The sequence below is a fragment of the Vigna umbellata genome, chromosome 11 (assembly GCF_029865625.1).
Source record: "Vigna umbellata cultivar VRB3 chromosome 11, Vumbellata_1.0, whole genome shotgun sequence".
In the NCBI taxonomy this organism is placed as follows: domain Eukaryota; kingdom Viridiplantae; phylum Streptophyta; class Magnoliopsida; order Fabales; family Fabaceae; genus Vigna; species Vigna umbellata.
In genome coordinates this window covers 4,476,820-4,548,908 of record NC_142175.1, presented here as the reverse complement: position 1 = coordinate 4,548,908, position 72,089 = coordinate 4,476,820, and the positions used below count along the sequence as shown (strand labels likewise).

At 33.3% G+C, this 72,089-nt stretch overlaps 3 protein-coding genes across 10 annotated transcripts in view; all 3 read left to right on the top strand.

Annotated features, from left to right (window-relative positions):
* Positions 1-34,365: 34,365 nt before the first annotated feature.
* LOC124845023 (auxin response factor 9-like) lies at positions 34,366-38,878 on the top strand. 2 transcript variants are annotated; one of them, XM_047322044.2, is made up of 14 exons: positions 34,366-34,752; positions 34,853-34,980; positions 35,176-35,271; positions 35,570-35,626; positions 35,717-35,869; positions 35,966-36,050; positions 36,155-36,245; positions 36,380-36,544; positions 36,630-36,749; positions 36,819-36,891; positions 36,977-37,127; positions 37,213-37,814; positions 37,920-38,107; positions 38,289-38,878. In XM_047322044.2, the coding sequence occupies exons 1-14, from the start codon at positions 34,719-34,721 to the stop codon at positions 38,422-38,424; spliced, it is 2,079 nt and encodes a 692-aa protein (XP_047178000.1). In that variant the 5' UTR covers positions 34,366-34,718; the 3' UTR covers positions 38,425-38,878. The 2 variants fall into 2 exon arrangements, with proteins under 2 accessions (XP_047178000.1, XP_047177999.1); XM_047322043.2 differs by having other exon boundaries at positions 34,850-34,980.
* Positions 38,879-48,605: 9,727 nt separating this feature from the next.
* FES1A (Fes1A) lies at positions 48,606-52,130 on the top strand. Its single transcript, XM_047327140.2, has 6 exons — positions 48,606-48,894; positions 49,556-49,698; positions 49,822-49,872; positions 50,636-50,857; positions 50,946-51,048; positions 51,329-52,130. The coding sequence occupies exons 1-6, from the start codon at positions 48,809-48,811 to the stop codon at positions 51,894-51,896; spliced, it is 1,173 nt and encodes a 390-aa protein (XP_047183096.1). The 5' UTR covers positions 48,606-48,808; the 3' UTR covers positions 51,897-52,130.
* Positions 52,131-69,092: 16,962 nt separating this feature from the next.
* LOC124845667 (serine carboxypeptidase-like 11) overlaps positions 69,093-72,089 on the top strand; it is a 4,976-nt gene continuing 1,979 nt past the window's right edge. The window contains exons 1-8 of one of the 7 annotated variants that reach the window (XM_088101793.1): positions 69,093-69,150; positions 69,361-69,438; positions 69,528-69,673; positions 69,888-69,964; positions 70,624-70,743; positions 70,903-71,005; positions 71,273-71,310; positions 71,706-71,804. In XM_088101793.1, the coding sequence (XP_087957919.1) occupies positions 69,556-69,673; positions 69,888-69,964; positions 70,624-70,743; positions 70,903-71,005; positions 71,273-71,310; positions 71,706-71,804 (555 nt within the window). In that variant the 5' untranslated portion in view covers positions 69,093-69,150; positions 69,361-69,438; positions 69,528-69,555. Of the gene's footprint in view, positions 69,151-69,190; positions 69,439-69,510; positions 69,674-69,887; positions 69,965-70,623; positions 70,744-70,902; positions 71,006-71,272; positions 71,311-71,705; positions 71,805-72,089 lie in introns of those variants that run through there. The other 6 variants (XM_088101790.1, XM_088101789.1, XM_088101795.1 and 3 more) reach the window with 6 other exon arrangements.

The following is a 72,089-nucleotide window of genomic DNA, read 5'->3' as shown; positions in this document are numbered from 1 at the left end:
GATTTTGTCGCTTCCCACTCTTATTCGTTGCTGACTAACACTCTTCTCAACATCTTCTCGGTATTCAAAGAGATATAAATCTCTTTCGAATCTTCCATACTAACCTCATTAAATGGACAAGACTAATCAATCGCCCATGACTAACTTTTTCTTCTATTTAAACGTGCTTCTCTTCTCATCTTCTTAACACATCCTCTTCAACCCTAATTCTTATCTCACTGTCATGTCCTCTCCAACTTCTGAGTCACCCAATCTTCAATATTCCAAGCCAATGAAACCCTCGTCCAAACCTCATAACCGTCATTGTCATCTCATCCGTTCACCAAAATAAATACTTATTGTTCAAGAAGATGTTGTGTCTTTAAAGGTTGACAAGGCATAATCTAAATTTACCTTTCAACAAAAGACAGACTTTGAAAGATTCATGGTCAATCAAATGAAGAATCATTCTGCCAGAATCAACAAGATTGAGAAATATCTTGTCAAATCCACAAAAAGCTGGATGATGGATTTGATAATGTAGAGATATTTGGAAGTACTTCTGAAGATGATGAAAGGGATGAGGATGACCAGGAAAATGAAGAATTCATTGATATCTTTGATTAGAATAGGGATTTTTTTTGGTTTAAATGTTTTGTAATTTAGCCATAAGGCTTTACATTTAAACAATTTGTCTTTGTTTCGATGAATATCTGGTTTGATATATATTCTATTTTGAGAACTATATCTTATGTTTAACTTTTTAAATACAATTTGGATGAATGAGTTGATTTCTATACTTGCAATGTCTAAATGGAATGATTGAATCACAATTGTGATTAAATGAATGTATTGAATCTGTTTTGAATGATGAAATTTGGAATTTCACTATCATGTGCTCAAATGTTCATTTTCATTCATTAAGCATGCATTAATACACAATTGTTGCTCATATCATGTTTACTATGATACTAACAATGTAAAATTTCGAGAAATTTGTGTTTGCAGGTTTCAATGTGATCATAACAGGTCAAATAACCAAACAATATGATTTTGATGATATATACAAAATTTAACAGGTTAAACAGTTTCATAACCTGTTAAAGAATCTGAACTGCATTTTATTAATCTATTTCATTAGTAATGTAATTGATCAGGTCATCGAATCTGGTTTTATACGCCTATAACTGGTATTTTGAATTATTGGACAAGTTTTTAAATGTTATTATATACATGTGTTTGGCATAAAACATATATCATATGTTGCATATTGCTCAAATTTGTTTTGAAATCTATCATATATGGGCTTATGACTCTGTTGTAGATGTGTTAACACATTTATCATAAATTTTGTTGCATCAATAGCTGATATTTTAATTTCATTACTGCAAGAATACTCTATGTTTTACATCGATTGCATACATTATCTTTATATTAGAAAATGCACATGATATCATGTCCTATATTCATTTGAATTCAATATAAATACTCTGATATGTATTTGTCATATACATTTGATATATTGTTTCAAACTGATACATTGAACTCTGATACACATTGTGCCATCAATCATATATTGCTTAAATACTGTTATTGTGTTATATCTCTTTATGATAGGGGGCATCTTATCTTAATGGTCTGTAAGTATTTTTTATGTTCTTTAATACATGTTTATTCCATGTTACATGTTCTGCCATATTTTGCTAATGACTGATAACATTTTGCAAAGTGTACCAAATCATTCCAAGTAATAAAGAGTAAGTTCAGAATATCGTTCTTCCAAGGGAATTGTGTTACGTTATCTAATAAAAATTATTTACTAAAATCAATTTAGTAACGATGGAATTTTTGATTCATGTCAAATAACATACTGAAATTAACAAAATATTAAAATTGTAAATTAAAAGCTTAAAGCAAGCCTCGTTGGAATTGGGTTTCATGAATCATATGAAGATAAAACTTTGTTCAATATTCCATTACTTCATTCAAACATTCACATCAAGGCATACTAGTCATAATCCCTTAGCAACTAGTTTTAAATATATATATATATATATATATATATATATATATATATATATATATATATATATATATATCAAAGTGTTAATCCCTTAGTCAATCTAACATACAATTTGCATCTGATGCTAAGAATGACCAACTTATTGAGTCTATCCCTAGATCTCAAATCACATAGGTGCTCTATCTAATGTCATGTTCAAAGTTACTTTCCAGTAATCAGAGACATTCAAATAACATTATATTTCTATACAATGGCAATAAATTAAAGAAAGAGCATATGAAGGAACAACGATATATTTAACAGGAAAATTACATCACAGTGAGTTCATTACATCCAATTATAACGAAATAGAAATCTAGCTACTCCTAGTCATCTAAAACATACGCATTTGAAGCAATCTCTTGCAACAATGGTATCTTGATGCCTTGAAGAAGTCTCCTGAAGTCTGTAATGTGTTTCGGTTCTTTGCTCTCTGTTAGAAGTTACCATCTTTTGTCTATTTCCCACTTTAAAAGCCAACTGAAAGTAACTACCTCGCTAATTCACTAAGCGCACAGCTATTCATGCGCTAAGCGAATATTCAACTGCATATCTTTAACTGTCCTTTATTCGCTCAGCGAATTGTGCTGGTGTGCTGAGCGAATAAAACTCTTTTTAGCTTAGCGATTTAATGTTAGCTTAGCGAAAAACATCTGACAACACTTCACTTTGATGTATAAATTCTTGTACAATTTATTACACACTTTTCTACTTGCTATTACAACTCTTTCTATGAAGAAAAATATTATTTCATGAATAAATACAAATTTGAGCTAATTAATAAGTCTGAAAACATGTATTTTTCATCCTTGTCAACTCCCTAAACTTGAATTATTTCATGTCCTCATGAAATCACAACACATACACAACCATAGAAATATGACATTTTGATAAAATGACTTTGCACATCAAAAAAAGTCACATGCATTTTCAAAGATTTCAAACAAGTATGACATGGTGCATTCATCACCCAAAAGTCCACCTGTGCATAAAATATGAACAACCAGATCAAAATTTAACATCCCTCACCAATTACGTGTTTGTCCTCAGATGACAATAGATTTATCATAGAACTTCATCAGCTTTTGCACTTCATCTAATTAACACACTTCACATACCATTGGCTAAGGCAAAAGGTCTTTTCAAGTTAAAGCTTGGCTTGGCTAAAAAAAGAATCATGGTTTTTCCTAGATTCAAAGTCACCTCTTAAGAGGAAAACACAAGTACATGCTTCAATTCTCAATTCAATCATAAAATCCCACAATATCACTCATTCCATACCATATTCTTTCACAATTCAACCTTCTTTTTCAGTTCAAGCACCTTTTTGATCAATTTTTTTTATTGAACAATTTTTCTTCCCCTAAACTTGAATTCAACCTTGCCCTCTTTTAAAGCATAATACATGTTCTCTTCTAGGGTATAAGGTAGGATATCATCTAATTGGCTTAAGGTGAAAGAAAAAAAAATTCAAGGCTCAAAAGGGTTCACAAATGTATCACGATGTGTTAAGGTTGCCTTTTTTTTGCCAAGTATTGTACAATCAATAACAAACATTGTCTTTCTCATCCTTAACCACAAAGTGTGTGTATGTATATAGAATCACAATCATGCAAAAGTCAATTCCATATCTAGACCACTCATCATATCTCTTTATCTCAATCATGCTCTCAACACTCAACAAATTTGGTCATAGTTCATACTTACAAATAAAAATATGAAGCACATTGCAACCACAGCCATATATGTTATCATCTTCAAGAATCACATCAACTTAATCAAGACAATGCATAAACCATCAAATCAAAAAGTCAATTGTCTTTACAACTAACACATAGTTCAAAACATATTACAAATCACAAATAACACAACTAAACAATAAGGAAAACTTTCCATCAGTCCAGCCACCAGGAACCATCCGGCTTGGACCTCCACCAACTTTCCTACTTCTGCTCATCCTCCTCCTCATCATCAGCCTTCGCATAGGCATTCCCCACCTGGACTCATGTCTGCCCTCAGGCCATAGAAGGGGTATCGTAAACTCAAAGGACAATCTATGTTGATCATAGTTTAAAACAAGGTTTTCTTCCTGTGTCTCAGTAGGTTGTGACCATGAAGAAGATCCTGTGGTGGTCTTAGGAGAAGTCATCTGCAAAATATTTGCTAAGCACAAAAAGAACGTTGAACATATGGTGAGAATTTTACAAAATCAGAAATTGCAGCGAACTGTTCACTAAGCGAAATCTTCATTGAGCGAATAAGGTGACCAACAGAACCAAAGTTGTCGTGAGAAATTCGCTGAGCACACTCCTCGCTAAGCGAATTTTTTTAACATTTGGTTTATTCGCTAAGCGAACTCTTAGCAAAGCGAATTGTGTTTTAAAATTTTTGTCTTTATTCGTTGAATGCATCATATATATGCGCTAAGCGAATAAAACTAAAAAAATATTGACTTTCGATTCACTCATCTCACAAATTCGTTGAGCAAATTAACTCTCATTCCACAATGGTCGCTCAACGACATCTATGCGCTGAGCAAATAAATTGCTCAATTTTTTTCAAGATACTCACAAATATATTCGCTAAGGGCACCGCAGATGTGCGCTGAGCGAATAAAAAGCACAATACAACACTAACGAATACAAAACTTCAACAATTTGTAGAAAAATGAAAAAAACACTAGGGTGCCTCCTAGCAAGCGCTCTTTTAACGTCACTAGCTTAACCCAGAATTTTCATGGTTAAGTTTGATTCTTTATGTTGGTGTGCTTCTTACTTTAATGACACCAACATGTTCTTAGAAACTTTCTTGTCACCAACTTAACTCTTCTTGAATATGAAGCCTCAATTTTGAGTACTCCATTTGCCTTTATATCCTTGATAACCCATAACCTGTTCTTAAGATGCACAGGTTTGTCAGGTTTAAGTTCATCACTTTTCACAACAGAGTGTTGGTTAACTATTTGCTCCTCCTTATCTCCATCTTCTTCTTTCACTTTTGGAGAGAAACAATTAAGGCTCTTTTTTGCCAACTTGGCAACTTGCCTTGGTAGACTAGTAACTGATATAACTTCACCTGTTACTTTTGGACTAGTCTTTTCCTCTTGACTTTGTTGCACATCTTCAAAGACATTGAATGTCACCACTTCATCTTGGTCTTTTAATTTCGCAATTCCATCATCAACATGAATGACAACCTTAGTTGTCTTCACAAAAGGTCTTCCAAGAATGACAAGTATATCTACACCTTCCCCCATTTCCATTACTACAAAATCAACAGGGAATTTGAGTTTATCAACTTTGATCACCACATCTTCCACTACACCATAGGAGTGTTTGATAGACTTATCAGCCATTTACAAGATCATTCTTGTAGACTTGACTTCAAGACCACCAATCTTTTTTAACATAGATAGGGGCATTAGATTGATGTTAGCCCCTAAGTCAACAAGAGCCTTTCCTATATCATGATTTCCAATGGTGCAGGGGACAGTGAAACTCCCCGAATCTTTAACTTTCGGAGGTAGAGTTTTCTTCATAATTGCACTGTAATTCCCCTACATTTCAATCATTTCCTCATCTAAGTAGTTCTTCTTTTTATTGAGGAACTGCTACACATATTTTGCATCAGTAGGAATTTGTTGTAGTGCTTCAGTCAAGGGCATAGTAATCTCAAGTTGATTAAATATCTTCTTGAACCGATCCAATTGTCTCTCCTTATCCTTTTGTGAAGTATTTTTAGGATAAGGAAGTTGTTTCACCAACACTTTCTCTTTTTGTCTTTCATCATCCTTCTTGTTTCTACTTTCTTCTTCTCCAATCACCATCTTTTGATCAATATCTTTTTGTGCCTGAATCTCACCTCCATTGCATCTCTTCTCTTTATTTGCCAACTTCTACTTGTAATCAAACACAACCTCTTTTCCACTTCTTGTTGTAATGACATTACATTCCTCCCTAGGGTTGACTTCAATAGTAGCCCCAAATTTCTTTTCATATTTTTCCTCAAGCTTCTTAGCAAGTTGACCCACTTGTATCTTCAAGTTTCTAATGGAAGCTTCAGTTCTTTTGTGGTTGGAGATGGATACTTGCATGAATTATTGGAGTGTTTCCTCCAACTTTGAAGTCCTATCAGATAAAGAAGGTTGTTGTTGATAATGTTGTTGTGGTGGTATATTGGATGACCCAGCTTGTCCTTGACCCATGCTTGGGTGAACTTTCCAACCTTAATTATAATTTCCATAATTGCCTTGACGGCCTTGATTTCCAATGAAATTCACCTTTTCCTTAGTATTGGAATGAATAGCACAACGTCCATTTGGATGTTCACCACCACATAACTCACAACTTTGCACAACTTGTTGATGTTGAACTTGAGATACAGTTTGAAGCTTTTTTAGTAATTGGGAAAGTTTCTTCATCAATGATTACAACTATTGAGTCATAATTTTATTCTGAGCCAACAAAGCATCTTGGGATTGAAGCTCAAACATACCTTTCTTTTAAGGTTGCCCTCTCTCACTCTGCACATCATTATCACTAGAGGCCATATTTTCTATCAACTCATGTGCTTCATCAGGTGTCTTCCACCTAATATTACCTCCAACTGAGGCATCTAACATTAATTTTGTGTGAGACTTCAAACCTCATAAGAAAAGGTTGAGTTGAGTAGGCTCATCAAATCCATGTATTGGAGTCTTTCTTAGCAAGCTCTTAAATCTATCCCATGTTTGGCTCAATGACTCATTTGATTCCTTTTGAAAGGATGATATCTCTTGTTTTCCTTTGTTGATTTTAGATCGAGGAAAATATTTATGTAGGAATTTAGCCACAACATCCTTCTAAATAGTCAAACTCCCTTTAGGAAAAGAATTTAACCAAAGCTTGGCATTTCCAGCCAAAGAGAAGGGAAAAAGACAAAGTCTTATTACCTCATCTGGCACATAAAGAATTTTCACTGTGTTACAAATCTCTAAAAAGTTTGCCAGATGGGTATAAGGATTTTCATGTGACAAGCCATTAAATTGATTGCTTTGGACAAGATCAATCAAAGTTGGCTTCATTTCCATATGGGCAACATTCACTACAGGTCGGGCTATACTATTAAAAGTTGATGGTATTAAAACCGAAGCGTAATACTCCAAAGTCCGTCAACCTCTATCTTATCCTCTGTCCTGATTTCCTGCCATTTCCTTTTTAGGGTTTATTCAGAAGAAGAAAGAGTGTTTGAGGTAGAACTCAAGCTAGCTTCTCTAGCCTCTTTTTTTCTATTTTCTCTCATACGCCTATTGTTATTCCTACACACTGTTATCTCTATCTCAGAATCAAACAATATATTTTCAGCTTTTGTTCTGCTTCTCATGTAGAACAAGCAAATGTAGAACAAGAAAAGGTGATTGAACCAACCCAAGGAAATAACAACAGAAAACAAAATACAACATATCTAGAAAAATTAAAAACAATGGATATATATAGATACTGAAACAAAATTGAAATAGGTAAACAATAAATCAATTGAATTGACAATAACAATCAATTCTCCACCAACGACGCCAAAAACATGATAACCTTTTGGCAAGTGTACCAAATTGTTCCAAGTAATAGAGTAAGTTCAGAGTATCGTTCTCCCAAGGGAATTGTGTTATGTTTTCTAATGAAAATTATTTACCAAAATCAATTTAGTAACGATGGAAATTTTGATTCATGTCAAATAACACACTGAAATTAACATAATATTAAAATTTGAAATTAAAAGCTTAAAGCAAGCCTCGTTGGAATTGGATTTCATGAATCATTTGAAGATAAAACTATGTTCAATATTTCATTATTTCATTCAAAAATTCACATCAAGGCATACTAATCCTAATCCCTTAACAACTAGTTCTAAATTTATATATCAAAGTGTTAATCCCTTAGTCAATTTAACATACAATTTGCATTAAATTCGATGCTAAGAATGACCAGGTTATTGAGTCTATTCCTAGATCCCAAATCACATAGGTGCTCTATCTAATGTCATGTTCAAAGTTACTTTCCAGTAATCAGAGACATTCAAATAAAATTATATTTCCATACAATGATAATAAATTCAAGAAAAAGCATATGAACGAACAACGATATATTGAACAGGAAAATTACATCACAATGAATTCATTATATCCAACTCCAACAAAAGAGAAATCTAGCTACACCTAGTCATCTAGAACGTACGCATTTTAAGCAATCCCTTGCAACAATGGTGTCTTGATGCCTTGGAGAAGTCTCCTAAAGTCTGCAATGTCTTTCGGTTCTTTGCTCTTTCTCAGAAGTTACCAACTTTCTACAAAACAATTTCCTTTCATAAAGGAAGTTTCTACAAACGCTACCGTATACATTCTGAATAGCACGATAAACACAAATCTTATTTTCCAATATTTATCAAGTTGAGCATCTAAACATTTAAAAGAAAATTCTCAATCTTGATAACGTGTTATATCAAAATGGTTGTTAAAAGCTTTCAATTAACACTATTCAAACCATTTCTAGTGTTTTTCAAATACTTCAACAATAAAATGCGTAAAAGAAAGAAAAATAATGATAAAAACGAGAAAAAAAAATTGAGTGAACAAATTTGAAAAGTCTAATAGTCAAGTAATAAAATATTCTATCACTACCAAAAAAAAATTAAATTATCGACAAAATTTTTCTGACGAAAATAAATCTGTTGGTAAATTTGAATTATTGACGAATTTTATCAATAAATTTTGAAATTTGAATACCAGCGGATATTATTGTGGGATTTATTTCTGACGAAAAATCAGTCGATAAATTCGTCAGTAATGTGTATTACATTTATCATCGATAATGCATATTTAACTTATCAACGAAAAAATACTTCGCTAAAATTCGTCAGTAATGTGTATTACATTTACCACTGTAAAAATCCATTGGTAAATTCATCTTATTTAACTTACTGATAAAAAAATCCATTGGTACTGTATATTTTACTTATTTACGGTAAATCCGTCAGTAAAAAGAACGAGAATTTTTCCACCCATTTTTCCTCTTTGTGTGAGACATAAATGTTATTTATTTTTTTTCTCTCTCTCAAGTGTTCAACCACTTTGCGTGAGGCAACTCAAAGGTGTTCCCCTTCTCTTACTTTTTGAGCTCAAACTATTGCAGCTGCAAATTAAGACCGCCTCCATCTTCGTTTAGTCAGGCCGCTTTATTCTTCCTCTTTCAGGGAACGATGCAACCACGCATTGTCACCACCACACACAGCCACCACCGCACAGTGTCACCACCGCACAATGTCACAACCTTTAATGTATTCATTCTTCTTAATTGGTAAAAAAAGAGTGAAAGAAGAAGGAGAGCAGAGGAAGAAGATGAAACAGATCGCGAAATCTACCTACGAATTTATCAAGAGATTTTTCCGATAACAGTTTTACCGCTAGATTTTTTACTATCGGTAAATTCTATCAATAATTTTAATTTATCAAATTTTTTTGTCATTATTAAGTAAAATTTGACAAATGCTAACAAATAAATAAAAACTTTCAACGTGAACTAAGACAAATCTAAACTAATCAATTTATCCAGGACTTCATGCATTATTTACTTTTTATATCAACTAATTACTATTATTATTATCATTGCACTATTCTTTTCTTTGAAGGTGAAATGTATTTTGTCTTAAAACATTAACTTAAATTTTATAAAATTAATTTATAAAATAAGATTTACATGATTTATATATTGTACTCATGCTTTATTTGTAATTTTGTAGACATGTTTAACAACTTTAAGAGTTGCTTGATGTGAAGGAAGAAGAATCGAAATCCAATATTTTAAGTGCAAGAAAAAAAATAAAAAAAGAGGTGATGAACAGTAAAAGTGTTGAAAATGACATGGAAAACTGAGAAAAGGCATGAATTATGCATATTCTCCGACAAAGTTTGCCCTATGATCTCAGTCCAAGTAGCAAAATTTGGTCAACTTTTATGAATATGAAGGAATGGAGAATATTCCGATTCAACGGCATCTTAGAAAACTAGGTAGACTTTCTGTATCCCTAGAATAGAATAGAATAGAATAGCACCACCCAAATTTCTATGTGCATCCCCTTAATCAATCATAACCTCCCTCCCTAACTTTAACAAAATTTCATTATATCCTCCACTTTCAACTCTCATTCTCCCCTTTCACCAACATCTTTGTCCCCTTAACTTTGCTGCATTCTTTTCTACTTTTATCCTCTACATTCAACTTTAGAAAACAAAGGAAACAATCAATATTCATATGTAAACTTTCGTAATAGTTTTTAATTCATTTTTTTATAAAACTTTGGAAATTATAAGGGGTGAAAAAGGTTGGACTAAGACTAATTTCCCACCTAAAACCTCAATATGATATGTTCACATATAACTTTTTTTTAATTTTTTTTCATATGGTTTCCAAATAAAATAAATATTTATTGAATTTCTTAACAATGATTAAAGTTTGCATGATTGCTTTTGGTTTAGGAAACAAAGTGAAGGAAAGTGGCTAGAAAGTAAGTTTTGTTTGAATTAAACAAGAATGAATGAAAGATTTATAATCGATTTGATTAATGTGATATGAGAAAGAAATTAAATTAATTGTATGATATATAATTATTTACCAAAATGCTTTTTTTAGAAATTAAAGAGAGAAAAATTTAAATTGAATTTAAAAAGTTATTGATTATGAAGTAAAAAATATATAAAATTGAAAATAATATTTATATCTTTATTAATAAATTACATAAATTTAAAGAATAATATATTGCTTAATATAGTTTTATACTTATATAAAATTTTAATTTATTTTTTAATATTTATCTTAGATGAAAATAAAATCGAAATCACTAATATCAAATTCACAACTTAATTTTACTTTATTTAAAAAACGATTAAAAATAATCATATCAATTTAAATTAAAAGTAATAAAAATATTATATATATATATATATATATATATATATATATATATATAATTTTGAATTAAAATACTTTTGCGTATTATACTTTTTCATTATATTTGATTACTTTTTTGTATAAATTTAAAGTAAATGTAAAATCATTTTTCTTAAACCTTTCTTAAATCAATAACAAAATTCACTAAAAAAAAGCATAATTACAAATAATATATAAAACATCGTTTATTATTTTAAATTTCAAGAATTTATTCTTAATAAAATATAACTTTTTCAACTACATTTATTTCACTTGAAATATGATGGAAGGCTTTATATCATAAATTTTTAATGTGAATGTATTAATGAGCATATAAAGGTGAATATTGTGTTAACCGTGAAAATGAGATGGGATATGTGAGTTAATTTGGCTCATCATGGGTTTGGTTGAAAAAAAATTTTAAATTTTGATGAGTCAATTTTAAACTTTGTTCATTAAGAATCCGACTCATTTGGGTTGAACCTATGGTGAGTCGAGTTGGCTCATCAATCCACCTCGTTTTTCTAATAAGTATTTTTTTGTTGGGTTAGTCATTTTATAAAATATTGAAACTGAAGTTTGCGTGGAATTAGTTTTGAATGGAATAACTAGGCAGCATGAAAAATCCATAAGTCTATACCTAGTAACTCAATTTTTATGCAAAAAAAAATTGATATGAAGCTACTAAAAAATTTGTTGAGTAGATTTTGTGATATCTTTGTGTAAATGAAATCTTATGCTCCATTGATCATAAATATAATTTAAGAGTATTCCCCTTTATTTATATTTGAATTAGAAAAATTTTGTTATCTTTTTTTAATTGAAAAAAAAAACTTGTTATTAAGTTGAGTCAACCTGTTTAATCCACCAACCCATGATAGACAGGGTAGATCAAATTTTTTGGTTGGGTGTTATCCTTTAAAATATGCAATCATTAAATATACTTTATTTACATGTAATTAGAAAAACAATTCTTCTTCATTCATATTTCATTTTTTATTGTTTAACCTTGCATGCATAATTAATGCAATTAGTTGTATATTAGTGAGTCATTTACTCATTTTTCTTTTTCCTTTCTTTTGAATGAGAAGGTAATTAATCCAGCCTCTCTCCAATGGACAATGATGGATCTTTACAAAATATTTTGAAAGTGTCAAAAAAGATGTATAATAATTTTAAAGATATTAACTACATAAAATATACTAATTATATATATATATATATATATATATATATATATATATATATATATATATATATATTAATATACATGTATCAAAAAGTAAAAACAAAAAAGCCAAAGACCCTTACGAGCCTTTTGAGCTTCACCGTCCACGTGGAGAAATAAGCTCTAATAAGGGAAGGTAAACAACTTTAATATTTTCTGTCCATAAGGATTAAAAAAAGCAGTTAAAATTAGAAGTGGCTTATTTAAGATATATAAAATTTATATATTTTATTATTAAAATATACACCTTTCAGAAAATTCAAGTATTTAAATTTCATTTTAAAAAAGTCATCTTTTAAAGCTTTTTATTCTTTTTTATCTTATTTTTCTTTAAGCTTATAAGACATTCTTATATCATTTTGAATATCAATGACAATTATAAAGATCCTAGTCTAAAGTAGAACAACCTCCTCAATCATAAGTGATGTGGTTACTATATTTAATATAAGTTGTTAAGTAGTCTTTTGATGTCTGATGATTGTTGAATATTGAAATGAGGTGTTGAATTGAAATAATATCATGTGATGTGAGTAGTGAATAGAGTTTGATAAATCAATTTAGTCAAATTAGTCCATGGGACAATATTTTTGAACTAAATGTATTAGTTATGGTAAATGGATAAAAATACCCAATTGAGGCCAAATTGAAGCCAATTTGATAAACTAATATATCTTTTAAGATTTCTAAATTATGTAAGTTTCTTGGATAAGTGATCCACTAACTGAGTGATGTTCAAGTTTCTAAAATCTAGAGAACTCATTGTTTTACTTGTTAGGCTATTCTTTAAATAAGACTCTGAATGTTTGGGTCAATTGGATAGTAAATCACTTGATGATCGAAATTCTTTTCATAAAAAAACTTGATAACTTAAGGTGGATTGGTGGTTAGGCAAGTTAAGTGTCATTGAGAGAATTTATTGATTGAGAACTCCTAATACTTGATTGATAAGTGAGTCAACCTTCTCGCCAATTGAAATTCAATTACTTAAATCCAAAAGCTTTAAAGATATTAGTCTTTGGGTGAGTAAGGCCTTGTTGAGCGAGGAAACCTTCATAGGTATCTCATTGTGTGAGTGAGTACCTTTGTTGGACAAACCTTTTATTATAATACTTTAAGAGTTGTCTCGTTAGGCGAGCTGGTGAGCTTGTCGTACTAGAAGGGTAATATTGGTAAGTAAAAATAAATATTTTGAATTTCTAAAATACGTTTAACTAGTTTAAGTTGTAGCAAATGATAAAAGTATATATTTGTATGAATGAGAATGTGATAACTTTTTTATATTTTATATATGTTGTATCTCTCTAAAGACGAATTAACTACTCACTAAGAAATAACCAGAACTTACAATCCTAAATAGCAGAGTAAATGTTAGAAAGCACCTCTCTTAAAGACACATGAGACGAAACAACACTTCCTTTAACACACAAAGGATGGACAACTTTTCCCAACTATAGTAGATGTAAACCATCACTTAAGACACACTTAGTGAAAGCTCTTACTTCTACCAACATTAGATTTTTTAAGCCTCTTTTCAAAACAAAGAGAGTTTCTTTTGTAGCACAACACTAAACCTTTGAGTAGAAAAATTATTTGAAAATAGGTTTAGGTAAAATATATGTCATAATGTTATCGTTGACTCGATCAAATTAATACTACTAAACTATAGCAACTTTACTATTGCTAAGATAGTAGCCAACAAAATGCAAAGGGTAAATTCAACCATAAGTCATCTCTCAACGAACACGAAATTGATTTCTAACAAATTAGTTCTTATCAAAACTATACAAAAGGGGCTAGTCAAATAAAATAATAGAAGTAATAAAAGAAAATAAGAAAGAAATAAATTGATGAAAATATTTAAAAAGACAAAACAATGATAAAGAAAATAGGTTGATTTTACTGCTTTTTCGAAATAGGATTCACCATTGGTTATCTAAATATTATTGTTCAATTAATTATTATCTTAGATTTTCAAATTAACCAATGTAAATTGTCAATTAATTTGTTGGCGTTCTCACTTTTAACCAAAGTACATTTTCAATTAAAAGCAAGAATTTTGTAGATTAATCATAGTAAATTTAACCAAAGTACATTCTCAATTGAATATTACTTGTTAACCAAAGTACATTCATGATTATTTCTTGTTAAAAATTTTACCATTAATCAAAGTTCATTCTTAATTGGTAGCAAAAACTCATTCGATCACATGAAAGTTTATAACTTTAATCAAAGTAAATTCTAAATTAAAAATAAAAACCCTTGGACTCATATGATTGATATGTTATGTAGATATAACACCATGCTAACTTCCTATAATGTAAAAATCATTACTTTTACTTGATTAAGAAGCAAAAGACATAGATAAAAATAAATCACAACAAGAATGAAAAAGAACAAACAAATTTATTCATCTAACCTCAGAATCCAATTAAGAAATTACAGCAAAATCAACCCAAGAGGCTTAACATTCCATGAAATGTTGAAATAACATGAAAATAGAAGAAGAAAGGGGGGAGAGCATGAGATAAGAGAGAGAGGACAAAATTTGAACCCCCAAAGGGTTCCTAAGTTCCCCTAATGTGTTTCCCTAAGTCTCCTTATATAGAAATTGGATTAGATTTTGTTTCAAGCTTTTCTATTGTTGTAATCTTCTTTATAATAATGTAATATCCTCTAATTAGATTCAATACAATCCAATATCTTCAAGATATATTTGGTTTTTGTGGAGATCTAAAAATATTTGAGAATATATTTGTTAGATTAAAAAAAAGATTTGATAAATATTATCTTTTAATATTTATTGATATAGTTAAATAAGGTAATTATTTAAATATATTAATTAAAATATCTTAAGATATATTTTTCCCCAAATTATCTTTAATTATAAAAATTTATCAATTATCAATGCTCCCTTTTGTAGAAAAAATATAGAAAATCGCAAGATCCAACTTTTGTTGTTTGTTCCCTCTTTATGGCTTAGCCAAATTTCTTCACTTTTTCATACTATGCTTGGATTGACTTTTTATGTTCAAGATTATTTTCTATTCAAGATTATTTTCTATTCTTGGATTTATCTTTAAGGTGTGATGAAACTTTAACTAATTTATTTCTACACCTCAATGAGTTCAACTTAGTTGCAGCTACACTAACACACTTCAAAATATTCAAAAAACATTTATGCAACTAAAAATTTATTTTTAACATGTTTTTGTATCCCATGCTAAATAAACCATATTATAAAAAATCCTAATTAAAATCTTCTATTAAAGTACAAAAACCAAATAAAAATCCAATATTAAATGCCAAATGAGGCCATAAATAAGCATTCATGAATATGTATACTCTTATTTGGAAAATTAGGTCAAGAATTTGAAATGTCTATTCGCAAATGTCATTGATAATTGATTATCACAAGTGGTAATTATTAATAGGGGGAGTTATCATACACTTAATATTTGTGTTTTTTATGATGAACAAAAGAATGAAGTTATAGTTTCATGCACAACAAATGACATAACAAATTGCTTTATCTTTATTGTGTTTGTGCTTGATATATGAATTCATTATTTGTAAATGAATTATGTTTTAAACAGATTGAACATATTGTTTCTCGAAGAAATAATCAATTTAACAATGTGTATAATTTGTTAGATTTCTCCAGATATCATTGTATGCTTAATATGGGCAAACAACTTTGTAGTAAACGATTACATAAGTTGTATAATTGATTAAAACACAAAGTTATGTCAATATATGCTTAATAATAGAGTTGAACTTGTGCTCAGTCGAGTTGGTTTATCAACCCACATAATTTTTCTAATAAGTACTTTTTGTTGGGTTAGTCATTCTACAAAATATTGAAACATAAGTTCACGTGGAATTAGTTTTGAATGGAATAACTAGGCAATCTGAAAAATCCATAAGTTTATACTTAGTAACTCAATTTTTGTGCAAAAAAAATGAATTGCTATGAAGCTACTAAAAATTTTGTTAAGTAGATTTTGTGATATCTTTGTGTAAATGAAATCTTATGTTCAATTGATCATAAATATAATTTAATACTATTTCCCTTTATTTAGATTTGAATAATAAAATTTTTGTTATCTTTTTTTATTAATTAAAAATAACTTATAATTAAGTCAATTAATGAGTCAATTTGTTTAATCTATAAACCTATGGTGGACAAGGTAAGTCAATTTTTTTTCGCTCGCTAATAAGTGAGTCGAGTTGAATTAGCTCACTAACTAGTCAACCCATGATGAGTCGACCTAGTTTAGGTTGGATGACCCATTTTATAATCGGTTCTCCTTTAAAACCATGCAATCATTAAATGTACTTTATTTATATGTAATTAGGAAAACAATTCATCTTCAATCTTATTTATTTTTTATCCTTGCATGCATAATTAATGCAATTAGTTGTAGATTACTGAGTCATTCACTCAATTTTTTTCTTGTTTTTTTTATAATGAGAGGGTAATTAATCCACCGTCTCTCTTATGGACAAGGACGGATCTTTACAAAATATTTTGAAGGTGTAAAAAAGATGTATAAAAATTTTAGAGATATAACTACATAAAATATACTAAAATTAAAAAAATATATATATAAAAAAATGGACCCTTACTACGAGCCTTTTGAGCTCCACCTCACCCGTGGACAAATAAGCTCTAATAAGTGAAGGTAAACAACTTTAATATTTTCTCTCCATAAGGATTAAAAGTAGTTTATTTAAGATATACAAAGTTTACATATTTTATTATTAAAATATAGACCTTATAGAAAATTCAAGTATTTAAATTTCATTTTAAAAAAGTCATCATCTTTTTAAAGCTTTTTATTCTGTTTCTATCTAATTTTTCTTTAAGATTCTAAGACATTCTTATACCATTTTTTAAAATCAAGGACAATTACGAATATCTTAGTCTAAAGTAGAACAACATGCTCGATCACTGATGTGGTTACCACATTTAATATAAGTTGTTAAGTAATCTTTTTATGTCAGATGATTGTTGAATATTGAAATGAGGTGTTGAATTGAAATAATATCGTGTGATGTGAGTAGTGAATAGAGTTTGATAAATCAATTTAGTCAACTTATTCAATGGGACAATATTTTTGAAATAAATGTACTAGTTATGGTAAATGGATTAAAATACCCCATTGAAGCCAATTTGAATTACTGATATATCTTTCAATATTTTTAAATTATGTAGGTTTCTTGGATAAGTGATAAAGAACTCATATTGTTTTACTTGTCAGGCGATTCTTTAAATAAGACTCTCAATGTGTTGTGACAATTGGGTGATGTTCAAGTTTCTAAAATCTAAAGAACTCATATTGTTTTACTTGTCAGGCGATTCTTTAAATAAGACTCTCAATGTGTTGTGACAATTGGATAGTAAATCACTTGGTGCTCGAAATTCTTTTCATAAAAAAAATTGAAAGCTTAAGGTGGATTGGTGGTTAGGCAAGTTAAGTGTCATTGAGAGAATTTATTGATTGAGAACTCCTAAAACTTAATTGATAAGTGAGTCAACCCTCTCGCCAATTGAAATTAATTTACTTAAATCCAAAAGCTTTAAAGATATTGGTCATTGGGTGAGTAAGGCCTTGTTGAGCAAGGAAACCTTCATAGGTGTCCCATTGTGCGAGTAATTACCTTTGTTGGACAAACCTTTTATTATAATACTTTAAGAGTTGTCTCGTAAGGCGAGCTGGTGAGCTTTCTCAGTTTAGGGTTTTTTCTTTTAAGGTTAGAAAACACTGAGTGCACAATAGATTTTCAGAATCTAATACTTATAAAGGGTGCATAGTAACTTTTTTCATCATCAGGCCCAATCAGAATTTTAAAACAGAAAGCCCAAGCAAGACAATCAAAATCGATTTTATTAATCTTGTAATCGATTCCAATTTAACATAGTTTCATCCAAAATAGAGAAACACAGATAGATAGTCAAATCGATTTCATTATCATAGCGATTAAAAGTCGTGAAAATTATTTTTCATCCAAATTTGTCAAACAGACAATCACACAACATTCATACACACAACATTTAACACAAATAGAGATAGTAATGCATGAATGCATGTATTGACAGCAGATGTTACCACAGTGAGTTACTCAAGAAATTCTGATATGTTCCTTTTGCATTTCATCCTTGAGTGTTGTCATCTTGCTTGATTATCTCACTTTCCTGTAAAACTTTCAAATGGTTTTGTTGCAGGTACCCAAATAAACTTGGGGCCTTTTTTGTTAGTCACAGGAATTTGTTCTTTAGGAACCTATTTGTATTTTCCTCTTGGAACACCAATTTTCCTATACTAACAATTCCTTATTGTATGGCCAATAGTTGTGCAATAAAAACAAGCATTGGTTATAGGTTTGCTTATATCAGTAAATTTCTTAGAGTTAGTTCTTCCACTCTTAGCTTTAAAACCTTGCCTATTAATAACTCTGCCCTGTGACCTTAACACAACATCTAAATTTTCTCTACCAATAGTAAATTTAGCTAATGTGTTGGTCAAATATTCTATCTTTTCAATATGAGCATGGCATTTATCACAATCTTTCTCTACAATCTTGATTCCAGTTTGAACAGATTGTAAAGCAAGATTCAATTCATTTTTAAGATTTTCATTATCATCCATAAGGTTATTGATTCGATATTCAAAGTCTTTTCTTTCAAAGTTGAATCGATTAACCTTATATTGTAGCCCCATTGCTTCTGCATGCAGCTCTTGAAATGCATCCAGCAGCAGATCATACTTGACTTCGATTAGCTCACTCTCGAAATCGTTGTCGCTGCTTTCAAAACATACAGAACCAGCAATGAAGCACAAGTTTGTTTCCTCCTCTAAACTTTGATCATCATCACTAGATGTGTCACCATCATTGTTCTCCCAAGCAATGTAAGTCTTTCTCTGCTTACTTCTTCTCTTGTCCTGAGTATACCTTACATAAGCCTTTTGCTTGTTCTTCAAGTCTGGACACTCTGGCTTGATCTGACCTTTTTTCCCGCACTCATAGCAAGTGACAATGGAGATCTTTGAGTTCCTCTTGCCTCCTTTCGAGTTACGTGCAAAGTCAGTCACAATATTTCTATTTTTCATAAATTTGGTAAATTTCTTTACCATCATATTCATCACTTATCTTTCTGAAATATCTGCATCTAAGTCTACATCAGCTTCAATCTTTTTGGAAGTCTTCTTACTGGTAGCTTTAAGTGCAATGGACTGTTTCTGTCAGTCTCCTCTTCTTCCTTCAATCTATCAAGCTCCAGCACATGTTCCTTGAGCTTACCAAATAGTGTAGTCATATTCATGTTAGTTAAATCTTTGGATTCAGATGTGGCTGTTACCTTTGGCTGCCCACTCCTGTTAAGACTCTTTAAAATCTTGATGTTGATTTCCTCCTTTTCAAAAACTTTGCCGAGAGCCATCAAGTGGTTGACAATGTGAGTAAACCTCTTCTGCACATCATATATGGTCTCTCAAGCCTTCATCATGAACATCTCGCATTCTTATACCAGAGAGTTATTCTCGCTCTCTTGACCTCATTTGTGCCTTCATGTGTAACTTCAAACACTTTTCACATCTCTTTGGCAGTCTTGCATTGTGAAACCCTGAAAAACTCATCTATAGTAAGAGTAGAGGCAATAACATTTCTTGCTTTAACATCATACTGAGCTCTTTTGTTTTCCTCTTGACTCCACTCAGAAAAATCTTTTAAAACACGTTTTCCATTAATTAATTGAGTGGGTTCAAAGGGATCATTCAAAACAGCATCCCACACACCTTTGTCTACTGACTCAAGAAAGATTTGCATTTTGATTTTCCAAAAAACATAGTTTTCGCCAACAAATAGAGGTGGTCTATTTGTGGATGCACCTTCACCGAAGGTTTGAGAAACAAAATTCATTTCAGGATCAATTAATCGATTATACAAAAAGGGTAATTGATTTGTTTTTCAAATAACTTTTGAAAACCTGCTCTGGTGCCAATTGTTAGAATTGATGGACTTTGTTCCTCAACACCAAGAGGGGGTGAATTGGTGTTTTATAAAAACTTGAACTTTTTAAATCTTTTTCGTAAAGTATGTGTGCTATGAAACAGTAAATGCAAATGTAAAGAGATAAAGGAGAAAAAATGAAACACAGTTTTTATCTTGGTTCGGCCTTAATGCCTACATCCAGTCACCCTTCCAATCAACCACTAATTGAAGGATATTTCACTATATAGAAACTCGTTTCTTTTGTGACTTGACAACATTCATGTATTGTTACTTATCAATGTGTTGTCATCATAAAAAACCAACATAACAGGGGTTGAGTTTAGCTAATACAGATGCTCCCCTATCAACAATCTCCCCATTTATCAACACATTTTTCTCATAAAACCTCATTTCTACTTTTACATACAAGAAACTTCTGCATTACACGATTCTTATTCAATTGAGGAAGTTATTACAAAACATCACTAACATTAAAAACGTTAGAAGAAGATGAAAAACTTTAAAGAACATGAAAAACTTTACGAAGAAGATGAAAAATATTACGAAGAATATGAAAAACATTACGAAGAAGATGAAATATGTTACGAAGAAGATGAAATATGTTACGAAGAAGATGAAAAACGTTGAAGAAGATGAAAAACTTTGAAGAAGATTAAAACGTTACGAAGAAGATGAAAAACGTTATGGAGAAGATGAAAAACGTTGAAGAAGATGAAAAACTTTGAAGAAGATGAAAAACATTACGTAGGGTTTAGGTTTATGTTATTCAATTGAATTGCGATGTGAACATAAACCTATGTTTTTTTTCTTGTAACATTGTCCGTGGTATGAGCTTTTCGTATTATGATATGTTAAGGAGTTTGAGTCTCACGTGGAAACAGAGATTGGATTGTCACCCTTCCTTCTACACGAGGAAATTAGAGCATTGGATGTCACGCCCAAAGGTCCTCGGTGTGCGTAGTATCGGTGATTTTACTCGTTAGTCATTGAGGAGTCGGGAAGATAGGTTTAAAGTTACAATGGAAGACGAGTCGAATCGCGCTGTTATTGAGAACAGGTTGTGACGACAAAATGCAAGGAAACGACATTGGTTTATCAAGGATTTAATTGTGATATTGTGGTTTGATTTAGTTTGTGTTTAATGTGGTTATATTGTGTTATTTGATATGATATTTTTGGTTCCTTACCCTTGCATGTTTGTGGTTGTCGTTTCCACTTACGATGATCGTACTTGTACGGGAGTAAATAGTGTTCCAGATGAAGCTGGTTTGTAGTAGCATGGCGAGAGAAGGGGAAATGATTACTCTGGGAATTTGTTATACTTATATTCAATTTTAATTTTCAGACTTGGTGTTTCTGTAAAAGTTATGTTTAGAGTTTTTCACATTTTGTAAGAACAACATTTATGATTTATGGTAACTTGCTTCCGCGATAATACTCGGATAAAGTGTTTTTGAATATATGAAGAGACGATTTTATATAAATTGTGGTACGAAAGTTTTTTTTGTTCTACAGATGGCATTCCACCAGGGGTGTTACAATACTCAACCAAAATAGATAAAATAGAGCATAAAATGTCCCGACAACACATCTAACAACTTCAAGGATCATTCACTTAGCAAAATACACCATTATAATAGGTAAAATATTACCAACAATTTTTATAATCTGATGTTCATTCACACAGTCAGAATTCATCACACATAACTACAGTTTGACAATAAATCACTTCCACACAACAATAACTTATATCAGACTGTATATTAAACACGCATCACATTGTTAAACTCTGAAATTTATGTCATAGCACATAGAGTTATTATTTCTAGTAATTTTTCTGCAGCCTAACACTTATAATTATTGAGTCACCCATTGAAATTACTCATAACCAACTTAACAAACTCAAAGGAAATCTCGGTTAGAGTTGCTAAGTACGAGGAGTGGTGCTAATACTCAAAGGAAATCTCGGCAAGGGTTGTTGAGTACCACGAGTGGTGATAATACTCAAAGGAAATCTCGGCTAAGGTTGTTGAGCACTAGGAGTTGTGCTAATACTAATTTGTAATCATGTGAAGGTTATAATGGAACCCTTTTACGGAAGAGACTAGACGTAACTCAGTTGGAGCAAACCAGTATTAAAATATTATTTTAAAGTACAAAAACAAATTAAGAATTCAATATTAAAGACTAAATGATGGCATAAATATACACTCATCAGTTGTCGAGTTGGGTTAGTGGTTGTCGAGCTGGGTTAGTGGTTGTTCAGTTGGGTTAACGGTTTTCGAGATGGGCTAGTGGTTGTTGAGCTGGGTTAGTGATTTTTCGGGTTACTTTGACTGGGCTAGGCTATTGGACCGAGTTGTTTGTGGGCATTAGTTAGGAGTTTTAGAACTCGGTTTGGTTGTTTTGGAGGTTGTCCAGAAGGTTTTTGACCTTAGTTAGCCAAGTTATTTTTTATGTGTGTCGATTTGTGTGCAGTTTTGGCTGAGTTGTGTTATTTGTTTGCAGAGTTGTGTTGTTTGTTTGTAGAGTTGTGTATGTTGATTTTCAAGTTGTGTTGCAGCATGGTCGAGTTGTTGTTGGATAAGTTATTTCATGTTGATGGAGTACTATCTAGAAGACACATTGGACCTCTCACTATAGCAGTGACAAAGAGGATGGAAGAGGAAGATGGACCCCAAAGAACTCTACTTCAATGGAGGATTACTTATTAGTCTCTTCCTTTCTTTTAAAAACTTTGTAAATATGTAATATAGCTTTTCTTTAGGCCTTGTATTTGGGCCAAGAACATTGTTTAGTATTGTTAAGAAGATTGGCGCAAATTAGAGGAGATTAACGCTACTTTTGGGTCTTGGACCTGATTAGCGCCTCATTTAGGCTTGATTTAGGCCTTGAAGGTTCATTTGGACTTGGAGAATGCATGAATATCCCCTTTTTCAATCACTTAAGGGAGAGGCTCCCATGCATCCCCCATAGAGGGTTGGTGAAGGGAAAGGCTCTCATTCATTCCCCTTGAATAAAGGAAACTTCTAGGTTCTTTTCATGTTCAAAGCACTTCTTTCAAATGGATGTACTTCATTTCTAGAGAGTTCTCCTTCTCATATAAAAGGAGAGCTCCTCTCATTATAAATTCATCTTGGAATTGAATATAGTGAAACTTTGCCAAATTGGTGTCTCACTTTCTCTAAGATCAAGTAGGTTGTCTTCTTTCAATACTTTTTCTAGCTCTCTCTTACAAGGATGGCCAAACCTTCCTCAAGAAACTATCACTGAGTCACTCTTCATCAAGCACTTCCTTCATCAATTCAAGTCTTCCACTAGCTACTTTAGGACTTCACATCAAGCTCCTTGAAGAGGGTTCCATCACATGTGTTTCGACTCATCGATTCAGTTGATACTGGAAGACACAGTTGGGTGTTATGTCTTTTGTTGTCGTAACCTTAAAGTCGGGTTTGGTTCTTTTTCACTTAAGGCTTTGGTAAGCCAGTGAAAAAGGAGGTTTGTTTCGCTTGTAAGACTTTGGGCTTAAGCATCGTATGGCTTATGGAAGCTAGAGAAACGAGTCTTAATCGTAAGGTTTTGGGCTTAAGTAAAGTATACTTGTAAACTTATGGAAGTAGGATGGTTCTGTCTGTAAGGCTTTGAGCTTAAGCAGAGTGTTATTCATAAGGCTGCAGCAGGCAGGATGACTCTGAGGCTTTAGTGAGCATTCAGAGGGACAATATGTTACGAGGAAGAAAAGACATAATGTTGGATATTACTTGGTGGTAATATGTCTATGTGTTTTGCCTAAATATGGTTTGATTCATGGACGAGAGTGTTGGTTTGAGAAGTGTGAGTGAGTTGTTGTGTATTATTATGTATTTTTATGTTGTTAGCTCACCATTGCTTGTTTGTATTTGTACGATGATCGTATATCTCGTGTTGTTATACATGAGCAAATGTTTTTCAAATGATGTTGGAGATGTTTAGAGTGAGGAGAAGTGTTGGGAATCGTTTGCGTTTTGTTTTTATATTTGGAACAATATGGATTTAAATTATAATATTTTCTAACAACTTTTTGAGCTTGAATGAGAATAAAGTTTTTTCCCAATTGGTTTAACATTATTTTATGTTCACTTTTAGCGATGGTATCAGAAAATGGTTGTTTTTATATATTGTAAATAACATCTTGAAAGGGGTGTTACAACTTTCATTGTGTTCGCTTCAGACTTTAGGCTTCATATTTCTCTGTGTCACTTGTGCTTTTGTTGTTCTTTTACTTTCACTTATTGAACAAACATTAGCTCAACAAATATATATTCACAATAAAAAAACATAGTTGCCTAATGGTTATTTACGAGCGTCTAACAAAATTTATGACTTTCTTGTACCTTTTTATGTCCAATGCTTATCTAAATATTAATCTTAATCATTCTTAGCTATCTAGATCATGTGTGTATTGACTTATTATTAGATGCTCAAGTGGTATTAAAAGTAACAAATCATAGTTTCCCCTTCTAATGTAGTGAAGTGGTCAACCAAGGTATTAATCCTAAGAAAGAGTCAAGAGTGAACTATATGTATAAACATGTTAAAGGATGTGGAGATATTAAGGAACCAAATCTAGACTAAAATAGTAGCTCAAACAATATTTTGTGTGTGTGAACGAAATTAAAGACAAAAATTGAAATTGAGTTGCAAACACTAAAATAAAGAGAAAACAATGAACAAAAATGAGTAAAAATAATATTATCTAAAGTAATACCTCAACAGAAACCAGTTTTAAAAGTAAAAACAATATTAAGTCACTTCAACCTAAGTTCATGTATTTGCTTGTTCAAGAAAACAAGAAAAATAAGGAATCTAGTAAGTGGAAATGCATTAAAAAGAAATATTGAAGTGTCTAAACGAAATGGTGACGTAGAATATTTTTTGTCACATTAAAAAAAAAACATTAATGTCGTTAGTCGTTGATGACTGATTCCATGAATTTTGAAAGGATATAAACCTAAGTAAAGCAAACTTTGAATGAAGGACTAAAACAAAAATCGCTTAATAGTTTATGACCAAAAACATAGTTAATCATTGTTATTATTATTGTTATTATATTTTTCTTGCTTTTCATGGTTGCTTTTTTTTTTTCTTCTTGAGGGACTATTTTTTTCTTTTTCAAAATATAAGTTGAACCATAGTTAGAGACCTGCAATGAGCATCACCACTAACCATGAGCACACCATAATAGAACAAACTAAACACAACAAAAATCATCCTAAACTAGTTGTCACCATTTCCAACACTTGAATCACCATCCACCACAAGCAACCACCACCTCCAACATAGAACAATAGGACAATCACGAGATAATTTTAGTTTTGGTAAAATATTTTTTTTGTCATTTCTCTTCACTCAAGTGAAGAAGGTCTATCCATCATCTCCTGCATTTCAATGCTAGTAAATAAGCTTCCGTCACTTTAAACAAACATAAATGAGAGAATATTTTTCTACGAATTCCTTTGTTAATATGCAATATAATATTAAATTCCATTTCACTTATTTAATTTAAGATACTTTTCAATATTTTATATTATTTTTATATTTTGTTATTGTATTATGCTTTATTATAGAATTAAAGTTTCTTTAATTTAAAATATTACCACGTAATTAATAAGTTTATTACCTTCCGTAGTATTAATACATGCATTAAAAAAATTAATCCAATATATGAAACAATATCAATAAGTTAGTAATGGAATAAATAAATAGTTTAACATGGGATAGGAGTAAGGATGATAAAACAAAAATCTTAACAAAAATGTGTGACATTAAATAAATATTCTTAATGCATACTTAAAATATATATTATAGAGGGTATTTTGTTAATGAGGTAGATTCTAATATTATGTTCAATTATAAAATACTCGTTAATATTAAATAATTTTTAAAAATTTAGATTTATTTAAATTTATTTATAGAAATACTAAATTTATTTTTATTAATAATTTGGTATACAATTTTATTTAAATTATATCTTAAAATTAATTTTTATCTAAATTCGTATTTTAAGGATTTTATTTTTAAATAATTTTATTTGAAATTAAAAAATATAAATATATATATATATATATGAATATAAAAAAAAAGTCCACATATTTCTTTTTTACAACAAATAATAAACAAAATTTTTTAAACAAACCTAATAACAATTAGACATTATCGGTAGTCTGCCCAACTCATTATCATTTATTTCTGGTGAACTGGATCAAGATACGCTCGAGATCGTGCACCACTCTTATTATGCATCAAAATCATAGTACAGGCGGGCCCACAAATGGTAGAATTCGCAATTATCAATCACTCAGAGGGTTAATTTCGTAATTAAATACAAAACAAAAGAAAAGAAAATATCAAAAATAACAGAAGAAAAATCGTTGTCGCCTATGATAATATTTTGTATCTATACATGTATATGAAAATTGTTCAATATATTTCCAGTATATTAATAAGTGAGTAATTAGTAAAATTAAAATTATTTATAGAAGATAACAATTTTGTTGGTATAAATACTAAAAGTGTTGATAATAGTAAATATTTTGTTATTTTATTGTGCAATTAAGAAAATTATCTCTCCGACTTAGTTATATTAATGTAACCTTAAAAATTCGTGGTTTTATTGGTTCTGTAAAAGAAATAAAAAAAATAAAAATTATATAATTAAAAAAGAAAAAAAGAATTAAATTTATAGTTGTGTGACGTGGCTTGTGCTGTGGCAACCCCAGCCAACCCTGCTGCATGTTTCGAAACAGACAACGGAACAAACGGCAGGTAACGGTCACGGACTTTGTGCTTGCGCTTCCGTCTCCATTCCGTCACCTCGCCTACACGCATATCTAAAGTGATGGAAACTACAGTTCTAGAACTCAAATCTTTTTTACCTTTGACTTTGATTTCTTCACAGTCTGACTAGACTAAAAGGTTTAATTACTAAGTTATGTTTGGCCTATGTAGTTAATATTATTATTAATAATTATTTTTACTTTTAATATACATAAAAAACTACTTAGTCTAGATTTAAATTTGAATGAAAGTATAATTAGACAAGGTAGTTTTAATATAAATAATTAATTTTATCCTATTTTATCTAATCATGACTTTCATCATGATATTTGCTTTGATTTAAAGTTTGATTGTCTTCCACTTAGTATACCAAGTGTTTTAACTAGGTTAAAATTGTCTTTGTATTTATAGGAAGATTCGTAGATTAAAATATTAAGTATTAAAAAATAAATTCATGAAATGAAAGACTTTGATATTAGAAAACACTCCTAATGCGAGAAATTTGGGTAGAAAATTCATCTTTACCAAATTTCTTGAACTACCCAAATTTTTTAAATCCTAAACTTTTTATAATTCGATATATTTTTGGAATTAGTGTGAATATGTTTGTGGATCAACCTAGGTTAACCCAGAGACAAGTTAGGATTTGGTTATGAGTTAGCTTAATTATTTCTTTTAAACATAGAATCCAACATTGGATGGGATTACTAACAGTTTCGGTAGATACTTTTTGGACCGAGAGACTAACCTGTCGACGTGTCTGGATCGCTCGCTCGCTTCCAAACTCCTACTGTTGGATGATCGGTGTTGGCGCAAACCGATCGGTCTCCTTTTTGACAAGCGTGGATCCTGAGCTGATATAAGCCCAATAAAATATAAACAGAATAAGATATAAACAGATTACCTGAAAATCCGGTTGGTTGTTCATAAATACCTTAACCGCTTAAAATATCTAAGATATTTTATCCAATAAATATCTTACTATACATTATGCTCCCCAAGTCCGAGTTAAGCGTTCGGCGTTAGGCGTGATTAACTATAGGACTTGAGTTTGAGGGAGGTTGTGTTTGCTGTATTGGAAAGCTTTTGCCACGTAAAGACAATCCGAGGGCGTTTTGCCGCTCGTCTTTCAACACAACCCGAGAGGAATTTACCGCTCGTCCTTCAACATGAACCGAGAGGGATTTACCTCTCGACCTTCGACATTAACCGAGAGGAATTTACCGCTCGTCCTTCAACATGAACCGAGAGAAATTTACCTCTCGTTATTCAACATTAACCGAGAGGGATTTACCTCTCGCTCTTCAACATTAACCGAGAGGGTTTTACCTCTCGACCTTTGACATTAACCGAGCGGGATTTACCGTTCGTCCTTCAACAAGAACCGAGAAGAATTTACCTCTCGCTCTTCCACATTAACCGAGAGGGTTTTACCTCTCGACCTTCGACATTAACCGAGTGGGATTTACCGCTCGTCCTTCAACAAGAGCCGAGAGGAATTTACCTCTCGCTCTTCCACATTAACCGAGAGGGTTTTACCTCTCGACCTGCGACAGTAACCGAGCGGGATTTACCGCTCGTCCTTCAACAGGAACCGAGAGGAATTTACCTCTCGCTCTTCCACATTAACCGAGAGGGTTTTACCTCTCGACCTTCGACAGTAACCGAGCGGGGTTTAACGCTCGTCCTTCAACAGGAACCGAGAGGAATTTACCTCTCGTTATTCAACAGGAACCGAGAGGGATTTACCTCTCGCTCTTCAACATTAACCGAGAGGGTTTTACCTCTCGACCTTCGACATTAACCGAGCGGGATTTACTGCTCGTCCTTCAACAGGAACCGAGAGGAATTTACCTCTCGCTCTTCCACATTAACCGAGAGGGTTTTACCTCTCGACCTTCGACATTAACCGAGCGGGATTTACTGCTCGTCCTTCAACAGGAACCGAGAGGAATTTACCTCTCGTTTGTCAACTCTGACCTAGGACTTCTTCCTAGTAAACGGACTTTACCGTTTGGTTTGAGAGGGCTTTACCTCTCTGCTTTGATCTAGGAGTGCTTCCTAGGGAACGGGCTTTACCGTTCGGCTTTGAGAGGGCTTTACCTCTGCTTTGAGCTAGGAGTGCTTCCTAGGGAACGTGCTTTACCGTTCGGCTTTGAGAGGGCTTTACCTCTCTACTTTGAGCTAGAAGTGCTTCCTAGGGAACGGGCTTTACCGTTCGTCTTTGAGAGGGCTTTACCTCTCTGCCGAGCGGGATTTACCGCTCGGTCTCGGACTTGAGCTTTAATGATGACTACGAAATTCTTGAACAAAACTGGTAAGTAATGTTCGAGCGTGAATTGCTCGGTTTTATTTATTTCATAATGAAAATTTAAGAAAATAACAAAAGTCTAAATCAAGAATTTAAATATGACATTAATAGAGTTTGGGATTTCTCTCTTCAGTCTATAATTCCACGAACCGATCGTTCACGATGATGACTGGGACTGCGATAGTCTCGCCTTCGTTCGTTCTTCCGATACGTTCGTTCGGGACTTCTTCTTGTTTCTTGTATGTACTTACGGAGGTGTCCTGCCCGAATGAGACGTTCTATTTCATTTTTCAGCGTAATGCATTCTTCTGTAGTATGTCCACGATTCTGATGGAAATGACAGTTCTTCCTTTCATCGGCATATCTTGGAGATGGTTTCGTTTGGAGTGTGAGAAGTTCAGCGTTTAGAGCTTCTTCAAGAACTTTTGCCCTAGGTGTGCTGAGGGTTGTATAGTGATGAAACTTAAACGTTCGGGGAGATTCCCTAGTTTTACCATTATTGCTGAACGGTCGCTTACCGTCCTTTCGACCTCCAGTTGCCTCAACTTCTTGCTGTCGCTTTCTTTGTGAGATTCGCATATCCTCCATGCGGATGAATTCAGCTATTCGTTCTTGGAGCTCCTCCATAGTTTTTGGCGGTCGCGCATACAATTTTTCAGCAAAGTACCCTGGTCTTAGACATGAAGGCAAATTGGTGATGATAAAAGACTGATTTACCTCTTTAACTCACCGTGCAGTTTCAATATACCTTTTCATAAAGGCCTCCAAAGTTTCTTCTTTGTCTTGTTTAGTATTTACCAATTCCGCTGGTGTTACTTCCTGATTACGATTGGCGGCGTACTGCCTTCGAAAAAGGGTTTCCACCGTGGCGAAGCAATCCACTGTGTTTGGGGGAAGAGTGTTATACCACTCTAATGCTTCGTCTTTGAGTGATAAGGTGAAGGCTCTGCACATAATCGGATCACTGTCCGTGTAGAACACCATTGCATTGGTGAAAAGCCGGAGATGATTGTCGGGATCTGCCGAGCCATCATACTTATCCAATACCGGAGGGTGCTTCTCGGGCATTGGAGTTTGCATGATGGTCGCCGTAAAAGGGAGTAGACTGGAGGGCCGGTCGGTTCGTAAGGGGGATGATTCCCTTCTTCCCCGACCGTTCGGGTCAGTATGCCGAGATGGTTGCTGATTATGACTTCCAACGTTATCATTGTGTTGGTTGTTACCCCGATCGGCTGTGGACTCCGAGTGTTGAGTTGACCGTTCGGCACGACCTCGCTCTGCTCTCAACATTGTAATTTCTTCTGCGTGCCTTCGCTGGATCTCTTGTTGTGCGTGCGTCTGTGCTTGTATGGTTCTGGCTTGTGCCTGTATTTGCGCCTGCATTTGCGCTATCAAATCTCTGGTGTGTTGTTCTTCCTCCATGCTCCTCGTGGTCACCATTGGGTTTGCCGCTCGGCCCCACGGTGGGCGCCAAAATGTTTCGGTAGATACTTTTGGGACCGAGAAACTAACCTGCCGACGTGTCTGGGTCGCTCGCTCGCTTCCATGTTTGAGAGTAGCCCAGAGTGAATAATGCGTAAGTGGAACGTACCTGGTTTTCGGTCCTAGCTTTGTATTTATAATTGATCTCATGGATCCTGAGCTGATATAAGCCCAATAAAATATAAACAGAATAAGATATAAACAGATTACCTGAAAATCCGGTTGGTTGTTCATAAATACCTTAACCGCTTAAAATATCTAAGATATTTTATCCAATAATTATCTTACTTTACACTAACCAAACATACATTGATATATTCAATGACCCATAATTTGTTTGATCTGTTTTATTATGACAAAATATAGTCTCCATCGTTGAGCCAAATAAGGTGAAAAGACTTAATTGTGTTTAGAAGCTTCTACTATGATTTTAATTGTCACACCTCATAAAAGGGAAAATTTCAAACTGTCGCATCTTTTTAAGTGCATTTCCATGTGGCTCTCTAGTATTGTTGCACTGGGCTTTGAAGTTCATCTCACATCTTCTTTTTAGTCATTCATTTCAAGCTACCTAAGTAAAAATATTTCTCCACTTTTTCATTATTTCATCTTTCACTACAAAAGAACCTGTTATTTAGTATTGGTTTATTTTTCATTTTATAGAAGTTTTTATCTCCATAATTTAATTTTCATGAATTTTTCAAACTCTCACAATATAATTATAATTATTAATTTTTGGAAATTTTTAATGGTTCCTAATATCCTATTTATATTGTGAAAACCTTTTTTGTGGAGGGTTTTAATATCTTTTATTGAAGACTATTATTTTATAAAGGTTTGAAACCTCCTTTATTTATAATTATCCATCTAAATTTATAATTTTTTAATTTAATTAATTTTTTTATAATAAAAATAAATAAAATTTGTAAAATTATAAAGTACACAAAAGATTAATCAAAATTATTTTTATTGATGGTTTAAGATAAAATACATCATTTACAATTATAATGTAAATATAAAAAAAATACATAATATAAATATAAAGAAAAAAATACATAAAGTTGATAAACTAAACAAAATTCCTAGTACAAATAAAAGTCTAACATTAGTAACTCTGCATTTGAACTTCAATGAAACCTCCATATATATTTTAAATAGTTGGATGTTTTTATTGATCTTCTTTGAAGTATTCTTTTCTCAATGATACCAAAACTTGAAAACTTTTATTTCACGTGGCAAAGCCAATATTTTTCATCTCCAGTAACTACAGTCTTAATATGGTATTAAGTATTTGATCCTAAGGACTCTAACTATGGTCTCTAGGAGAGTAACAGGGAGTGGAAAACTCGACGTAATTGTACGGTCATGAACTATGTTAGGGAAGCTCTTTGGAATAGTAGGAAGTGACACCTGTGTATTTTGCCCATAAGATTCGAGAAGAAAGAGGGGAAGTAGGCTTTGTCTAGATACTCTTGGAGAGTAGGAAGGAAGAGTAAGTTTAACTTTAAAGGTGAACTGATTTTGAATGGTAAACTATGTGCGATGGTTAAGTTAATGATTGGACTTCTTGAGTCAAGTCTACATGTGAATTCATTGTTGTTGGATGATACAACAATAATTGTTATTTCATTATGTGGTATTGTATGAATTAATGAAAAATTGAATGAGTTGTGTTATGATGTATTATTATTATATATATTTGTAAGTTTAATTATTATGTTTTGATTTAAGTTATAGTTCATCTTTACGTGTTTGTTGTTGTGGTTTTTTCCATGTGATAATTGTATAACTTGTATTATAAGTAGCAAATAATGTTATAAACAGGGGTTAAGATGCCCTGTGAAGGCTCCATCAACTCTCACCTTCAACTACTTTCTTCTATGTAAACCCCATAGATTATCTACTTTCTTCTACTAAGACTCTGAATTCAATAGTCACAAGCATACGGAATTCCTTCCAGGAACCACTTCATTCAACACACTAAACATACGGAGTATTTTCTTACTTGAAAATAATTAGTTACATTTGAAGTTTAATTAAACTACTTATTGAGTTTCTACTTTATATATATATATATATATATATATATATATATATATATATATATATATATATATATATATATATATTTAAGAGGATTAGTGGAGACAATGAAACTAACCTTTACATTTACTTTTACGGAAATAATTGATATAATGTCATCACAACCGTGAGTTAATGTAATATGGATAAAAGCTACTTGTTTCAGAGTTGCACTACTTTTATTACTTTTGATATAATTCTATGACCATAAACCCACTGAAATCGTTTTTGTATACGTGTGTTTTTCTTTTGTATATGATTGATTTTGAAGAATGAAAGATTTTATTTATGGTTAAAATACATAGTTAGGTGCAACTTGATATTAGTTATTATTTGGTATGTGGAAATTTATCCCGTATCTTAAGTAATAGTTAATTTTTGAAACTTTTTTATTACGAAAGAAAGCTTAATGTCTTTTTCTTACAATTATAAATAATTATTGTGGCAATATTTATCTATCCTAAAAGTATGTATTTAAAATTAAATAAATTCTATATAACTTTAAGTTACTATGTTTTCTTAATGACTTATAAATGAAGTATATTAATTAATTTAAATTATTTAAAAATTCATAAAATAATTAAAACAATAGAAAACATTTAATATGTTACAATTTTGGGCAAAAACAACTGACACTAAAAGGTAATAAAAGTTAGGGGAATCCAAGAAATTCAATACTAAATGCGATTATATATGTGTAAAATGGATTAAGAAAAAAGAAAGAAAGAAACGAGAACGTAATTGTTAATTAATATGATTAAGAATCCTAATTGAATAATTTATTTCGTTTTTGTTATAATGACATAAAAACAAGTTTGAAAATCTAAGCAATCACAACATAATTGAGGAAATGAAATGAAGATCACAAATAAAGACAGATTATTTACTTTTAGTCCAGTTTTGATCTCACTCTTTTATAATTATATATACATATATATTAATTACAATCCCGTTAATTACAAATGACACAAATAATAGATTTGTTGATTTTGAATTTAGTTATGTGAAAAATGCTAAAATTAATTTTGAATCAATTAACAACGTAAAAGATGTTTAATTTTTCATACATTAACAATGCAACTAGCTTACATATAAATTTGAGTTTATTAACTTTTACAACAAGAATAATGATTTTGAAATATAATTAATTAAGAAAGTGGACAAAAACTAGTCTTTATAAGAAACTCCAAAAAAATAATTTGGTAGATGTAAAAAAGTGAAAGCGGGGGCAGAATTAGCATGTCCAGTAACAACTAACACACACAAGTCACACAACCACTGAAATAGGCTTGTTTCTTGTGTCTGGTGGGAATAGACAACACAGAAGCGACACACATGACACGACACAGCACAAGTTGAAATAAAATAAAAGAAAAATAAATAAATGAGCAACAAAATTGGACTGTGTATAAATTAATAAACAAAAGGTCTCCATACAACGGAGAGTGGTCATTCATTATTCCAACCGAGTAACGCCGTTTCCTTTCCCATCCTCTCTCACTCACACCGCGCGTCGTTCAACGGAACGCTTCTTTTTCTGCTGCTGCTGCTTCTTCTTCTTCCTCTCCTCTTCTTCTTCTTTGTCTTCTTCTTTCTGCTTCAGCCTCTGTAACTGGTAATCTCTTACGGTGGACGCTGTCGGAAACGGGATCTTGTAGAGATAATAAAGAGGATTCGGTGATTCAGATTGTTTCTTCTGCAGGCGTTACAAAGCGAATCGTGTTGTTTTGGCGAGTATTTATATTTTAAATTTTATTTTTTTCCTCGGGCGTTGACCTGCGTTGAACCATGTTGAGCCGGGCGTCAAATGTTTCGGCCGAAGGTGGGAGTCGAATGAACAACGTTTTTGTAGAATTTGAGGTTTCTTAATATGTTGTTTGGGTTAACGGTGTGGTTTTTGTTTTTTTCTGGTGGTGAAGAAGTGGTTGGTTCTGGTGACGGTGAGGATGAGCTGTATGAACAGCAATGGAAGGCTTGCGCGGGACCACTAGTGGATGTTCCTCGTGTTGGCCAGAGAGTGTTCTATTTTCCACAAGGCCACATGGAGCAAGTGAGTTTGGTTGCTTGAGGAAATAATTTGTTCTTATTTTGTGTGTAATTGTGTAATTGTGAAATTTTAATTTTGTTTTACTTTAGCATCTATTTTTGAGAGATTTGTGGACAAAATAAAGATAGTAGAGTGGGTTTTGATTTTTTTTTGTTGTTTTTCTTTAATTTGTTGATGTTGGTGGTGGTGGTTGCGTAGTTAGAGGCTTCAACCAACCAGGAATTGAATCAGAGGATTCCTCTGCTGCACCTTCCCACGAAGATCCTTTGTCGCGTCGTGAACGTTCATTTACTGGTAATTATTTTCTTTTTTTTTGTAATTATCCTTCTTTTTTGTTGGTAATTTGGGGAAAATATGAATCTTGTTTGGATGTGTGAGAAGATGGTGGAAGGGGCATCTTGGTTTTGGAGTTTCTATTATCGTGAAAAGTTTAAAATTGAGATTGTGGTCGCAGTTTTGTCGTGAATCTTGATGTTGTGGAAAATTACTGACAAATGCTGTTGATGTGACTGCAACTGTGGCTTTAGAGAATCCCAACCTAAACTTTGAGTTTTGGCATACAAATGCTTACTTTGAATTTGGCATGTTGTAGGCTGAGCAAGAAACGGATGAGGTTTATGCGCAGATCACTTTGGTGCCGGAATCTAATGTAAGGATGTAAATGCCTCTTTTTATTTTCATGGTCAACCTTAGATTCTTCTCTATGATTGTTTAGATTCTAATGGTGCTAATATGTTAGCAAGATGAGCCTTCAAGTCCTGATCCGTGCACTGCTGAACCTACAAGGGCACCGGCTCACTCGTTCTGCAAGGTCTTGACGGCTTCTGATACTAGCACCCATGGTGGCTTCTCTGTTCTCAGGAAACATGCCACTGAGTGCCTTCCTGCATTGGTACTACAATCTGTTTTGTTTTTGTTGAATTTCTTTTCTCTGTTCTCTTTCCTGTTTCCTTATTTCAGAGAACTGTGTTTTTGATTTGTTTTATAGGATATGTCCCAACCAACACCAACCCAGGAATTGGTTGCAAAGGATCTTCATGGTTATGAATGGCGGTTTAAGCATATATTTAGAGGTAAAGGAGATGGGAAATTGATGAGTTTTCTTAAGTTCTACTGTCCTAGTGATTTAACTTTCTGTTTGCCTACAGATTTTACCTTGTTTTTGATTTTTTTTCAGGTCAGCCACGCAGACACTTGCTCACAACTGGATGGAGTACTTTTGTGACTTCCAAAAGATTAGTTGCAGGGGATACCTTTGTGTTCTTGAGGTAAACATTTATATGTTTTCATCTCTTTAGTTTTTTTTTATGGTTCATAGATCTTGGTTTGTAATAAAAAGATCATGTCAAATATTTTCAGTTTTTCTATACCAGTGTTTCTTTAACTGAGATCTTATGTGTAGAGGGGACAATGGGGAATTACGTGTCGGAGTGAGACGTCTAGCTCGCCAGGCAAGTAGCATGCCTTCATCTGTGATCTCCAGTCAAAGCATGCACCTGGGAGTTCTTGCAACTGCCTCTCATGCTGTTGCAACCCAGACTCTTTTTGTGGTATATTATAAGCCAAGGTAGAACTTTTACTTTTTCAAGACTAGAAAATGTCTCAGTGATAAATAGTTAGTGGGTGATTGCTGATATGAGTTGTTTTCTTAGGACGAGCCAGTTCATCATTGGAGTGAACAAGTATTTGGAGGCTGTGAGCACGAAGTTTGGTGTTGGCATGAGGTTTAAGATGAGATTCGAGGGGGATGATTCCGCTGAGACTGACAAAAGGTAGTACAATTTGTCGGGATAGTTTATTATGTGACCTTTTCATAGCTATTCTAATACGTTGTTGTTCAGATTTTCGGGTACCATTGTTGGAATTGAAGATATTTCTCCTCATTGGGAAAATTCAAAATGGCGATCGCTGAAGGTATTCTCATCTTTCAATCTGCAGTTGTTTACTTACTTTTTTGGTGATCATGATACCTATCTTTTCTTTTATTGTCAATCCCCAGGTTCAATGGGATGAACTTGCAGCTGTTCCAAGACCTGAGAGGGTTTCACCGTGGGAAATAGAGCCATTTGTAGCTTCTTCTACACCCTCGGTTCAACCCACTATTGTGAAGACTAAAAGGCCCCGACCATCCAGCGAAGTTCCAGATGTTGGTGAGTAATTATATGTAATAACTCATTTGCTATATTTATCTAGTTTCTGGTCTTGTTTGACACTTAACAATTACTTTCAAACTAGATGCAACATCCGCTGCTTCTGTTTTCTGGGATACTGATCTGCCACAGCCTGATACGACACAAATCAATGTTTTGGCCGAAAGCAAACAGAATGACAATACTGGTACATGGCATCATATGCAAACTGACATGAATAGTAAAAGCAACAGCAACAACACTATGTTAAGGAATCAGACCGAAGGAAGTTGGCTATCGTCTCCCCATTCCAGTTGTCCATCTCAATTGTTTCAAGACACAACAGATGATAGCAAGAGCGTCTCAGCTTGGCCTGTTTCAAAGCCTCATCCGTCCAGATTGAACAATGAGCATGTGCTTGACCAAGTTGACAAGGAGAGCAAAGTTGAGACTGCTACAAGTTATCGGTTGTTTGGAATTGATCTTATTGATCATTCTAGGAACTCATCTGCTGTAGAGAAGGCATCTCCGCATGCAGTAAATGTACCCAAAGTTACTACTGAAGGATGTACTAGCACCTTGTCCCAAACAGATGCTGGCCATATGTCGGAGGTACCAAAGGCTTCTTCCAAGGAGAGGAAACAAGAACAGCAACAAGTGTCTCCGAAGGAGTCTCAGAGCAAGCAAATTTCTAGAAGTCGCACTAAGGTGTTGAATATAGATTGTTAGCTGTTTAGTTGTTCATATTCCAAGCCTATAAAAAGATCTTTTTTCTAACTTGAGTGTGCATTGATGTTGAAAACCTGCCAAAAGGTTCAAATGCAGGGTGTTGCAGTGGGTCGTGCTGTAGATTTAACAATGTTGGATGGTTATAATCAACTTATAAATGAATTAGAGGAGATGTTTGACATAAAGGGACAGCTTCAACACAGGAATAAGTGGGAAATTGTCTTCACTGATGATGAAGGTGACATGATGCTTGTGGGAGATGATCCATGGCCGTGAGTATCTATTATACACAATTATAGGATCACACAGTGATACACACGTTTCTATCAAAAGAATAAGTTGTAGGAACAATATTACTAATTCAGGATAGGCTTTGGAGAGGAAAGTACAAAGAGTATAATTAGATATCATAAAACAGTGTAACACTGCTGATTATGTGATATTTTCTTGCAGTGAATTCTGTAGTATGGTGAGGAGAATCTTCATTTGCTCCAGTCAGGATGTGAAGAAGATGAACTGTGGAAGCAAACTGCCAATCTCTTCAGTGGAAGATGGGACTGTAATAAGCTCAGATACAACTGAAACCTGAAACTTTGACATTCTTTCTTGTGGTTTTGCGTTTGTTTGTCAGCACCCAAATGCTGATCCTTCTTCTTGTTGCTTCAATTGTTCGTGGGAAGGAAGTAGGTCTATTTGGGCTGGGCAAGTTTCATGTTATTAGATGTGAAACACTAGCTAATTGTAACTTAATTTGTAGAGACACCACCAGGCATTAATTGTGTTAGAAAAAAAAGACCAAAACAGATTTCTTTAATAAATTAGTGGGAGATGGCAAATTTAGGCTGTAGCATCTGTGAATATTCATGTTAAGTTTGGAAGAAGAATATGTTGGGGTTTGATTTGCCTTTTTGTGGGAAGGGGCTTATTCATTTGTGCTTTGTATCTGTATCTCGTGCACTGTCCTCTAAAATTCTAATCTGGGTGAGTCAATGTATGATGCTGTCATATCACTGAATGTAAATTATGGCATTAAATTGCTTCAATTGTATTGTTCAGAAATACAGTGGTCCACTGTGACAGTGAGTCGTTGATTCACCTGACATAGGGGCTGAGTTTTGCAGGGTGGTGGCGCCACTCAAAATTCAACAACGGTAAAATTTCTTGTTACCACTCAAGTCTCCATAAAGCTTTTTTGACTCAATTTTGTTGCATTTGAAACATAATCTCAACCATTCCCATTATGGAAGATCAACTTGCTTCAAAGAGTAACTTGGACAAATTCAACTTTTGAATCATGATTATAAGTATCAAGTATGCCATGCCATACAAATAAATTAAATTTGAATAACCCTTAATGTATATTAGAATATATAATAAGTGAAATCAGAAAATAATAGTAATGATTAGTATTTGCTTGTTTACTATGGCCACACTTGAATGTCATTTAAGATATTAATGATCAATTAATTGTTCGTAGAGGAATGTAAATACGTATTTACTTTCAATGTGTTATAGCGTTGCCGTATATAGTCCATAATACTGGCGGGCAACTTTGAGAGTAAACCACTGTTGGATATGTTTTAGTTGGGAAGTTCTACTCATGAAAATATACGAAACATTTTTTTTTTTTATTTTCAGTCTCTGTTTTTCTCTCGGTAAAATTATGCTTTTGTAATTAAAAGATAAATTACAAAAATATAAGAAATAATTAATGTTATTATTATTATTAATGAGAATGAAACAGTAATCAGTAATTGCATAATTAATTATGAAAAGAGAGGGCAATGTTTCTTCACATTTCCATGTTCATGTATGTGCCTTTGTTTTTTTTTTCTTTTTCTTATTGAAATATTTCTGTTTTTTTCCTATCATCTCAAACAATTAATTTTCTTTTTTTTTTCACTCTTTTTATCCTCTTCGCTCTATCTCTGTTAAGGATAAATGTTGTATTTTTTACTTAATCATGTGTTCTAGCATATTAATAATACTTTTGCACGAATTTATCTCATATTCTCAATAAATCAATAATATTTTCGGCTGAATTATTCTCGGATAGTTTCATGTCAAATAAGTTGGCCCTGAGAATTATCACCTAATCAAAGTTAGCAACATTACACATAAAATAACATTATAATCATGATTATAATATACCCAGGCCTCTTCTAATCTTCTATATAGGTTTATAAGGATATATAGGGTTATAAGGACAGTAAGCACTCAAAGTGTAAAATGTTCAAAAATCATATTTGTAATGAGTCCATTTTTTGAATACTGATTTAAATATCAGTATGTCATTGCATATTGTAGATATCCTGTCGAGATTGAAAATCAAGAAGAGTTACACTGAAAAGATTGAAGATATAAAGACTGGTCCAATTGATCTAATGAATGATTTTATAAGGTCAATTCAATCTTAGAAAAGCAACATGCAAATCAAAATTCATGTTCGAAATTTCTTTTTAAGTTTTTCTGAGGTAAGGAAGAAAAGAAACTATGATATTTATTGTTTGTCTTTCTTTAATTAATCAAAATAAATCTAGCTTTTTCACATGTTAATAAGCTTGGTTTGGGGACAATTATTTAATAGGGAAGGTAAAGTGTGTTAACAATAACTGAGTTAATTACCACTTGAATTAAGGTAGATCATGAAATCTGTGATTGAACAAACATTTATGTTGACTTTTTAGGTGATTGTCTGATGGGAATTTGTCAAGATGTAATAAGTTATTTAGGATAGTTTAGGTAAAAAAAAGTGAACAATAATGGACAGGGAGTTGTGTCAAATTTAACCAAATCTTCCTTCATATAGTTATTTGGAAGCAAAGTCGTAATGTCTTAACTCAAAGCCAAACTAGTCATTATTAACTATATTTAGACCTATAAATAGTCCCAAATATCCTCATCAAAATCCCAAATATCCTCATTAAATGTTTCTAGTTTAAAGTCTCTTAATATCTTTGGTTATAACGTTTTTGCACCACACATTGAGTAGTTTATTGGTTTATAAGATTTCACCTAAAAACCTTTCAAGCACATATATTGATTAGTGGATAGTTAGACAATGTAATATGTTTGTTGACACTTTACTAAGGTATTGTCCACTTTGAAGCATAGTGTTTCGTCACGATTTTGTCTTTAAAAGGTGTCTTAGAGGGTGGAAGGAGGAAGAAATATTTAAACTACCTTAGACCTTGATTTCTAAGCGATGTGGACTATTGAGCGTGGTAAGAACACAAGCCTCCTAGTCGAGGTCTAAGAGGAATAACTATTCATCCTTAATGGAGGGCTTAATGGATTGATGGTTTGTCTTAGAACCTCGTCATCGATCTCATGATCTGTGTTAATGTTCCAATCTCAAGTTTGTCGAGTATCATCATTAGAGTTTCATAACTATTTTTTCCTTAAAAAAACGTCTTAAAAAATGAAAGAAAGATATTTAAATTATATTATTAAGTTATGTGAGACCATTAAGTACAATAAAAAGTATCAAATTACATCTCATATCAACACTGAACCTGTTAAGAAAAAAGAACAAAAAGAAAAACATTTAAGTCTTTTATAACTTAAATCTTACATTACTTTTAACTATAACAAGTAGTAATATTGTAAGTATGGTTTGAACATATTAATATACATTAATAATATATATAACTTCAGTTCTGATTAAATAACAGTACAAACAAAATTTATAATCTTACATGTAAAATGTGTAATTAGATAAGGTATATTGGCTTAAGGAGAATAAGTTAATTTTACTAAGTAAACATTTCTTTTAGGTCACCAAAAAGAAAGGTAAGTGGCCTGAGAAAATTTTCCTCCCACCTTTCGAGAAGCCAAGAGTCAAATTGCTTTTGTGATATATTCTCGTTATTATAAATTTTAGGAAATAATAAAAAAAAAAGATACAACTACTTGTCGACATTGTTGTATCATGTCAACGTCGATTTTGAAATAGGTAACCCATGATTCGTGCAAATTAATTATACCCTTTTTTGCACAACATAACCAAACATTGAATTTCTTTTCCCTTACGGGAAGAAAATAGAACACTGTTTTTTTCTCTCCTTTTGACATAAATATTATCAATTTTTTAATTTTAATTTTCAAGTTTATGCACTTGTTTTCCAATCGATTTCATAATGAAAACGTTTGCATATTATTTTGAAAAAACCAAAAAATAAAATAAAATAAACTATTAACATTACATTTTTATTTATTTATTCTAAATAAATTAACAATTTATAGATAATTTATCTCTTTACCTTTCTTTATTCATCTCATCCTAAATCTCCTTTATTAACTAATATCTATTAAATTGGTTACTTCCAATTTTTATTTTATTATAATTTTTCATATTAATAATTGGTCTTTATATTTTATTAAATCACATTTGGGTTCATCATTATATTTCACATGAGTCACATAATTAATTAATTTATTAATTAACTCTAATATTTTCACATGTGATATCATAACATTTCGTGATATAATACATAAATCATAAAATACATTAAAAGACCTTACATAAATTGATTCCATCATTATTCATAATTAAGATACAAAAATAACAAAAAGTTATCGCAATATGTGTCACTCAATCCACATGCTCCCTTCCATATATTACTATATTATCCCTTTTCTTAATATGACTTTACAATGAGAAGTCCATAATAGGTTCAAACGTAATGTCATTTTCAAAAATAATAACATAATTTATGTTTTTCGTCATAATTTGCATGCATATACATAAAGAAGAAAGCAAAACTTTAGAAACTTGTACACTAAAGAGCTCAATGTGTCACAAACATTAATAGAAACATTAGTATACATTAGGCCCATATTCTTTACATGGCCAACAAACAATTTGAATGATAACCTTGTTGTTACAGGGTTAACAATAAGATCAGTGCTAACATGTCCTATTCACAGTCTACATTTCTGAATTTATTCTTTAACATCAAAGTGTTAAAATTCCATATGCTTAGCACCTTTGGATTACTTGTTTTTCTTAGAAAATCAAATTGTTTCAAAATTATCACAATAAACTTTTAGTGGCATGACAATATTGCCGACTACTCCAAGTCCTAAAATAAACTTATGAACCAATTAGCATGAACCGTGACCTCAAAACATAACACAAATTCAACTTTCATGATGGATGCAACACTGACATCCTACTTCACACTTTTCCATGAAATTTCTCTTTCGACTAAAAGATACACATAACCAAATGTGAACATTCTTGTATTCATACAACTAGCAAAGTGTAAATCTATATATCCAATTGAAATAACGAGAAACACTAAAAAGGGGTTGAATAGTATTTCTGTACAACTTTTCGAAGTTGATGTCTTGATCATAGTTGATGAGGTTGAATGATCTTCATAAGTTGTTTATCTTTTACTCTATAAGCGTTGTTCTGATGAACAATTTTATAGTCTTAACTCCTTGTTTATCTTCCTAGCGTTTAGAAGACGACGTCTGTTACTAGGCGTGCATGTTGAGAATTTATTTTCATTAGGATGTACATTTATAATTATAAAACATAGCACACCGATAATTTTATATTGGTTCACTCAACTAAGCTACATCTAGTTCTCCTCTAAGATAACTTAGAGGGTTTCATTAGATTTTAATTGAAGTACATGTGAGTATTCTAACCACTCCTGGTACCCTAGACATTTACTATATCCTCTAGATACAATGTCTAGTTAAGTTTAACCTACTCCTGATTGTCGTTGTCAACTTAGTAACCTCCATTACTATGACCTTGACTGAGTTTCACCCACTATTGGTTGTGCAGTATTCTTCATCACTCCTACTATCCTTAGACGCTTCTTGTATCCTCTAGATACACTTTCTAGTTGAGTTTAACCCACTCCTTGTTGTCGTTTCTCAGTAACTCCCGTACTTTACCTTGACTGATTTTAAGTAAGTGTTTAAGTCTTTTCTTTTTTTGTTCTTTGTTTTGTGCTTATTTGAGTCACATCTTTTGGTTTCAAATGTGATTTTGATTTAAAAAGGATAAAATTAGTAGTGTAAGGCATTTCTAACAAGGCGAGACTTAGTATTTAAGCAACCTTTTGACTCACCTCTCTTACTTGGGACTTGTCTCTTGGTGTAGTATTACAACCTATTTGAGTTAAGAAAACTCGTGAAAACAAAAGATGTCAAGGCGTCATTCTCTAAGGATAATTGACTTTGAGAAACTTGTAGCCCTTAAAGACATCATAGGAAAGATTGAGATGTATGATAAATGTTTAATATGAGTTAATTTTTGGTATCAATTTGGCACTTATCTTATTTTATTTTTCTTAAATATTAGTTGAAATCACTCCAATTTTACTTATTTTACAGATTTTGAAAACCATAGAGAGTTAAAGGAGAAAAATGAAGAAAATAGAGGAATTATAAGCAAATTCTAACAAACTGACTTAAGCGAGCTGGAGCATGACACTTGAGACTTGAGCCACATGAAGAAACCTAGGGAAACCTCAAACATTGGACTTGAGGCTGCAGCAACAAAGAACACTTCTCATATAAGTTATCTTAGGGGCTACAACACAAAAACGCGATGTCTAAGCTAAAGAGGAAACCCACCTTGGAAGGAAACCTTTGCAGCTAGAGCCATGATGCATTGCTAAAGCCATGCATCATGATGCACTGCTAAACCTCTGCACATCATGATGCACTGCTAAACCTCTGCACCTTGGAATGTTTATGAAAACAGAGTTATTCCCCTATTTTAAGGGACTTTTGGACAAATTTTGAGAGAAGCTTTAGAGAGTCTTCTCATACACTTCCTTTATACTTTAAAGAACATTATTAAAAGGTTAGGAGATGGGGTCTCTTCTTTGTATTAAATTATTTTCATCCATCATGAGGATCTAAATCTCCAAAGTGTTGAAATGAGATGTAACCCTTTGAAACTCTTTTGTAATTAGTATTGTTATACTTTGTTTTAATAAATTAACTTTGTTTTACACTTTATACAATCCATTTGTTGTTTCAATCATGGTCAAACAAGTTACACCATTTTATTTTCTACCAAATCCTTATGGATATATGACACTTCTTATACTACAAACTCTCAATTATACATGTTGGAATATTTGGTTGCTTTGTAGGCTCCAAACAAGTTTTTGTCATCATTATGCAAGAAAAGTTCTCAATGTTATCCATTATGCAAGCAAAGATAATGTTCTCGCTTACCTAAAAAGAAAGAAGGAGCAACGAATTGTGTTAAGAAAGAGTGATGAATAAAGTGTATGGATTAATACCTCACCCATAAAATAATAAAAATGAAAAAAATTGAAGAAAAAAATTGGATTTTTGAAAATATGTGTATAAAAAGTTCCTTTCTTAAAAGAGCAATAAAAAAATAAAAAGAAAAACAAAGTTATTTTTGAAATTATGCTCCATTATTCTTTCTATATTTATTTCAAAAAAGAAATCTTAAAATTTTTTTATCTTCTCCTTAGTCTTTGTACAACCTTTTAAAAGTCCTCGTGATCATTAGTTGCATGTTTTTCTTTCCTTAAAGTATATAAATATTAAAGTCTTGTTAAATATCAGAAGTATTTACTTACATGGATATTTTGAGTGAAAATACAATCGAAAACACTTGGCAAAATTTGGTGAAATAAATACATTTTAACTTGAGTAACATCTTTCATAGTTGATTTTCTTATAAATTCAAAAGATTAACTCATGTGTGAAAATAAATTTTTCCATTTGTATGTGCATGATAACTTGATTTCTAGAGGATTAATTTGTTTCTAGTGATGTTCATTCCTTTGGTCCAATGTAGATATGGAATAAAAATAACCTATAACAAAGTTTTGAAATTACTCAATTTTGTCAACACTAGTGCATAATTGGCCTTTAACGTCACCCCGTAGATGTCGGACTACAAAATAACCAACATAAATTATTGATCGGTTGCATTTTCATAAATAAGTTGGGCATATAGACGTCGGGGCCCCTCCTAACAGACGTCTATATGTCTGACAAATAGATGAAAAGTTCTTTTTCTCTGCCTTATAAATGTCTGATCTCGCCACCCCGACGTCTATATACGATTATAGACGTCGGTGCTCCTCTTAACGGATGTGTATATGTCTGACAAGTAGATGAAAAGTTCTCTTTTTCCGCCATATATACATCGGATCCTGCCATTCGATGTCTAAATGGCTTGAAAGGGTAGGTGAAAAGTTGTTTTGGACGTCATATTAGTGAGGGCCCCAACATCTAGGCGAGAATAGACGTCGGTTCCCTAGGTGTCCGACATCTTGTTTGCTGTTAAATCAAAAATCGAACCCGCGGTTACGCGCACTTCATCGTCTTCCTTCTTGCCTTTTCTTTCTGCGACATTGCATTTCCAGGTGCGTTTTTATCTTTTTCGAACCGTTTAAACATACTTTTATTCCGATTAAATTAGTCTTTGATTGATTATCTTGCATTTGAACCGATTAAAGTGAGTTTTTGTTATGTTTTGATGTAGTTTTTCTCGTGTCTTTGGGTAGCGTAGTAGCACATTCTCCCTTTGCTAGTTTCCTCGTAAGAAAAACTTGCGTCTTTTAGATGTCTTATAGCTTTTCAACCCAAAATTGAACCTAGGTCCTTGCCTAGTTCTCAAGTCACCGTATTTGTTTTCATTGTCGGTTGGAATGGAACTAGGCAAGGACCGACATTTGGTTTTCGGTTAAAATGCCATAACAGGTCCAAAAGACGCAACCTTTTCTATGACGAAACTAGCAAAGGAAGAAGGTGCTACTACGCTACCCAAAGACACGAGTTGCAGTAGACGTCGGCTAATGCATGTCCGACGTTTGTAGAGCCCTTAGACGTCGGTTAATGCATGTCCGACGTCTATAAAGACGTCGGACCTGTGGAGTCCGACGTCTATAAAGACGTCGGACTTGTGGAGTCCGACGTCTAATTAACGTCACCCACAAAGACGTCGGGTCTGGATCTGACATTGAAAGGCCAAAATAATAGACGTTAAATGCCTTTTCTGCACTAGTGCCAAGAGTGCAAAAAGTAAGTGTAGGACTGTGATGAGTGCATATTTATGCCTTCGTTTTAGCCTTAATTTTAAAATTTAAATAGAATTTTTGTGCTTAAAAGATTGATTTAAGTAGGATTTGTGATAATTTGACTTATTGAGTTTGTGTATTAAAAGTGACTTAAAAAGTGATTTTTAGTTGCATAAATTATTTTTGAATGTTCTAATGTTTGTATTAGAAAGTGGTTTTAAGATTAACTCAACCCCACAAAACTGACTTGTAACCACTTATATATTATAATTTAGCCTTATCTCTAGTTGATGCGGACTTCCAACACATGCCCTTCACACCGAGGTATAAACATCTCGAGAGAGTAGAATTAATGGGTGGTTAGATAGTGGGCCGACAACGGGTGGAACAGAATGCCTACGTAGATCTCGCTAGGATAGGCTCCAACTATGGCTTTGATACCATATTAGAAAGTGGTTTTTTAAGCCTAACTTAACCCCACAAAACCGGCTTGAAATGTGAGGTTTGCACCCATTTATATATTATAATTTGGCCTTATCTCTAGTCGATAGGAGACTTCCAACACACCCCCTTCACACCAAGTATAGACATCTTGAGCGTGAGAGTATAATTATTGGGTGGTCCAATAGTGGCTTGACAACAGGTGGAACAGAATGCCCATATAAATCTCGCTAGGATATGGTACCAACCATGACTTTGATACCATATTAGAAAGTGATTTTAAGCTTAACTCAAACTCACAAAACCGACTTTTAGAGTGAGGATTACACCCACTTATATATTATAATTTGGCTTTATCTCTAGTCGATGTGATACTTTCAACACACCTCCTTCACGCTGAGATATAGGGATCTCGAACGTGATAGTAGAATTAATGGATGATCCGTCGACAACGGATGAAACAGTTTGCCTTCATAGATCTCGTTAGGATAAACTCCAACCAAACTCGCTTATGTTACTCATACACTCTCCTTTGTCGGATGGACCATGCAAAATCTACTCTTACATCATGCTAATCTATCTATTTATTATGCAACACCAAATGTATTTTCAGATTTAGAAATATATGTTTGGAATATTTTTTTTATTTAGGATTGACTATCGGGTGAATATTTTCAAATCCTAGAATGTATTTCGAACACAAAAATACATCCGAAATACGAAAGAAGCAAAAGGATGTTTTGGAAGTCAATTTTAGATTCAGAAATATACTTTAGAACACTTGTTTCATTTTTTTTTTTATTTCGGATTGACTATTTTGAAATGTATTTTCAAATCCGAAAATATTTTCCGTGCCATTCAATCCAAAATACAAAAAAGATTTTCCAAAGTATATTGAAATTTATTTCCGAATCTGTAAATAACTTCTAAAACATTTATTTCAAAAATTCTTTTTATATTTTAGACTGAATGCTTCTAAATGCATTTTCGAATCCAAAATTAACTTCCAGAACATTTATTTTGAAATATGTATTTTTACATTTTAGATTGAATGTTTTTTGGAAGGTACTTTTCGAATCTATAAATATATTCCGGAATAGTCAATCCGAAAAATATAAAATGTAAGAATACGTAGGAATACAACTTTCATGGGAGTGCAGAAAGGAAAAAGAGGTGCAGAAAGAAAAAAGAGGTGCAGCAAGAAAACATAGGTGCAAAAAGAAAGACCAACCTTTGGAAAGTTATCACAATGTACTAGGTCATCATGACAGCGAACAAATCCTAGCAAAAAAACATAGAACCCATTTGTGACATTTCAATTTTTCTTTCCCTTCGTTTCCATAACCTCCAGAATTGTGGAGACGCTTCTCGAGTCCTTCACACACGCGTTACTGAAACTATATATCTGAATTCTTCCTACATTCCCTGTTCATTAAATTTCTTATTATAATTCTACAAGGTTGCTTGGTTTCTTGTTTCTCTCTAATCGTTCAAATGGCTAAAGAAGGACCCAACTGGGATGGGTTACTCAAATGGAGCATTGCAAACTCCGACGGAACTGCCCCCACTAGCAATTTGAGGTCCGAATTCAGTTTTCGATTCTTCTTTTTTCCTGTGTTGAGGTTGTGTTAGTCCTCTTTATGTTGGTTCGGGTTGATAGAACTGTTGGATTTTTATATTTGTTAGTTTTAGTTGCTGGAACACGCATACCCACGTTTCAAAATTTAATTTTTCCCTGAAAATATGGTTTTTAAACAATTAATTACTAGTAAGGAGGGTGGGGTTTCTAATTAGTGGACCAGGGGTGTGATTCTCTAATTTGTTTCATAATTTTTTATGAAATATTTTATTCGTGTGGTTGAATTTGAATTGGTGTTATTGCGTCTGATTCTGTACATATATGATTTATGCAGTAATAGTTTCTTTTCTTTGGGGTTGTAGACAGTGAAATATCTAGTGATTAGCGAAATTATAATGTGATTGGAAATCAAATAGTGTATTGCAGAGACAGGAGTGTTCATAATGTTCAGTAGACCATAATATTCAGTAGACCGTGATTTGACTTTTTTAATTTTGTAATTGTGTAGCTAAGCAATATACAGAGTTTTTATTTTCTTTGTATTTTTTGTTGCAAAGTTGCATCCATTTGGGAGAAAGTGAGATTTTTTTAAATGCTTATTTATGAATATCGCTAACATTAGTCGACTTGGTTTTGATTTTGTGATTTTTATGATTCTGTAGTGAGGAGGATCGGAAATGGTTTATGGAAGCAATGCAAGCACAGACCATTGATGTTGTAAAACGTATGAAAGAGATCACACTTGTGATGCAAACTCCAGAAGAAGTCTTGAAAGATCAAGGAGTCACCGCTTCAGACATTGAAGGTATTTAACTTTTACCAAAGTGCAAGACTAATTACAAATGAGTTGTTTTTCATTTTTAGTTAACGATTGGCTTAGAAGATATTATCATGCTAACTCAGTGGCATCTAACTTGATTTCTTGCAGACATTTTGGAAGAGTTGCAAGAGCATGTTGAGTCGATTGACATGGCCAATGGTAAGTTTTAAGGTTTTGAGTGGTTATGAAAGTACTTAGTTCTCATGCTAAAGCTTGTTTATTTAGGCTTCCTAGGTGAATCGCCACTTTTTATGTATATCATGATTCAATTCGTCACATGGGCTTTTGGTAGCTCTGTCTGCAATATTTGCTAGATGATGAAGTTTCCCAAAATTTGGGCAGCAGCTGTCAATGTTTGTATTAGGAACCAAGAACAGAAAACAGGGAGAAAAGAGAATTTGATTGACTAGAAGAATGAAATAAAATTGTAGAGCACTATGTCCTCCAAATGTTTTCCCCTTTACAAAGAATTTTTCATTTCACAAAGAGCTATGCCCAATCTAAAAATGAACCTCGAGTTAGTAATTAATTCATTGATATGCTAACTATTTTAACTGATATATCTTCCTTATATCCTAAGAGTTAGATGAATATTAATCACTTGTTTTGAATTGTTATGTATTAGGTGTATTTGTTCTGCTTTCCAGTGGTCAAAACGTTTTTAATTGGAATGATTTTTGAGAATTGTTCAATCATAACTTCCCTCATTAGTCTAGTTGTGTCCATTCTCTTATTTACCATTTGATCATGGAAATAGTTGGCATTGTTGCAACATGATTTTCTACTATTAATGTACATTTTACCTGTTAGCACTTTTTTTAGCGTATGTTATTTATGATAATGGGTTGTTTAGTGGTTTTGTGTTTCTTTTGATTCAACTCCTGTATGTCTCACCTATTTCCTGCCATTATATGTTTCCCAGATCTCCATTCAATTGGTGGGTTGGTTCCTCTTCTTGGTTACTTAAAGAATTCTAATGCTAATATTCGAGCAAAGGCTGCTGATGTGGTGACAACAATAGTCCAGAATAATCCTCGAAGTCAACAACTTGTTATGGAAGCAAATGGCTTTGAACCTCTTATTTATAATTTCAGTTCAGATCCTGATGTGACTGTTAGAACTAAAGCGCTGGGTGCAATATCTTGTATGTTCTACTATGCTTTGGATCATGATATTTTGTTTCCTTGGAATGGAATGATACTGATATTTCTGTTTTTGCAACAACATGACAGCACTAATTCGGCACAACAAACCTGGTATCACGGCGTTTCGCTTGGCAAATGGTTATGCGGCCTTGAAAGATGCACTAACCTCTGAAAATGTGCGATTTCAAAGGTAACAAAATATTTTCTGAGAGGTTTACAATTGTTGCTTTGTCATTCCCTTTGTCATTATTATTGATGCTCTATTAAATATGTTTTTCGTCTCAAACTATTATAAAAAAATTCTGTAGTCTCTGAACTAAATTATAAACTTGTCGTGAAGAATATTTTACCTTATGTTTATTTTTTAATTTGTTTTTACCTTTACTTATTGATTAAATAGCCTTTTAAAATATACTATTAAACATCTGTTACAGTTTAATTTTTGTGGTTGAATTCTAACTATCTTCCAGGAAAGCTCTAAACTTGATCCATTACCTGTTGCATGAAAACAATTCAGACTGCAACATTGTGAACGAGCTTGGATTTCCTAGAATGTTCATGCACCTTGCCTCAAGTGAAGATTCAGATGTCAGAGAAGCTGCCCTTAGGAGTCTTCTTGAGCTTGCTCGTATTACAAAAGACCGCAGTGAGGAAGACAGTGAGAAAATGAAGCAACTTCTTCAAGAAAGAATAAACAATATCAGTTTAATGTCAGCTGAGGACCTTGGTGTAGTGAGGGAGGAGAGACAGCTTGTGGATTCCCTGTGGACCTCTTGCTTCAACGAGCCATCTTCTCTTCGAGAGAAAGGTCTGCTTATGCTTCCTGGGGAAGACAACCCCCCTCCAGATGTTGCAAGCAAATATTTTGAGTCTCCTCTTCGATCTTCAACTGTGAACCCATCTTCCAATAATGACTCTAAAAAGGGAAAGAGAGAGACCCCTTTGCTTCTAGGGTCAGGTCCTTCATCTGCAGACAGCAACAATCCAGTTAGTTCCAATAGAGAAGCAGATGCTAGGTCACGGACAGATGCTAGATGATGAAATGAACTCTTAAATGTGTTTGTTCTGGATTTTTATCCCATGCTTTCTATATATCTTTAACACACTAGTAATTTCTTTCTTCAACAGACTATGTTTCTTTTTTGTCCTACCTTTCTCACCTCGGATTGGTCTTCCGTTGAATATCTATGATGTGATAATGTTATGATGTGACTATAACTAGCTTTCATTGTGGGTTCTTAATGCGTGATTTCAGTGATGAACCTTGTTTAATACTGTTGCAGTTGATATTTTTAGTTCCAAGGCTATTTGAGAGTTGGTCAAAGTTCAGGCTTAACTCTGTTTACTTTCTTAGATTTCTAAAATCATAAAAACCTTTCCTCTCACCACACTTGCTATTATATACAAACTTCCTCTAACCTAACTACCAACTACCCGCTAACTATGTCTTATATTTAGACTTCATTCAATAATACACCGTCCATTTCCTCATTATTTCCAATTATTTCCAAGCCTATCATTATCCTCTGACTTCAAGGTTGAAATCTGGAAACTGCTTCTTAATGGTAGAAATATTTTTTCAAGTGTGTCTCATTTCCTCCTCCTTGTCACTATTAGTCCTGTAGTTCTTTTGTCCAAAATCTGATTTGGAAAGCAAACCGAAACATGACCCTGTAGGTTCTTTTGAAGCTCTTTCTCAATAGGATGATTCCCAACAGCCAACTTTAATTGAGAAATATGAAAAATCAGATGGATGTGAGCCTCTTCCGTGAGTTTAGAAAAGCCATTGTTCCAATTTTTTTGAGGACAATGAAAGGACTGCAATATCGTGCTGACAATTTTGGATGTATACGAGCAAGCATAGATGTCTCTCTATGGGGACGGATTTTTAGGTAGACCAAATCTCCAACTTCGATCTAAGATGGTTCTCTATGGTGGTTGGCAAATCTTGGGCCATTCTCACCTTGTATGAATATGGTCAAGGTGGGATCTATCATATAACAACCCTAAATGGTTTACACTCAGTTGTTCTAGTTGTTCTTGAAAAGTATCCAAGATTTAGGTTGTGGAGGCAAAAACACAATGAGATATAAGTCTAACTATATAAGAGATTGACATCATTCTTTATCAAAAACTTTAAGGTAGGGAGTTAATAGATTAATGGGTTTTTCATCTTTATGTAGTGCTTTACTTTCTCATTTCTATTCAATATGGGACTTAGACTCACACTTGGATTTCCAAGTATCTCCCCTTTAACGGTGAGTCACTTACCACATAGATGTACCCTCTCCAATGGAAGCATTTCCAACCAATTACAACCATGAAGAGCTATTTCCAATTATCGTTGATCTTAACTTACCTGAACACCCTTTATCAAAAAGACTTTTGGTATAGGGATTATTATACTCGTTTGAACCGGTTACCAAGACAAATCATCGACTTTGATACCATTGTTGGGTCTACCAAGGAGGAGGTTCACTGGGGAGACACAAACACCAATTTCATTGGAGTTCAATCATATAAAGAATTGACATCATTCTCTATCCAAAATCTTAGGACAATGAGTTAATGGGTTTTTGATATTTATATAGTGTTTTACTTTCTTATTTCTATCCAATGTGGGAGTTTGATTCATACTTGAATTCTCAACAAAGAAGTGAAATATTAATGTTGCTGGCAAATGAGACACCTTGCCATAAACTATATGATGTTTTCTTTACACAAATCCAATATCAAGATTATTGTAAGTGTAAAAAATTATTGAATGTGTCCTTGTCATATGATACTTTTAAGAGTATTTTGGTAATTCAATCTGATGTAGTAGACAACATCAAAACATATTTTATAATGTAATCTATCATGCTTCAAAATGTAATGAGCATGCGAGTTGGGATATCCTATAAACATTGTTGAATTTTTTGTAAGATTGAATTCATTTTCACTATATCATTCAAACATTACAATCCTGCTAAAAAGATCTAGTTAACACACAACTCGTAATGAATCTTTTAAATCAACAATGCAACCTAAAAACAATTTTATGCAAGGTTTTGTGACTTTTAAACTTAACTCTTTTATGAAATTAACTAAATGTGTAGCTATATACTTAATTTGTTGAATGCATTTAATTAACTTGATTTTTTGGTTGAGTGATGTAATATATTTGTGACATTGATTGAGGCCGTATTCGAATTAAATTAATATGTAATTAAGTGTACTATACTAGGAAGTGACTCCTAGGTCGTCTTTCAAGGACCAAATATGATTCAAGCAATAGGTTTAGTGGGGAGAGGGGGGTTTGTGTGAACAAAATTACAAATATAAGGCACGATTTAAAGACACTAATTAAAACAGGTGCAACATTTTTCTTTCACGTCACCCAACAGACGTTTGTCCATGAAAACATCAACGTAAATAATTGATCGGTGACATTTTCGTAAATAAGTTTGATTGTAGACATTGTTGTGGAGGGACCCCGACGTCTATAATATTACAAACGTCGGGACCCCTCCAAAATGGATGTCCAAACTCCTAATCCCTAAAACAACTCGTTCAGGAATATAGACGTTCGGGGTGGCTTCATCAGACGTCTCTATAGACGTCGGGGGGTGTGCCTCGGACGTCTAGTCAGACGACAGGGGTGTGTGCTTCGAACGTCTCTATAGACTCGGGCCTGACACAACGGACGTCTGACTAACGTCATCCACAAAGACGTCGGGTACAGGTCGGACGTTAAAAAGCCAAAAGAACAAACTGCACTAGTGTAAGTGAAGTCTAAAACGATTTTCATAAAATGCACACTAAGCAAACACACTCACATATTCATTCAGTTCTACGCAAACACATTAAACAACTAAGCGAAGAATATCATGCACAAATTAGACCATTAAGCGTGGACCAAATTCAACTGCACAAAACATATTGCATATGTGTGACAGGTCAATTAAGAAAAGAATCATAATTAAGCACAATAATCTCATGAAACAATGTAACATCCTTAATGTCCAACTTAAATAGAGTTATGAAAATGAATTTAACACAGCAACAAAAAACAATAGAACACCAACACAGTAGAGGAAAACATTGGAGAACGAAATGAAATTGAAATGAATGGAAAACAGAAATCAATGCAGCAAATGGAAAATGAAATTAGCACAGTAAATGGAAAATGAATTGGAGATAGAACTACAAAATGGAACGAAATTAGAAACAACAACCTAGCAAAGTATACAAAACAAAAACGAAAATTTTAATAGCGTAAAAGAAAAATGAACATTGAAGAGAAACCGTGCAGAAAACAAAATCAACTATAAAATTGCAATGTAAATTATGATTCAAATTCAATACAAAGAAAAGGGAAACGAAAATGAAAGATAAAACCCAAGGGAGCATGTTGACGTCCATGAGCTTCAAAAACGAAAATAGAATGAATGTAAAATGTCCTAAGGGTGGCTGTTGCATGGGCACCAAAACCTAGGTTAAACCCACGATTATGCTCAATTTTTCCAATCCTGGCCCAAAAGTCATAAAATAAAATTATAGTTGAGTTTAAACTAAAATGCTGATGTGGAGAGTAGAGGATGATGTGGTGACTCTCTTTATGTTCCAAAATATGATTCCAAAGTTTATCCTGAAAATAAGAATGAAAATAATTAAGCTCAGATAATCCAAATTAATTAAAATATGAATTACTAGCCAAATTAAGCATAAATAGTAAAACTAATGAAATAAGCACAATTCCCGAATTAAATCTAATACAAGAAACTAAATGAATGAGAGAAAATATTAATTCATCAGACATCAATCATGAAGAAATCAGGATTAAAATATTGGAATTAAAAGTTATGTAAATGAATCCTTTATATAAAAGTTTGGAGATTTTGTTGGAGTTTCACTAATTTTGTAACATATATAACTAACATTATATAACCCACTACGTTTTTGCTTGAATGTTTTCATACAAAGTTAAAGAGTTGTTACAAACATTTTGCAAATAGTAATGTAGTAATAAACCTTAAAATAAATATTTGCAATGTTGTGTGACCATTGAACATACATTATAACGAATTTAACCAAATGTGTTAGCTATATAATCAATATGTTGAAGAGGTTTAACCATCTTGATTTTTTGGGTGAATTGTGTCATATACATGTGACTTCATCAACAAAGAAATTAGGATAATGTTATGAAAATGGAAGGGTTATGTAAATGAAACTTTTATACAGAGAGTTGGAGGTTATGTGGAATTTAACCAATTTTGTGACTTGTATAACCAACTTCAGGAACTAGTATAACCAATTACTTTTTTTGGTTGAATGTTTTCATATAGAGTTGAAGTGTTTGTTACAAAATTAGGGATTCTATAATCAGCAATTCATTAATAACAAATGAAACTAATTTTGTGACTTATATAACCAGCATCACAAAATTGTATAACAACATGCTTTTTGTGGTTTAATGTTTTCGTATAAAGTTAAAATGTTTATTACAAATGTAGGATCTTGTAATCAACAATGCAGTAATAACAAATGAAACCTAAAAACAAGTTTGTGCACATGACTTGTAGCGGATTTAATTAAATGTGTTATCTATATAACAAACTTATTAAAAAAATTTAACCAACTTGACTTTTTAGGTGAATGGTGTGATATATATATATATATATATATATATATATATATATATATATATATATATATATATATATATATATAACAACATCCACAAAGAAATTTGAATTAATTTATAAGAATTTTTATTTAAATAAAACCTTATATAGAGGTCTAGATGTTTTGTTGGGATATAATCATTTTTTTGGCCTATATAGCTGACATTATGAAATGAACTAACTATTTTTGTTTGGTTGAATGGATTCACATACAATTAAAGACTTGTAACAAACATAAGGATTCAACAATGAATAATACAATAATAACAAATGAAGCCTAAAAACAAATTGTGCAAAGTTGTGTGATCATTCAACACAACATAAAGCGAACTAGATCAGATGTATTAACCATATAAGCAAGTTGCTGAAGATATATAATTAACTTAATTTTTTAGGTGAATGGTATCATATACATGTGAGATCAACCATGAAGAAATTTAGACAAACTTGTTAAAATAAAAAGTTTATATAAATGAAACATTTATACAAAGATTTCAAGGTTTTGTTGGAATATAACTAATTTTGAGACCTATATTACTAGCATTATGAATTGGTAACCAACTGGTTATTTTTGTTGAATGTTTTCATATAGATATAGAGGCTAGTTATAAACATAGGGATTTTGCAATAACAATACAACAATAACAAATAAAACCTAAAAAAAAATTTACGCAAGGTTGTTTAAGCATTTAACGCAACCTGTAAAGAAGTTAACCAAATGTGTTAGCTATATGATCAACTTGTTCAAAAGATTGAACCAACTTAATTTTTTTGGGTGAATGATGTCATATACTTGTGACATAAATCATGAATAAATTGGTATAAACTTATGAAAATAGAAGGGTTATGTAAATGAAACATGATAATTAACATTTTCATTGTTTTTTATTTTGTTTATTTTTATCTTTTATTGGTATATTTAATATTAATATTTAAATAATTAAGGTTTTTATTTAATAAATTAGAAAATATAAATATTTGATTCTTATTTGTGAAAATACAAATAAGTGAAAATCACTCAAGACTAAAAGATATCTTAACAAAATTAGTTATTAAGAGATTGCGATACTTAATTACAAAATCAAATAAATGAAAATTATTAAAGATTAAAGAATATCTATTTCATATAACCATGTATTTGACCATATATAATAAAGTAATTTTTCTGTGCAATGTTTTCATTTTTAACTTAAGTCTCTTTATAGAAATCATGATTAATTTATCACCATTCAAGACCCATAGATAACAAACCTCTATAAACAATGTCCAAAGTTATCTAACTATTAACCAAGTTTATAATGCATGTAACCTTTGTCAATTACTTCTCACAAGAAACAAATCTTTTCACAATCTCCAAGGTTATGTGAAAATTTGACAATTTTTTAATGATCATAACCATCAATTTGACATTAAATAACCAAATATACATAATGTTAAAAACTTTCATATTTAAGTGAAAGGTTCTTACACAAATTATGATTTAGTGATCAACATTCTAGATATAACCAAATGAAAATAGTATAAGCACTAACTAAATTTATCTTACAACTTATCCAATACAGTCTTTCGTTTTTAAGAGAAATCTTACAATTTATTCATATTCTAGTCTAACGCAATAACTATTTAAAAAAGTATTAAGTACACGAAATTCCTCATTCAACACCACAAAAATTATAATATATATAGTAAACTAAACTTCTACCGCAACTTAAATTTCACTACTTCTAACTTTTATAATAAACTTCAATGTCGTAACCACAACTTATAATTCACATTTAATCTTTTACATCTTCTCTTTGGTTGATATGTTATGTGTTACAACACTTCCAACCTTATTTCAAAGAACTTCCTTCATTCACGTATATAGGTTTATTGATTCTCCCAATAAATGGCCTCCCACATTCAATTTGTTTCCTAATTTCACACCTACTTCATCACATTTTGTTGCAATTCTTTTATTTGGTTATTAACACCCTTTTAAGCTCAACCACCACTACAGTAATGAAGGGCATTACCGAAGGCCAAAATCCTTCGGAAAACGCCAAAAGCCTTCGGTAACGGCCTATTATCGACGGCCTAGCGACGGACAAAAAGCCCTCGGTAAACCCCCTGTCGGTAACCATTACCGAAGGCTTACGCCCTTCGGTAATTACCGAAGGCCATAAGCCTTCGGTAATTACCGAAGGCCGTAAGCCTTCGGTAATTACCGAAGGCCGTAAGCCTTCGGTACTTACCGAAGGCTTATGGCCTTCGGTAATTACCGAAGGGCGGAGGCCCTGGGTAAAGCCTTCGGTACGGTGCAGAGAAATATCTGATTTAATTGTTTTGCTGTTCTACCACACATACCTGCATATCATATTCACAACACACAGACCTGTATAACAGTTTCAATATACAAACAAACAGACCTGCATATATATATTGTCCATCCCAAAATTTGATATTCATTGATGGAAAAGCATAAAGTACTATAACATTGTTATCATAATGTACTAACATCAATTATATTCTAACAATATCATAATAACATTTAAATGTACTATGATCAATAACAAAATGAAACTAAAAATCTACATAGTCTTCAGAAAGATGTTCATCCTCCTGGTCATCTGTAGATGGCTGGACTGGTGTGGGCTGGACTGGTGTGGGCTGATGAGGGACGGCGGGTGACAGGGAGGGTCGTGGCTGGGTCGGAGGGGTAATGGAAGGAGTGTCTGAAGTTTGAGGCAGCGCTCTCATGACCAGGGTCTTGAAGCTTGAGAACTCATCTCTCAAGTCACTATATTCTTCTCTCAATGCACGGTTTTCCTGGTCACGTTGGTCCAATAGCTGTGTCAAGCGCTGGATGGCCTCGTCAGCAGAAGAGGTGGAAGAAGAAGGTTGATGCTTCAGTGTACCTCCTTTCGACCCTGTATAGTTTGCAGCAAGTTGTCCTGCACCGTAGACTCGTCCCTTTTTCTTCCCACCAACGACATCGACACACATTAGCAATCAAAATGACTACTTTGAACAATATTTTCTATAACAAATCATATTGCACAATAAACTTCAGAGCATACATTCAACAAACTCAGAACAAATGCTTCTTAGCTTGTAAAGTTCATCAATCGAAATAACAACTGACCTCGACGGTAGCCCCTTCAATAGCCTCTGAAGCAGTACTGGAAGACCTTCTCACGCAGTGTCACTGCCCTGGTTACGCCGCCTCGTCTATGCCGCGTCCTCCAATATCCTCCCTCCACAATGGTAGCCTTCAACTCAGCCACCCACCACCTTCCTCAGCTCAGAACACTGCAAAACGCTAGAACAAAAAAGCTTCCACCATTAACGCGTAATCGAAAACAGAAACAGGAAAACAAAATGAGATGGGAGAATGGGACACTTCACCTATAATGGAGGAGAAGGGAAGAAGCGTATCCCGATTGTGGTTAGGGTGGAAAGCAGTCTGCACAAGCCAGTGAGTGAGTTCGTCGAGGGAGTTAGGGTACACAATCTGAAAATTGGGGAAGAACGAGTTTTCGCGAAATGAGGGGAGGGAAAGCTATCACTTTCTAATTCCATATACATCATTCACTTACCGAGGGTCGTTTGCCTTCGGTAATCACTCCTGTCCATTACAGACGGCCATTGCCCTTCGGTAAAGTCATACTACACAAGCCTTCGGAAAAGCCTTCGGTAAATTACATTTTCCGAAGGCCAGAAGGCCTTCGGTAATAAGCCGCCGGTAATAAATGTTTTTCCTGTAGTGCACTTTCATCTCTAATGCAATTATTTTTTCCTACAACAACTTGCTCCTTTGTAATAACACTTCATTTTCAGCATGAATGGCCTTCAACTCAATCCCAAACTTGGCAAAATTTTTAGAAGCACCATTTTTTTCAACTAAAGCTACATAGATTACATCATGTTCCAACTCATAAATTATCATAATCAAGTCACACTTGTGCGTAATAAATTACTATTACATTAAACAACACACAACCATATGAAAACTTTACCATGTTGACATCGAATTACACGTTCGTGGAACTTACCAAGTTAACCTAAAATGACCTTGCAATGTTTTCTTCATCCAGAACTATACTTGTCTATTTCATAAACTTAGGAAATATGTGCTAGTTATCATAAATTTTCATAAGTTGCTTCATAACATACTCCAATTCCCAAACCTGAATTACATATAACAAATTATCCTCTATCCTTAATCATAAACTTAAATTTCATATAAGGACATACCTGCAACACTAACACACAACCAACAATAGACATTTGAGATACTTTTTTCTTCATCAATAAATGATAAAAGGCTTGACACAAACTTTGAACCAAAAAATCATAGACACCATAACCCTATATTTCCCCACACCATCAATGCCATCTAAAATCTTATAGTGACCTAAAGACACAACACCATTTGTGTTTGCAAAATAAAATTCAGTCAATCCAGCAACATATAATTGAAAAAATTCATCGACTTTCTCCTCAACACCAATTTCTTATAGTTTATGTACAATATAATCTAAACATACATTTTTCACCCAAACAATTTTCCAGTCTCACACCCCACATCTTTCTCAAAACACATTTTCTCTCCTAGGATAGGTAACCGCAATATCAAGTACACAAATAATCGCCTAAAGAATACTAAAATATTTCTTATCTTAAACCCATATTTTGTGCCTCCCACTTACTACACAATTCACGAATAACTGAGAAATATATCTTCATCTCTTCTCTCATGTAAGACCCGTATAAAATAAAGATATATTTTATTTTATTATTATATTTTTGTGGTATTAAATATTTATTTATGGTATGATATTGGGTGATATAAGTGTTTAGGAGTTGTATTGGAAAGTTATTAATGATTATTTTTATTTTGAATTTCGAAACAATTGTCTAAAGAAAGGATTATATATTAAGGTTGGTATTATTCCTTCAACCAATGAAGTGGGCTTAGTGGTAGATGGTTGGGTTGTGTGTTGGAGACCTGGTTCGATCTTCTGCTCCCTTTAAAAGGCTTTTATTTCCTTGGATTAAGTTGTGGGCCCGGTGGTGGTTGGCAACTAGAAGTTGAGACTCAATTCTCTTCTCCATGCAATGCATTTAAGAGAGAGAGAACGCCGTACGGAAAGACACACGTCGCCAAATTGATTGGCCGCCCATGTCATCCTCTTGATTGTCCAGAAGGCATGTCAGGGCGGACGCCCATTTATATATCAGCAGGATCGAGCTCATCCCGGCCGTTCGACCTCAACTCCCGGTCGGCCATCAGGCCTCAAGCTTCGGACGTTCGGCCTCGACCTCAGCCATCTGACCATTTGGCTTCCATCGTCCAAAGTTACCCGGACATCCGTCCCCAACCGTCCGGCCATTCGGCCTCCAGATACGTATTGGACTTCTACCATTCGGCCGTTTGGCCTTGGGTACTCGGCCAAATTTGGCATGCAACATTCGACCGTCCGGCCATTCGGCCTCCAAGGTACGCGTTCGACCTTTACCGTTCGGCCATTAGGCCTTAGGTACTTAGCCAAATTGGCATCCAACACCTGCTCATCCCGGCCGTTCGACCTCAACTCCCGGTCGGCCATTAGGCCTCAAGCTTCGGACGTCCGGCCTCGACCTCAGCCATCTGGCCATTTGGCTTCCATCGTCCAAAGTTACCCGGACGTCCGTCCCCAACCGTCCGGCAATTCGGCCTCCAGGTACGTATTGGACTCCTACCATTCGGCCATTCGGCCTTAGGTACTCGGCCAAATTTGGCAAGCAAACCGTTCGGCCACAGAGATACTCGGCCATCAGGCCTCTACCGTCCGTCCTTTATGACGTCAAAGTTTCAGGCATTCAACAAACAATTATTTTCGGAGGTGCTCTCTGGGAACAATCCTTTTCATCCGAGTATCTTCAACCGACCGATCCACCTTACAAGGTATAAGCACATACTCTTTAAACTAGAAATTCGATCATGTTTCCCTCGTGATACAGGTAACCCGCAACAATTGCACGACTGCATAATGCAAAAAGGGCTCTCCTCAATCATCCCGCATCAAACATAGACGAAGACCAAGTTGATGAACGGAGTTTCACTCCTGTCAACTTGGCCGGACGGTGAACGGAAAGTTCCACCGAGAACCACTGTCGTCCGTGCCAAAAGTCCAAGTTGATGAACGGAGAGTTCCACCGAGAACCACTGTCGTCCGTGCCAAAAGTCCAAGTTGATGAACGGAGAGTTCCACCGAGAACCACTATCAACTTGGCCGGACGGTGAACAGAGAGTTCCACCGAGAACCACTGTCGTCCGTGCCAAAAGTCCAAGTTGATTAACCACTGCCTTAGTTTTTGAGCTACAATGAATAGGGTCTCGGTCGAACGGTCGCCCTTCCCATCGTTCGACTTAGCTGAACGACCTCCGAAGGTACGTATTCCACCTCTACCATTCGGCCATTCTGACTTCGGTATTCAACCAAGTATGGCATTCTACACTCGGCCGTCCGGCCTCAAACATCGGTCATCCGGCCTCAGACATCGGCCATCAGGCCCCAACACGCTCTCGGCCATTCGGCCTCAACGCTCGGCCGTCCGGCCTCAAGTCTCTTCCGACCGGCCTCAAAAGGTCTCAGCCGTTTGGCCCCAGCGCTCGGCCATCTGGCCCCAACCTTGGCCAATTTGGCATCCAGCACTCGTCAATCCGGCCTCAGACTCGGCCATCAGGCCTCAACTATTGGTCGTCCGGCCTCAACACGCTCTCGGCCATTCGGCCTCAACGCTCGGCCGTCCGGCCTCAGACTCGGCCAACAGGCCTCAAGTCTCTTCCGATCGGCCTCAAAAGGTCTCAACCGTTTGGCCCTAGCGCTCGGCCATCTGGCCCCAACCTTGGCGAATTTGGCATCCAACACTCGTCCATCCGGCCTCAAAGAGCGCTCGTCCATCCGGCCTCAAACTCTCGGCCATCAGGCCTCAACTATCGACCATACGGTCTCAAAGACGCTCGTTCACCCGGCCTCACTGTCAGCCATCCGGCCTCAACTCTCGGCCATCTCGGTCTAAATTCTCAGCCTCGAATAGCCTGAATAGGTATGACCGTTACTCTCCCGTCCACTTACAAACAAGCAGAAAGGACCTAAAAAAGGAAAGCAAAGCAGGGATCTCCTCCCTTTTCATGAGAACCGTCTACAAAAAACCCCTCCGGATAATAAAGTTATGCTCGGGCTTGGGGGACTTATGTACCAGCAGGACCGGACGCCGTACGGAAAGACACACGTCGCCAAATTGACCGGCCGCCCATGTCATCCTCCTGATTGTCCAGAAGGCATGTCAGGGCGGACGCCCATTTATATACCAGCAGGACCGAGCGTCCAAATTTGACCGGACGCCCGCGTCACTGTATGTTCGCCCAACGCGCAGACCGAACGAGCGGTTAACACTGCCGCCTGCCAAGGTCATGACCATCTGGGCGTCCAAACTAGCGGACATCGAAGGCCGCCCACCTAGGTTGGCATCCCTGGCCGACCATCCTTCCCAACCGACCCGCGCTTGGTTGACTACACGGTTAAACGCCAGTGACTCACTAAGGTGTGACTGGGCCGTTATCAAGCCCACTAGAGGTAAAAGGGTCGTTATCAGGCCCACTAAAGGTAAAAGCCCATTACAATCACTATAAATAAAGGTCTCAAGTATGAGTTCTAGACCAACTTTCCTTACGATGCATACATGCATCACAAACTGCTCTGCCATATCACTGACTTGAGCGTCGGAGTGCCTTTGGCAGGTACCCGACCCCCCGGCTTGGAGTAGGGAGCAGCGCCAGGAGTGGGAGGACGACCGCCCGGCTTGGAGTGTGAAGCAGCGTCAATCCGTCTTTGTATCGTTCGCCCGACAAACTTGTGTGTTTTAACAGGGTCCTCACGGACAATGTCGAAACATTATGTTTTAGTGAGTTTCCTTGTTTGTTTATCCTTTGCTTCAAAAAATAGAGAAATTAAGTTTTGATATTTTGCATGTTCTTTATTCTCTTTTGGTGCAAGTTTTATTTCTTTAGTTTAGAAGAGAGAGAGAGCTTTGGTCTTTTAGAATATCCTGTAGAATTCTACATGGGTTACGTGAAGTTGGACCCGCTTAAGCCAAGGAGGGTTAAAACAAAGTTCTCTTTTGTGGATGGCCGTCTTGGGCATTGTATAGTCAACCGTGAAAAACCCCATTTTTATCTTGTTTCCTAACTTAGATGCTTAATGGTTGGCACCTCTTTATTGCCATTCAAATCATAGATATTACATCATGATATCTCGAAAATCGAGGTGTTACATCTCATTCTAAGTAAATATTTAAGGTCTTGTTCACTTGAATAGATTTGGGAGAGATTGATTGAGGGGATTTGAGAAGATTTGAAAGTAAATTCTTTTGTTGTTTATTTAAGTGGATTTGGAGGTAAGTGAGAGTGAATTTGGAAGTAAAGTTTGTAAGAATTAGTGTAGGATTTGATTGACGTGACAGATTAAAAAAATTTACTTCCAAATCCACTCTCATTTACCTCCAAATTCATTCAAATAAACAAAAAAAATTTACCTTCAAATCCTCTCAAATCCCCTCAATCACTCTCCCCAAATCCATTCAAGTGAATAAAACCTAAATGATGTCTACATATGTGCACCTTTTGCATTGACGTTAACATGTTATTTACTTTAGGAATGCACCTCATCTTACACATGTTAACACAAGATTTTCTAGAGAATAAACTGTCTAGCAACTCAGATTTTGAAGTTTAACAAAAAACATTAAACGAAATATTGTTCTGTATGAAAAATAGTTTAAAGCAATAACGTCTAAAGAAGAAATACTTTATAACGTTTGAAGCTAAGTTTATAGATAACGTATTCTAGATCAAGTTGTCTAAATGAATTAGAAAATTATAAGCAACATCTCAAAGAAAGTATCCCTTTTTAAAATCATCTAATAGACTATATGAGCAAAATAAGCTAGCATCTCATGAAAATAAAGGTTTATCTCTTGTATAACACTAAGGCTAAAAGAAGTTTTTATTCAATACAATGTTATCTCAAGGAAAACATAGTATGATGAACGATCATTAAACACTATAGCCCTTGAAAAAGCATCTTATGTTGATACTATCTCATGATTATACATGTTGTATGTCTTACCAAACAATGCATTTATGAATGAAATGACAAATGATAAAATGTGTTGAACATGTTACATTGTATAATGCTTATCAATGTTCAAAACATTTAATGTAGTACGATAAAGTACTTCAATTTATATACTTTATTTCTTGATATTCACTCCACCAAAGAAAAAGACGTTGTGAGAGAAGAAGAACATTCTGGGAATGTTTCCCTTCAAGTCATCTGTGTAACACCCCTGACGGAATGTCACGAGTATAATTTTTTTTTCTCATCACAATTCGTAAAACATTCTTTTCTTTATTTAAAAACTTTATTAATTATATCGCGGTAGCAAAAACCACAATTATAAATGTTGTCCATAAAAAAGTAAAAGTCTTGAAACGTCACTTTTACATAAAAAAAACCAAGTCTAGAAACTTTAAAGCAATGTAACAAAATAATAATAAACCCCAAACTTAAACTTCCCAGCTCTCATCAGCTATTTCGAACCGGTCTTATCAAGAACACCATTTACTCCCATACAAGTAGGATCATTGCAGGTGGAAACCACAACCATAAATTTGCAAGGGTGAGTAACCAGAAAAATAACAACATATAACATAATATATTCATATTAATCACATAATAAAATAACCATGGAGTCATATTTCATCACTGATGTAACATCACATCCAACCATTCATAAATCAATGTCGTTTCCTTGCACTTTGTCGTCACAACCTGTTCACAATAACAAACGATTTGAGTTATCTTCCATTGCAAGTTCAGACCTATCTCACCAATTTCTCAAGTACTAACGAGTAAAAACACCGATACTACACGCACTGATGCACTATACTCAGCATAAGCCAAAACCATTGGGTAGGACATCCAACCCTCTTGAGTCCTCGCACAATAGGAAGACTGACACTCAAATCTCTATCTCCACTCGACACTCAATATTTAGGTGGAGTGATATTATATATAATCAAAAAATATTTTAACATGTATATATAATTTGTAATTAAGATTAATTATTAATTTCATCTTAAATTAGAGAGAGACCAAATTGCTATACTAAAAAAAGAAGTCTAAATTGAATCAAAATTATAAATATGAACAATAAATTAAAAACAAACACTCTCTCATGTGATAGTAACAATGCACATGACACTATCATTGTCACGTGGCACAACCATGATCTAACATATGACAACTTTTGTTTTTTAAAAAATAAATAAAAAAATAAAATTTAAGAACTACACCAATTGACATGTGACACGTACAAAATGTTAAGACAAGATCGTCTAAAGAAACGAGACCGTCCAACATTTCCTAATTTGAAGTTTAACAAACAATGTTAAATGAAATAAGCGTTTTATCAAAATAAATTGTCTATTAAGTAATGTTTTGTGAAAACAACATTTTTAGCATATATCATCTTGAGACAATGTTTAACAACAAACTTTTAACAAAAGTGTTGAGATTGTTGATAGGGGAAGCACTGGTTTAACTGAATCCACAATCTCAGTGATATCTGTGTTTTTTATGATGACAACACATAATTAATAACACATGAGTATTTTGTGTTACATGTTCTATGCTTACATGTTATATGCTTTTGTTTACTGTGATAAATCTGTATAAGCATATTTGTGAACATGACTGTGTTGTTCATTGTATATCACTGGGTTTAATATGTGATTTTATATGTGTATGCATGACATAAGTTTTTGGAAATGGAAAACCACAAGCACTTTGGTTGATTTGGTTGAACTTTAATGTGTAGCAAAACAACAGTTTTAAGTCGATTACATTATAGGATGAATCGATTAAAATTCCTGTGTTTGCACAAACTTTTATCAAGTGTGTTGTGAGTTATTTTGAAGAGAAAAGTTTTCAAAAATTTGCTAAGTGATTTTTCTTAATCGATTGCATGCAATTTGTATTCGACTAAGTTGGTTGTTATTTTGAAAACTCATAGAATGCTTGACATAATTGTCTTAACGGTCATATTTTTAAATATATTGACCAAACATTTATTGTAAGTCGACTGTATTAAATGTGCATTCAATTAATGAGCCTGACTGATGTTAGTCTGTTATAATTGCAAGATGTATTCGACTACATTAGTAGCTAAATCGATTAAAATGCGTCTGATGTGTGTATTACTATAAATTGACGTTGATTTGAATTATGTAAGAACTTTTGTGCATTTGACACTTTCATATCTTTTACAAAAAATTTTGTGATCTTGCAGAGAAAGGAAAAGCTCAAAGAACCAAGATTAACTGTGGTGATCAACGATTTGAGGTTTCTTGAGAAGCAAGGCTTGCTGATTTGAATGTCTGATCAATCTGCACAACTGGGTGTATTCTGCGTAATCAGGATTTGCAATATTTGAAGATTGGCTTGAATTCCCTGTGTTGTTTGCAGGAAGAAGAACGATGTTCTTGACTTTGAGGGTACCTAAAAAGGATAAGCAACAGAATAGGGTGTTCTTGTTGCTGGTCTTGTTTGTTTGTTACCTATATTTAGATTAGAAGGTTAGAGAGGTGTTTTACACTTTTGACGTGAGGTCTCTCTAAAAACCTTGTTGTAAAAACCTTGATCTTTATAGTGCATTTGGTTCTTGTGGTTGGAAGGACATTGGAAGTAGGCAGGTTGGCCGAACCAGTATAAAAATCAGCGTTTGAATTTTTTGATCCATACACTCTTTTATTAAGTCGATTAAGCTATCAGTATATTCGATTAAGTTTACTGCTGCATTGCATATCTTTTAACTTGCGATTCAATAAAAGTGTAAAAGCATCTTATTTTGTGAAATAGATTTTGAAAGCTTATATTTTTACATTTCACCAATTCACACCCCTCCCTTTTGGTGGGAAAAACTAAGTCATTCTATTTTAACAAAAAGGAAACTTCTAAGTGTACCATTAACAAACACCGAAGCTTCAATTTTTACATCTAAATAGTGTTGATCGAATAAGAGTTTAAAGAAAAGAGTCATTTAGGAAAAGTTCGTTAAACCATGAATGAAACTTACAAACAATTTTATAAAATAAGTGCTTAACGTGTTATATCATCTAAAGATCATATATTAAACACTTTTGTTCCTAAATGATGTTTCTATCAATGAGTTGACATATGTCAAAATGTTTTAAACACGCAATATGCCTAAACAAATTACCAACGCTTAAAACATTTATTCCATGTACCAAAAATTACTTCTTTGCTTGTATGCTTTGTTCTCTTTACTTATGCAAATCATGAAAGTACAAGTCATTTACTCAAATTCCTACACAAGATCAATAAAGATTATAATAAGAAAACTAAATTAAAAAAAAAATAAACAAAATTGAATCGACCAATCAAATTCGGAACAAAATTGTAATTAAGCCTATAATTTAATAATCAAATCGTTTCCCTGATAGAAAAACCGATGCCTCTCGAAAAAAATAAAAGATAACGACTTTCTTCCAACAACAAAGCAATAACAATTAGGTACGTCGTTTTTGTCAATTTGGATTTTTGGGAATCCCATATTCTATTGATTTCAGATTTATTAGATAACTTGTACGAAAATAATTTATATATTCAAACATTTTTCAGCTTCCTAAAGTTATCACCTACAGTTTCCAAGATGAACACGATTTCTGTTATCTGTTTCAATTTTAACATTATTTTTCTGATTGTTCTTCCACTTTTCGTAAGCTTATCATCTCAGATTGGTTCGAAGGTAGAAGAGCTTCCCGGTTTTGAAGGGCCTCTTCCATTTGAACTGGAAACAGGGTAAGCAACAGCACTTTCCCTTTTCTGATTTGAACCGTATTTTCAACGATTCAATGAATTTGGGTTTGATAGACATAAAGCAAGAACAGGTATATAGGATTGGGAGAAAAAGATGATATGCAAGTGTTTTACTACTTTATCAAGTCAGAGAATGACCCTGCAAAAGATCCTCTTATGCTTTGGCTAACTGGAGGTCCTGGTTGCTCTTCGTTTTCTGGTCTTGCTTTTCAAATAGGTAATTCTGAGATGAAAACTTTCTGAGTTAATTTCTTTGATAACAAACACTGGAGTTGGATTGAAATTGAAGGGACGATCACTGCTATATTATAATGCATTTATTTTACCTAATTAACCTTTATTTCCATTTCAGATAGTTCAAAATTATGACAATGAATGCATTCAAATATTAACTTCACCAAAATATTAAATCAATTGGATGTGTAGTGTAGGTCCGTTGGCATTCAAGACAGAGAAGTACGATGGGAACGTGCCAAATTTGGTCTTGAGGCCACAGTCCTGGACGAAGGTAGAAATTTCATAATGCTTCCTCATTTGACCTTGATTTCATCCCATAGTTAATTTCATTTTCATACAATTATGGTTTATTAAGGTTTAATTTACTTGTAGATTTGAATATTTTCAAACGAGTAGGTATTAAAAAATTTAGTTTATTAAGTTTATTTTCAACTGATTTTTTGTTGTTTAAAATTTTCAGTAATTAATTGATTATTTCATTCTTTTTGCTTATATATAATCTATATTAATAAATGTGAAGTTTAATAGTTAATATAAAATGACATTGTTATTTTTGGAAGTCATAAGTAATTTTTATTATTTTTGAAAAAATAAATATAAGTCAATTTTTGTTTTAAATTAATTGTAATATCATTTTATATTAATTAAAAAATTTACTTTTATTAATTAGTGAAGAGAAATGAGTAAGATGACTTGATAATAAGATGACTTGATAAAGACTAAGCTGAAAAATAGTAAAATTTTTTATTACTTAGTAATAGGAACTTAATTAAATATATCGTCCTTAATTAAATATATCCAATTTTACTGTCAAATTAAAATTTAATTAAACCACAAATTAATAATCATAGTTGTGAACGGTCTTGTTAATCCTTGATTTTAATAGGTTATGGCATGCTGCTAATTCTTTGTTGTGTTTTCTTTTGACAGGTATGTAGCATTATTTTTGTAGATTTGCCTTTAGGAACTGGCTTCTCGTATGCAAAAAATCTCACTGCTAATAGAAGTGACTGGAAGTTAGTTCATCATACTCATCAATTTCTTAGGAAGGTACATTCACTGTGCATGTTATAATGTCACTCTCATCATGTTTCGTGAGTTTTGCTTGTTTCATCACTAGATTCCCCTTTCCTAAGCATTTTGAAAACAAGTAATTTTGATCACTCTTTTATTAAACTGCAATCTTCGTATATATGGTAATCTTTGTAGTGGCTGATTGATCACCCCGAATTTCTTTCAAATGACTTTTACATGGGAGCTGATTCATATTCTGGCATACCTGGCCCTTCCATTGTTCAAGAAATTTCAAAGGGTATGAAATTTAAAATGGCTTAGTTTGACTATAAGGTTTCTTGATATTTTAATATTTTCTACTAATTTCTTATATCTTGTGAGTTTTTCGCTATAGTTTTAATGTCGTCTTCTGCGTTCTTCTTTATTTCTTCTTTCTGTTGCCATTGTACTAGATTGTTATGCAAACGAAATCTCACTTTACATTTAACTAACATATAAAAGGCTTATCATGCATGCACATATATAATAAATCTTGCAATTATTCTTCGATTTCTTTGATTAACAGGAAATGAAATTGGTCTTCAACCACCAATAAATCTCCAGGTTTGCCATCAGTTTCTCTGTATGTGCTTTTACTGTTGGGTTTGTTATAAACTTAAATATATTAACAGTTATGGACAATTAGCCGTAGTGAATGTATTATCCCTTGGAGTTTAGGTAGTTAACGAGTTACTTATTTTTGTCGGTTTTGAGTATATCGTTTATGAAATTTGAGTTTATAAATTGCATTGTATTCTTTATCGTATGAAAACATCAACAAGAGGTGAATCAAGTTTTGTCACAAGAAAGAGGTTGGTTGTCTACATTTACTACAAACAAAATAAAATTCCAGAGAATGAGTTTTTAATAACAGTTCAATTTTCAAAACCCCAAGTCATTCAAGCAATAGCTTTTCAGTTACCACTCCGAAGTCTAAATTGATCTTAAGATATTTTCAGGGATATCTGTTAGGGAACCCAATAACAACAAGAAAAGAAAAAAATGACCAAATCCCATTTGCTCATGGAATGGGACTTATTTCTGATGAACTCTATGAGGTAATGGAAGTGTTTTTCTTCTGTTTAAGGATGCTACTTGCATTGTAATTTTGAGTAAAGTTTGTCCCAACTGCTGAAGTGTTGACTTTTTTTTTATTGTTAATATCATGCTAAGTGGAATTCAACCCACAAACTCTCTTATTCTCTTAACTCACCAAGCTGAAGTGTTGACTTAAATTGTGTTTGAAAATATTTAGACATCCTTTTTATATTGATAAGCACAGTCTAATCAACCATTCATGTACATTTACTTTTAAAAAAAATTAAGAGAATGATATTAATTAG

Coding starts and splice junctions, on each gene's coding strand:
- LOC124845023 (XM_047322043.2), top strand. CDS start 34,719: ATGTTGAGCCGGGCGTCAAATGTTTCGGCCGAAG. Junction 36,750..36,818: donor TCCGCTGAGACTGACAAAAG/GTAGTACAATTT, acceptor GTTGTTGTTCAG/ATTTTCGGGTACCATTGTTG. Junction 36,892..36,976: donor CAAAATGGCGATCGCTGAAG/GTATTCTCATCT, acceptor GTCAATCCCCAG/GTTCAATGGGATGAACTTGC.
- FES1A (XM_047327140.2), top strand. CDS start 48,809: ATGGCTAAAGAAGGACCCAACTGGGATGGGTTACTCAAATGGAGCATT. Junction 48,895..49,555: donor GCCCCCACTAGCAATTTGAG/GTCCGAATTCAG, acceptor ATGATTCTGTAG/TGAGGAGGATCGGAAATGGT. Junction 49,699..49,821: donor CACCGCTTCAGACATTGAAG/GTATTTAACTTT, acceptor GATTTCTTGCAG/ACATTTTGGAAGAGTTGCAA.